Source organism: Equus quagga, chromosome 13, assembly GCF_021613505.1.
Source record: "Equus quagga isolate Etosha38 chromosome 13, UCLA_HA_Equagga_1.0, whole genome shotgun sequence".
Lineage (NCBI taxonomy): Eukaryota > Metazoa > Chordata > Mammalia > Perissodactyla > Equidae > Equus > Equus quagga.
In genome coordinates, this window is record NC_060279.1 from 47,343,452 (window position 1) to 47,411,860 (window position 68,409).

General features: G+C 55.6%; 2 protein-coding genes across 5 annotated transcripts in view; one reads left to right on the top strand and one right to left on the bottom strand.

The window, feature by feature from the left end:
- The first annotated feature begins 5,582 nt into the window (after positions 1-5,582).
- On the top strand, positions 5,583-53,761 carry ADCY7 (adenylate cyclase 7). 4 transcript variants are annotated; one of them, XM_046682595.1, is made up of 26 exons: positions 5,586-5,639; positions 26,610-27,036; positions 28,386-28,589; positions 29,522-29,683; positions 30,737-30,886; positions 31,220-31,368; positions 32,400-32,511; positions 35,777-35,904; positions 37,318-37,476; positions 37,663-37,795; positions 40,941-41,132; positions 41,424-41,458; positions 41,979-42,062; positions 42,327-42,399; positions 43,490-43,587; positions 44,524-44,608; positions 45,030-45,155; positions 46,013-46,111; positions 46,733-46,926; positions 47,771-47,861; positions 48,240-48,395; positions 49,018-49,164; positions 49,694-49,798; positions 50,095-50,209; positions 50,790-50,914; positions 51,132-53,761. In XM_046682595.1, exons 2-26 carry the CDS (start codon positions 26,866-26,868, stop codon positions 51,276-51,278), a joined length of 3,240 nt encoding a protein of 1,079 aa, XP_046538551.1. In that variant the 5' UTR covers positions 5,586-5,639; positions 26,610-26,865; the 3' UTR covers positions 51,279-53,761. The 4 variants fall into 4 exon arrangements, with proteins under 4 accessions (XP_046538554.1, XP_046538551.1, XP_046538553.1 ...); XM_046682597.1 differs by lacking the exon at positions 5,586-5,639 and adding an exon at positions 9,424-9,446; XM_046682596.1 differs by lacking the exon at positions 5,586-5,639 and adding an exon at positions 15,447-15,490.
- Positions 53,762-54,919: 1,158 nt separating this feature from the next.
- Positions 54,920-68,409, bottom strand: part of BRD7 (bromodomain containing 7) — a 191,430-nt gene continuing 177,940 nt past the window's right edge. The window contains exons 8-18 of the mRNA XM_046682030.1: positions 66,129-66,313; positions 64,742-64,865; positions 64,022-64,097; positions 61,646-61,753; positions 61,125-61,260; positions 60,548-60,659; positions 58,752-58,808; positions 56,535-56,646; positions 55,770-55,913; positions 55,437-55,580; positions 54,920-55,102 (exon numbers count right to left, since the gene is read on the bottom strand). Of these exons, the coding sequence (XP_046537986.1) occupies positions 55,047-55,102; positions 55,437-55,580; positions 55,770-55,913; positions 56,535-56,646; positions 58,752-58,808; positions 60,548-60,659; positions 61,125-61,260; positions 61,646-61,753; positions 64,022-64,097; positions 64,742-64,865; positions 66,129-66,313 (1,254 nt within the window). The 3' untranslated portion in view covers positions 54,920-55,046. The remainder of the gene's footprint in view (positions 55,103-55,436; positions 55,581-55,769; positions 55,914-56,534; positions 56,647-58,751; positions 58,809-60,547; positions 60,660-61,124; positions 61,261-61,645; positions 61,754-64,021; positions 64,098-64,741; positions 64,866-66,128; positions 66,314-68,409) is intronic.

Sequence of the window (68,409 nt, forward strand, 5' to 3'; positions counted from 1 at the left end):
TGGGAGCGTCTGCCTTCCTCTGCTTTTTGGACATGGCTGTTTGAGCCTGGACTGTCACGTTAAAGGGGAAAAAGGAAAGCAGGAGCTGTGGTCCCCCAGCCCTCCACTGCGCTCTCTGCCCCCTAGCTTGTACAGAGGGGGCTAAATGGGGCCCCGCAGGGTGAGGTGGTGGGCATCAGGCCAGGGCCACCGCCAGGTGTGGGGAGCTGGCAGCAGAAGGCCCAGCCAACCAGTGTGTCCACATGAGGCCACTCCTTCAGTTAATGACCACCTGCTGAGTGAGGTGGTTGTGAGCAGCCATCCAGCTGTCTGCCACAGGAGCTGCTGTTTTCAGTTGTTAACGACAAAGGCTATTATTTGCAAGCTTTTATGCCTGGAGGACAAGAACACAGAGTCTGGAGGGAAACCCCGGGCTTAAGGCCCAACTCAACATTTCCTAGCTGTGTGACTTTGGGGAGGTGCTTCAGCCTCTCTGAGCTTCAGTTTCTCATCTATACAATGGAGACAATAAGAATACTTATCTCAGAGCCCAAGGAACGGTTCTAGACTAGAGGAGACCAAAGACCCGTGACAACCAAATGTGGTCTGTGACCCTAGGCCGAGAAGCATTGTACAGAGGACACTGTCGGGGCAGTTGGCGAGACTAGATCTGGACGGTAGACGAAAGAATTGTATCAGGATGAAATGACTTGGCCACACTACATGGGCCCTCGTTCTTAGGAGACACACACTGAAGTAGTTGGGTGGAGGGGTGCAGTATGCACAGTCCACTCTCAAATATTAAAGAGAACAGGCACATAGACAGAATAAAGAAAGTGAGGCAAAATGGTACAAATAGGCAAATCTGGATAAAAAGTATAGGAGAGTTCCTTGTACTTTCCTGAAAGTTTGAAATTATTTCAAAATACAAAGTTGAAAAAAAAATGCCTATCTAATGGTGTGAATGAGATGATATTAATTTCTGTCACTTAGGACAGCGCCTGGCACTCAGTGAACATTAGTGTCATTGTTACCGTTGCTTTTTATTATCATTAGTATGGGCAAAGTGTGTCTTATCTCGTTGTCACAATAACCTGTGTTATTTTTCCACTTTGCAGATGACACAGTTGAAGCCCAGAGAGGTTAACTGGTGTGCTCAGGGCCACCCAGCAGTGAGTCCAGAGCACTGATAGGAGAACTGCTTAAAATGTATTCTGGATTAATTGCCGACATCTGCAAACCATGAGATTTTACATAAAAACCTAGATTTGTAGTTTCCTCTGCTGACTCAGAAGGCTCATACCGCCAGCTGCATTCTTGCCTGGCAGCCCCTGGCTGAAGCTCAGCCACAGTCCCTCTCTACACAGGGCATCGGCCTGCTGGGCGACCCCGTCCCCACCTTGCCAGCCAGCCTCACTTGTTGATGCCCTTCTGGCCTCTGGGGGCTCTGAGTTTGCTGTCCTGGGGAAGGGCCATTGGACACCTGATCCAGGGTGCTGACCCCAAGGCTTGGGTCCTTGCCCTCCCACACGATGCCCTCTGTCTGTCGCCTCCCCCCTGCTCGTCCGTCCAGGGTGCTGCAGTGCAGCTCCCTGACTCAGCCTACACCTGAGCACCTGCCGGGGGGCGGGGGCTGGGGGCTCAGGAGAGGAGGCAGAGGAGCCTGAAGCCTCGAGGCTGCAGCCCGCTGCAGCCTGCCCTGTTCCCAGTCCCCCCTCATTCTGGCCTGCAGCTCTGAGGCGGGCTTGCGCCTGGCTCTTCTGAAGGGGTGAGGAGGGTTGGCTGACCACCCAGGAGGAGGGTGTAGGAGGCACTCACAGAGGGGCCCCAGGCTGCCGTCTCATCCTGCTTGCAGTATGGAGGTGGGCGGTCCTTTCTCCTCTCTGAGCCTCTGGTTCTTCCTCTGTAAGATGGGATGTAGCGCCTTCCTAGGGGGTGGGCACAAGGATTGAGACCCGCGAGTCGGCCTGGAGCAGGGCGGAGGCCTGCTTCATCCCAGGGCTTGGCCTCTGATGCCCCTTGTTCCCCGCCAGCCTCGTGCAGGCTCAGTAGGTGCCCCAGAGGTGAAGGAGTGAGCCAAGGCTGGAAATGGGCATGCCTGTCCACAGGGGCTGGGGGGCGGGGCTGGGCAGGCATTGTTCCTGTGACTTTGAAGGTGTGCCTTATAGCCCCCCTGGCACAGAGGAGGGAACAGGCTCTGTGAGGATGGTGGGAGGAGCTCAACTTGGTGAGTTTGGTGTACAACAGATGGGGAAACTGAGGCTCAGAGAGGCGAGGTGACCCTCAGAGGTCCCACAGTCAGGCAGCTTCTGCCTCCTGAGCCAAGGCTCGGAGCTACATTTTCCTCCCGGGAGGAGGAAAAGTCAGCTCATTCCTTAGTTTTATTTATTTAATTTTAGTTTTTAATTAATTTTTTCAGTGAGGAAGATTGGCCCTGAGCAGTCTTCATCTTTTTTTCTTGAGGAAGATTGTTGCTGAGCTACCATCCGTGCCAGTCTTGCCCTATGTTCTATGTGGGACGCCTGCCACAGCATCTCTTGATGAGCGGGTGTAGGTCTGCGCCTGGGATCCAAACTGGTGAACCTCACGCCACGGAAGCAGAGCCCACGAACTTAACCACTACACCATCCAGCCAGCCCATTCCTTAGTTTTAAATGGCTTTAATTTTGTGTTAATCACAGAAATAATTCACATTTATTATAGAAAAATGTGAAAACATAAGCAATAAAGTGGGGGGAAAAACCAGAATCTGTACTCTCAAAGTAACCCGTTAACATATTCGGTTCCAGTGACTTCCAGATGACTTTTTTCTTTTTTACACGTATGACAAGAAAAAGAAATGGAGCATCACAACTTTCCTTCTTGTCGTCTAGGGAAAGTTGCGCCTGTGCAGCTTGCTCCCTGGCTTTGTGAGTGGAGCTGTTGGGTTCTCAGGCAGACCTCAGGCTCCCCGCGTGTGGCAGGAGCAGCCCTGGTTAATCTTCTCTGTCCCCTGTTGCTGGACGCTTAGGCTGTTGCAGGATTTTTGCGGTGTAGCGCTGCACTGAGCGCGGAGCTGTGTCTTCTGCACACCGGGGGTTCTCTGGGGGGGGAACGAAGACAGCCCGGTTCTCACCGGCGCGGCGGCCGCAGCCTGGACGGCATGCACTGGGCCACGTCTGGGCGTGGAGGCCCCGGGCGCCCGCAGAGGCCAGCCGGGCGGCGGCTCCCACGGGAGGGCTTTGCGGGGAGAGGCTCAGATGCCCCCCGGGCTGGTGGTGGGAGCCGTTCCGCTCCGGCGGGGGGGGCGGGGGGTGGCGGCCCCCGGCTCCCTGCAGCGGGGTGGGGTCGTCGGCCCGTCCACGCGCACGTCCGTGTTCAGGTTGGGAGCGCGCGCGCCCTGCGTGGCGCGGGGATGCCAGTCGGGAGCAGGGCTGAGGCTGGTTCTGTGTTTCCAGCGCTGAGACCCCAGCTGAGTCGCCTTGCTCCTCAGGACCACACGTTTCCTCATCTGTAGGAAGGGGCTAAAGCCGTCCCTGTCCTGCCGCGAGCCTCGAAAGAGACAGCAGATGCCAGAGCTCTTACAGTGACAATGGCTCAACGTTTCCTATGGAAAAATGAAACACGCACGGGGACAGAGGAGTAGCCCCTCCACCATCCCTCAGCCGCCACAGCTGACAACTCTGTCGTCTCAGTGTTCAAATTTCCACTTGTTTCATTAACATCTCTCTCTCTATATATTTAGTTTTTGGAAACCGGCATCCGAATAAGGTCTGCATAATGAGATTGCTTGATGCATTTCTGCAGTCTGCTTTCATCTGTAGGGTTGATATTCATTCGTCTTCTCTCTTGTGCCGTGTTCTTTTTGAAGCTGGGCCCTTTTTCCTGTAGCAGAGCTTCCTATAATGTGTAACGCGTTCCTTATCCGCTCAACCTCTTATAAATTGGTAGTTGTGTCCGGAGGCTTCATCTAATTCACTTTTGATTTTTTTTTTGCACAAGAGCACATTGGAGATGGGCTTGCAAACTTCTCCTGGGGAGCTTGCCCTGTCTGGGTGAATTCCTTTTTGTAATGGTGGCAGCCATTGGTGTTCAGTGCCTTTCAGGTGGTACTGTGGTTGATGTTTTGGTGAGGAAGATGGTCCCTGAGCTAACATCTGTGCCAGTCTTCTATTTTGTATGTGGGACGCCGTCACAGCGTGGCCTGATGAGTGGTGTGTAGGTCGACACCCAGGATCCAAACCCACGAACCCTGGGCTGCCCAAGCAGAGCATGCGAACTTAAACACTATGCTACCGGGCCAGCCCTAGTATTTTTAATTATCATAAAAACCCTCCATTTTCACCTGGTTGTAAGTAGTGCTGAGTCTGGTGCTGGGTGGAGAGCTCCGGTCTCAGGCATTTGGTTTTCCTTATTCCTTCTTTTTCTTCACAGTGGTCGCTTTACTTGTCTGTCGCTGTCTGTTGATTATGTGGGTAGTGTATTCTCATTACTGTAAATTGGAAAACAGACATAAATAAGGAGACAAATATGAAATTAAAACTGTGCTAAATTGGGGGCTGGCTGGGTGTCGTAGTGGTTAAGTTTGTGCACTCTGCTTGGGTAGCCTGGGGTTCGCTGGTTTGGATCCTGGGTGCAGACCTACACACTGCTCATCAAGCCATGCTGAGGCAGCATCCCACATATGAAATAGAGGAAGATGGGCACAGATGTTAGCTCAGGGCCAATCTTCCTCAGCAAAAAGAGGAGGGTTGGTGGCAGATGTTAGCTCAGGGCTAATCTTCTGCAAAATAGCCCCACAAAACTGTGCTAAATTCTATCACCCAGCAATAACTCCTAAGATTTGGAATATATTCTTCTAGGTTTTCTTGTGTGCAAAAAATATGTGCACGTCTGTGATAGTGTTAAATGAACAAGAGGTGGCACCTCACGTGCAGTTTTGTGGGCTGTGATCTTCACGTTGGGCATCTCCCTTTGCCAGGATCTGAGTGAGGGGCGTGGGCTTCCTGCCTGCCCCTCCGCAGCTCACACGGGGCAGGGTGTGGGGAAGGACAGGCGGCTGCTGGTGTGGCCCAGCTGCCAAGTTTTTCAAAGGAAATAAGGACTTTTGGTTGGCAGGGCAGTTGCTTTCACATCTGTTCTTTTAGGATTTTCTGCTGTTGCTCAACACACTGTGACCCTGGCTGCCCTTTTCCTTGTCCGAAGCCCTGTTGCCCAGGCCTGGCAGAGGCTGGGGCCCTGTGGGTCAGGGGAGCCAGCCTCCTGCCCTCTGGCAGGCTGTACCACCAACATGACGTAGGGTTGTTCTGGCATTGGAACTGGGATGAGCAGCAGCAATTTCGATTTCTACCCAGGAGGGCCAGTGGCTAAGGGGAGCTGAGTTTGGTAGCAAAGATGCTGTTTACTTAGCACGTGTTTATTTGGTGGGCCTTTGAGGCTCACCCCACGTCACCCCTTAGGCCTAGCACTGATTAGGAGTGAGAGGGTCCTAGTTCTGTCCTGTGGGTTGTAACCCATTGCATGACCTCGGTCAGCCCCTTCTCCTCTGAAAACCCAGTTTCCTGCCTGTTAAGTGAAGGGTGAGCCAGAGCATCTCCATATGTTCCCAGCCTGGGAAAGAAAGGGATTCCAGCACATCCCTGAGCCACAGCCGGGGAGAGATGAAGGCAGAGGGGCCGGAGGTGAGTCGACGCATCGGAATGCAACCACCCCAGTGTGAAAAGTCAGTCTGGGAGGAGGGTGAGTGATGGGACCACAAGGCATGCCTGCCTCAGCGAGCCTTTCTCCATGGGGATCTCACTTCAGCCTTCCTGGCTCAGAGCATGGAGGAGCTGGGGGCCAGGATGGGGGCGGCCAGCAGACCTGAAGCTGGTACTGAGCCAGCCTGCTCTGTCCTCGAAGCTGGGGTGAGTGCAGGGGCACTCAGTGCCGCTGCCCGCTCTGTGTGGGTTCTGTGTTTCTGCTGACTTCATATTGGGAGAAGCTGGGTGTGGATCAATTCGGCAGAGGTGTCGTGAGGGCCTCTTGAATGCCTGGTGTTGGGGAGAGGCGGGTCTGCTGAAGAGAAGAGGTGACCCTCGGTCACTCCGGAGCAGGCAGGGACGCTCCAGCAAGAGCCATTGGGTCCAGTCTTGAGTGGGGCTGAAGGATCCACTTCCAAGGTGGCTCGGTCACACGGATGGCAAGTTAGTGCTGGCCGTGGGCAGGAGGCCCCAGTTCCACTCCACAGGGGCCTTGCCGCAGGGCTGCGTGAGTGTCCTCACAACACGGTGGCTCGCTTCCTCTGACTGAGTGATCCAAGGGGGAGCACGGTGGAAGCCTCAGTGTCTTTCATGGCCTCACAAGTCATCCACTGTGATTTCTGCAATATTTTGTTGGTTACCCAGGTGGTGTGGGAGGGGGCAGTAAAGGGCAGGAACACCAGCAGGCAGGGGTTGTTGGAGGCCATCTTGGAGACTGATGACCACAGTGGGGAAGGTGGCCCCAGCAGCTCCCAGCTCGTGTCCTACCAGCCTAGTGGAATGAGAGCACCTTTTCCTCCCATACTTCTAACAAAATTCCTAGAATTGAATCTCATTGGACCACTTTGAGTCACAGGCCCGTTCTTCAGTGGACACTGATCACAAGGCCACCCCTGGAGGGCTGGTTCCCCACGCCAACAGGGAGCTGTTACCAGAGTGAAATGGATGCTACAGAAGGGGGATAACTCTATATCCTCTGTAGAGAGGCCTGTGGCACTGTGGCCCAGATGAGGGGATGGTGGGGTATTGGGGAAGGCTTCCTGGAAGAGGTGGCATTTATACTTGTCTTGGCAGGATGGGTAGCAATGGCAGAATGGCCATTCCAGGTGGTGGAGAGGCCTGAGCCAAGGTATGGAAGAGTGAGGCAGCTGGAGAGTGGGGTCGAGGGAGATTAGGATGGAAGGATGAGCAGGACCACGTGTGGGGGGTCAGGAGGAGGACCAGGACTTGACTCAGGAGGCACAGCAAAGCCACGGAAGGCCTTTGACCAGGCCAGGCATGCGGTAGAGCCAGGATCTGGGGTCTGGGACTGAGCACTGTCAGCCTGGCCTCCTGTGCCTACCGGTGTTAGCGGAGCCCTTCCTATGCGCTTTACATGCGCTTCTCACTTAACCCTCCCAGCCTCCCGAGGAGCTGGGGGATGTCGTCCTGACTTTACAGATGGGCTGCCTGAGCTGCCAAGGTCTCGTAACTTGGCCATGGTCACTCAATGGGGCCTCTGACTCCAGAGCTCTGAACCGTCTTTGTCCAGCTGGGACGAGGGCTGGGCTGGGGGAGCTGCCAGCCTGATTGCCCCGGCTCCTCCTGGGGCTCCTGGGGTGTGGTGAGCTGTGGCTGTGGCGTAGGTGGTCCTTTCTCTGCCCACACCCCCTCGCAGAAACCTGCCTGGAGTTGGAAACGCACTGCGTTGCTGTAGGGTTTCTTCCCAAGGGGCACGGGCTCGACATCTTGGCTTGTTGAACGGGGCCACGCTGTCTGCTCAGCCAGCACTCGCTGTGATTTGTCCCTGGCTAACTGACAACCCCGTCTGCCGGGTTTTTGCTGCAGCTTTATTCCTTCTCTCCTGCTGTCTCACTGCCTTGTCACCCTGCAGCCTATAGCTCCTGTGCACCAGTCAGGGGTTGGCCAGGCCCTCCTCTCGGCCTGGGGCACCTCGACTTGGGCCCCCTCCTCCAGGGAGGCCCCGGACCTCCCCCAGGTAGATGAGGTCTCTCTGCCCTGAGCTCCGGACCATGGTCTCACCTTCATGGATGCTGCTCCCGGGTCTCTGTGCCATGCCATCAGTGGGCGGGGCTTGGCCCGGGAGCTTTCTCGTGTCCCCAGCCCCTGAGAGGGGTGCTGCGCACAGGGGGGAGGCCGACTGTTCTGAGTGGGGCAGGAACGGGTCAGGGCCATGCTGTGTGCCTGGCACCCTGAGCGAGCAGAAACCAGTCTTCCCTGCCTCATGCTGAGGAGGCCTGAGCTGCCCTCCTTTGGGGGAGTTTGTGCAGCAGGTTTGGGAGCACTGAGCACCAAGGCGTGGTGATCTCAGTGAGGGCACCCTGCCGAGGAGGGCAGAGTGGGGTTTGGAGAAGCGTGTCCCTGCAGAAGCCCTTCCTTGCTCCCAGGAGGGTCGTGGCCTGAGTGGTTGACAGCAGACAGACTTGAGTTTGAATCCTAGCTCTGCCTTTTCTTAGCTGTGTGTGCTAGGGCAAGTGAGTGGCATGTGTGAGCCTCAGTTTCCTCTTCTATAGAAGGGTGGTAATAGAAGACCCTCCTTGTGGGGCTGATGGGGAGGTCCGTGAGGCCGTGTGACAGTGCACAGCGGTGTCGCACGCTGCTCACAGGTGCATTGGCTGTGTGCACAGGCCCTGCCTGCTGGGACTTGGCGGGCGGTGTGGGGTGCAGCGGGTCAGCGGGGAAGAGTCTGTCCACTGCCTCCTCGGAGGAAAGAGCTGGAAGGGAGGCCTGGGGAGGGCAGGAGCGTCTGCTGGGAATGTCAGGCTGTGTACCCCTCTTTGGTACCAAGCCGTTGGGTTCACTGTCAGGATAAAAGGTGGAAAATGGCCCCAGGACCCCATGTCAATGCTCAGAAGGGCTCCCTGAGGGCCAGAGGGCGTCTTCCCCCGCTTTCTCAGAAGGTCTCCACTCCCTGCTCCCCAGCCCTTCCTAGTCTGCTGCCTCAGCATGGAGCACCCCAGGGGCTCAGTGGGGAAACTGAGGCCTGGCAAAGCAGAAGGGAAGCTAGGGTTCGATGCCCAGCCTCCTGGGGCCAAGGGCTGCCAAGCTTCTCTGGGGGCTCAGGTTGTTTCAAATAGAAACTCCGAGCATGTGCCTTGCCCACTGGCCTGGCCGCAGCATGAGGGCAGCTGTGGAATAAAGAGTCCCTAGGTGAGGCTGGAGACCTTTGACCTCTCAGATCATCCCCTCTCAAAGATGGACGAGGCCACTTCACTGTGTGGGTGGGAAAACTGAGGCCGAGGGGCTGTGTGTGTGACTGTGAGTGTGAGAGGCCCAGCCAGGATGAGGCTCCGCGCCAGGCCGCTCTTGCCTCTAATTCCTCATTAAGGATGCATTTACGCCCTACATCCAGCAGTTGTTTGGGGCTTGTAATGGAGATTTTTGGTGCTTGTTTCATTTTTACTTTTCAAAAATTGTTCCAGTTTAAAGCTTCCAATTTCCATGAGGTCACTGGAGCCAGGAGCCTGGCCTGAGCTCCCCCCCCTTTGAGGGCTGTGCTGCAGCTCGGAGAGCGGCCCCTGCACCCCGAGTGGCGCAGGGCTGAGGGCTCACCACTGGCCTTTCTGCTGCCGCCGGAGAAGGAAGTGTGGGTCCCAGATGTGACTCATTCTCATTAGGTAGCTGTGGAAGGAGCCTTCCCGTGTGTGAGCCTTGACGTGGGCTGAGGAGGGGACGGCGAGGGCCAGGCGACCTCCAAGCCAGCTCCGACCCTGGCCTGGCTGCCGAGGGACCCTGGAGGAGAGCCAGGTAAAGCAGGGTGTGGGATGTGGTGCTATCTGTCCTGGTGGCCTGGGCCTGAGGGGCCGCTGGGAAGAACCCCCAGGCTGGCCTGGCCTGGGAGTGGATGGATGGGGTCTGGCGAGGTTCTCGGAGCATCCTGGGCAGACAGCCGGGTGGGGCAGCCCCTGGACGGGGGACCAGGGACAGCTTGCCGGCGGCATTTCCCAGCCTGACAAGAGGTGCTGTGGTTACTGTGCTGCTGTTCATCTGGCTTGTTCCACCTGGAATTCTGTGAACCACAGCCTCAAATGTCCACCTTTGTTTTTAAGAATGTAATTTTACAAGTACACTTTAGTTTTCTCAGTGAAAGTAAAAATTAACAAGGGAAGGGCAATTGAACTTATTTTGTTAGAGTAAAACAATGAACAAACAAAAAAACCAAACTCTGAGAGTGATAGGGAAGAGAGAGAGAGAGTCAAGACGATTCAAGAAAAGGGAATAGGCACCCTTCCCTCTGACCCCCCAACCCACGGCCCGGGCACCAGTGTGGGGCATCGGGAGCAGGTCCTTCTGGATCTTTCTGCACACTCATCCAAACACACGTACATGGACACAGGGCAAAGCAGGTGCCTCTTTTCCACGTCGCCACGTGAGGTTCAGGACAGCTGGCACTGGGGGCTCCCTCCCTGGCCAGCTCTTGGGGCGACGAGGAGCGGGGACAAGGAAAGCAGAGGGCAGGGCTGGGCCTCTGAGTGACAGGGTCTCTGGCCCCAAGGCCTGCCCGGCAGCCGGAGCCCGGCCTGGCTCTGCCTGGAGTGGCCATGTGACATGACTGTCACTAGCTCTCTGGGCTGCAGACGTGCAGGTGGGCGGTGCGAGGGGTAAGGAGACCAGCACTTCTCAGCGTGTGGCCTGCTCCCCTGGGGCCCTCAGATGGTTTTAGCCTGCATGTGGATGAACTTGTCTGAAGTTGTTACATACTGATTTTAATATGTTTTACAAAAAAAAAATCTGAGCGGGACCTTGAGTCTGTGATTGGTGAATGTATTGTTGCCTTGGACAAGGCTGGAGAAGAAGTGGGGCGCGGAGACCGGCCGGCAGGAAGGGCCTTCCCGGCTCCCCCGAGGCCGGGCTCCCGGTGGGCGGGCGGGCGGACGCCAGGCTCTCGGCCCTCAGAAGGGAAGGTGTGAACTTTGTGGAGGACGAGTCTCCTGTGGTCTTTTATTGAAAAGAAGTGGCTGTTCCTGGCGGCCATTTTGGGGGCTGGCGTGGGAGTGGGTCTGGGGAGAGCGTGTCTTCCTGCGGCCCTGTGGGCCTGAGGGCTGGAGCAGCGAGGGGCTGGGCTGTGAGTGCCAGGGTGGGGCACGGGCAGGGCCTCCAGACAGGCCAAAGGCGCTTTTCAAGGGGAGACGAAGGTCTGACTTGATGTCGCTTTGGGGATGCGCACCCCCCTTTACAGTTTGTAACTGTTTGTTTGAACCACTCGCTGCCTCTCCCACTGCCCTGTGTGGTAGGTGTCATCCATCCCCCGTTTACAGAGGAGAACGGAGAGGCCCAGCGGGGCACTGCCTCATCCTGGGTCTCCCAGCGAGTTGGTCCCCAGGGGCTCCTGCGCGCCCTCCCTGTCCTGGAGAGCTGCCTGGCCTGAGGCCTGGAGCGGGAGTGGACACTGTGCCTTGTCTTTGGAGAGGTTGAGTGGGGCAGAGCTGAACAGGGGTTCTGGGTGGCTTTGGGGGGTTGGGAGTGGCCCTCCCTGGAGGAGAGCAATCAGGTTCCTCTGAGGGAGCCCGTGGGCCTCGCCTGACCCCTTGTCTGAATGGCGGCCGGGCGCTGGGGCTGACTCTGCGCTCTTGCCCTGGGGCCGTGTGTTCTTGGACTTGTGCTTGAGTCCTGCCTCAGCTGGGATGTGGACGGTCTGGCCCTTTGGGTTTTCCATGTCTTGCCATCCCACCATTACCAGGGATCATCCAGAGGTGACTGGTGGCCCATTCCTCAATGCCATCCCGCTCCTGCCTCCTCTTGTCCTGGAGGGAGCGGGCCTGGGGCACATTCACGCTGAGCTGATGGCAGCTTTCTGTCTCCCGTGCCCAGGTGGAGAGTGGTGCTTGAGCTGGCTGGAAGGTCCTGGGGCCTGCGAGGAAGCAGGCCGAGTGGGCCACATTGCTCGCCGGAATCGGGTGGCGATTCCAGCCCTTCTTGGGGTTGGGTCTCAGGGTGGGAGGGAAGTGCTGGTGGTGGACCTTCTGGATGTTCACTGTGTTTGCAAAGACCTACGTAGCCAAGAGCTGGGAGTTGCTTTGGCTCTGTGAATGAGGCCACCACATCTGAACACCAGCCCGAGAATCAGGGCCTTCTGGAGGTCGTTGGGTCCAGCCCCCTGCCTCCAGGCAGAGCCGGCTGACGCTCTGGTGATGGCCGGGTCCAGCCCCGCTCTGCCTCCCTGCAGCAGCGTGTGTGTGTTGGGGGCAAGGATTGAGTCAGTTTCTTGCATCTGTAAAATGGGTTGCTCATGGTACCGAATATGTCAGGTGGTCACGGGATTAAAGGAGGGGACACAGAGCAACACTACAGGCTTAAATGAGGCACAGACTGTGCTTGGCATGGGGGAGACGCTGCCCAAGTGGAGGTGTTTGTCATTTTCACTGTCATGGAGTTGTGTCGGGCTCTCCTCTGCCCCCACCTGCCTTGAGTGGGAGGGTGGACATCCCCGGGTGGTGGGAACCTGGGAGGTGAGGCTGGGCAGGGCGGGCGAGGGGTAGCCCTTGGGCTAATTGCTCTCTGTTCCTTGGTTTCCTCATCTGTAACGTGGCAGTATGCAGTTTGCTGGGAGAGTTAAACGTGTGAAAAACGTTCTCCAGATGTCCGAGACCAGCAGGCTCAGGCGGCAAGGTCCCCACAGTGGCCGGAGTCCTCCAGCCTGTGTATGGGGGTCCCGCTGGCCCTCCAGCTCTGCCCCACCATTCCCAGCCCAGCCTGCCCATGCCTCCTCCCACCCCCACCCCCAAGGAGGGTGGCAGGGTGCCCACCCCACAGCCGTAGGCATCTGGCTCGACCTGCCGCTGCCCACGGGTTTCACAACCAGCCACGTCATGGCTGGGGCATTGCCCAATCCTGGGTGCAGACCTGCTGGGCCGAAGCACCTTCACCCCTGCCTTCCACTTCTCCCCACACCCCCAGCCCCACCTGAAGCCTTTGCAGGAGGGATGGGGTGTCAGCGGGGGGGTGGGGGGAGCCTTGGGGCAGAGGTGGGCTCAGCTCCTCTTTGGTGGCGCTTCTCCCTGGGACACCGGGGGTCATTTCTCCTGTGGTCTGCTGATTTCTGGCAGGTCTATTTCGCGGGTGTTCTCAGAGCACCCACCAAGTGCTGTGCTGGGGAGACAGACTTGAGCTCCCTGGTGTCAGGACGGGGGCGGGGGGCGTGGCTGAGCTTGGGACTGAAAAGAGGCCCCTGGGGGTCCTGGGTCCTCTAACACACACGTCCATTGGTTTCTCCTGTCTGGTGTCATGTTGGAACCCCTTCTCCTGCTTCTTTGGCCCGCTGGTCCTGGCCCCCCGTCCGCTCCTGTCCTGCCTCTGCAGCCTCTCGTGCCCTCTTGGCTGGCCTGCCGATGTGGGCAGCGGACTGGCTCACCCGTCTCCTACCCTTCACCTGCGTAGACCCCCTGCTTAGACAGCTTCCCCACCTCGGCCCCCTTACTTGTGTCACCCAGTGAGGGCTTCCCGTTCAGGCATCCTCAAGCTTGGGAGAAGAGGGGTCAAGTGTGTCTGCTTCCGAGTCATCCACTTGGCAGCCTCCCGGCCCCCTTGTCTCCATATGGAGTCCCCCTCCCTGGTGCTGGTGCTGGGGGACACCTCCTCTCTCCATCCTCCCCGTTATGCCTCAGTCTACCCCCTCCCTGTTGACCACTGGGAAGAATTACCCTGCGACTGTGCCTGAGGGAAAAGAAGCAACTTGAGGTCTTTGTTGCGGGTACCCCAGTTCTCAGCCCTGTGCCTGGCTCCCAAGACCCACCTCCTCTCTCTTCCTCCTGGGCCCGGCTGGAGGTGACCCAGGGAGGGGCTCATGCCCATTTAGGGGTGGCAGCATGGCAGGCCTGGATTTTGGGGAGCATGATGCCCCCAAGGGGTACATGCAGTAGGTGGTGCCGCCACCCACCTCTTGAGACCCGGAGTACTCTGCTGGGGCCTCTTTGTCTTCCAGGATCCAAGCCCTTCTCACCCCGTCGGGGGCCTTTCCTGCCCTTTGGAAGTGGCTCGGTCTCACTGCTTCAGGTGCAGCTGACTTGGGTTGATGGTTCCTGGTGTCACTGAGCAGGGAGAGGCCCGGGATCCTGGGGCGCAGCCACTCTCTGCACAGATGGGGAAACTGAGGCCCACAAGGCTCCATGGCCTCAGGGCCAATGTGAGTTTTCCTGGTCCCAGCCGTGTTGGAGGCGCATTTCCTCTGGCTTCACTCAGTGGGGCCATGTGGATTTGGGGCCAGTCATCCCCTCTTCCTGGCCTTGGTCTCCCCATCTCTGCAGTAGGCAGGCTGATGCCACCTCCCTGCTAGTGTGGGTCGGGGACCTCCTAGTCTGCCCCTTGGGGCTCCCGGGCCTCCCACCCCCATCTCCCTCAGGCTCCAGCCGGCTGGGGAGGAGGAACCCTTTGCAGACGGCTAGAGGCCCTCTTGAGTGGGAGACCCACGCAATGGGGAAGCATCTTCTTCTGAAACAGCCAGACTCCCTGGGGCCACTGCTCAGCTCCCCTGGGGAGGGGGGCCTGGGACAGAGGCCAGCACTTCTGTATCCCTTTGTCAGGCTCCGCTTTCTGGGCCAGGAAGCAAGGGAAGAGAAGAGCTGCCTTCTGGGGACTGACAGGAAGTCAGACTGGGACCCTGGGACTTGAAGTGTGTCCCCCAGTGCCTGTTGAAGTCAGAGTTTCTCAGGCTGCCCATTCCTCCTGTTTGGAGCCAGCTGGGGTGTTCCCAGGTGATGGCACTCTCTGAGTGCCAGCCTCTGTGTGAAGCCCCTGAGTATTGGGTACCATTACCAGCTCACTCTTAAGGTCAGGAAACAGAGGCCCAGAGAGGTTAACTAATATGTCCCGGGTCACACACCTCCTCTGATGTGGAGCTGGGGTTCACACCTGTTTGGTCTCAGAGCCTGTATCCTCAACCACTAAGCTTTCCTGCCTTTCCGACTGCCCGGCCTGAGGCTGCACCCCTGCCTACCCTGGCATTTCTTTTCGTCACATAGCTCATTTATCATACGTCTCTCCTCTACCCCCACCATGAGCTCTACAGGGCCCCCACGTCCGCCTTGCTTGCTGTGGTCTGCACACCTTGCCCGGGGCATGGCGTGGGCAGGAGCTGGGGGGCACTTGTTGGATGGAGTGTGGGGGCCCCAGGCTGGGGCCCGCTTTCCTGTGGTAGAAACCACACAGCAAGATCAGCCCTTTCCAGGGGTGAAGTTTCCGTATTTATGAGGAGTTGTTGTAGCCGTGTGGTCATTTCAGTGCCAGAAGAGGCCAGGGAGCCGGGTATGTTTCCATCCCCGTCGCTCAGGCGAGCAACCGAGTCCTGAGGCAGGTGACCCCCAGAGCTCATGTGGATGGAACAAGGGACACCAGGCTTGGGGCCCAGCCCCTGACTGACAATTCAGTGTGAGCTGACTCAGTCCATGGAGTTTGGGGTTTGCATGTCCCTCATTTGCAGGCACCATTGGGTCCTGGAAGCTGGGCAGTATATGGCCAGATATGGCCTTGGGGGAGGTGTCAGTAGCCCGGCGGTGGCAGGCCGGGTGCCCTGTGGAGCAGTGGGAAGCGCAGGCTCCAGGAACCCGAGGCAGGTGCGTGTCCAGATGAGGAGGAGACGGGCAGTCCTCCTGGAGGAGGTGGCCGCAGAGCCTGGCTCTGCAGGCGGGCAGGAGTTGGCCAGGCAGGGGGGGCGGGGGTGGAGAGGGAGGCAGTGCCTTGAGGCTGCCAGAGCCCGGAGGTGAAAGGGTGGGGCTTGTTTGGGGAACCGACAGACGTCAAATCACGCAGCACGAAGCAGGCCTCGCGGAGCCCCAGAGAAGTGCTTTGGCCAGAGGGTGAGCAGGATTGGGCTTGGTGTGCCTGGAGTGGCGGACATGTGCGGGGAGGCTTGGTGGACCTCCCTGAGGGGAGGCTTGGGCCTGGGGCATGTGGCCGCTGTAGACTGGGACCCATCACAGTGGCTTCCTGTGCCCATCTGGGGCCTGGCTCCGGAAGGCCAGAGTCGGGCAGGAGGGCATACGTGCGCGGCTCGGGGCTTGGCCCAGATGGCGGGGAGGCTGAGCCCCTGTGTGGGTGCAGCTCCGGAAGTGGGGCTGGGGGTGGCTGGGCGGTGGGCGGGCTGCTTCCCCTGCAGAAGGCTCTTCCGGGCCGCTGGCCTTCCCCAGGCGGCTGTGCCTCCGTCCCGGCCTGCTCCGGCTCTCAGAAGCCTTGGGCTGTGGGGCTCGGCACCCTGGGTTCCAGTGGGCGCTCTAGCTGCTGGCACTGTGGGAGCCGGACGGGGGGCCTTGCTGGGCTCTGTGCACGGCTGGGGGAGGCTGGCCCCAGGTGGCCCGCTGAGCTCTGGGTGGCGGTGCCTGTCCCTGCACCTCTGTGCCTGGCTTCTCTGCTGATATGAGTGGGATGGGACCTTGCAGACCCTGGAGGCCTTGCCTGCCCTGGGGGCATCGGGCCTAACAAGCGTGAGAAGCAGAGCTGGACTGGACCGTAGGTCTCCTGACATGCAGCCCAGGGCTCTGTCCCCTGCCTGGGGCAGGTGGGCCACTTCCCTGCCTGGCACAAGAGAGGCAGGAGTGCCACACGAGGGGCCTTTCCTGGCTGGTATTTAAAGCTGTTTCTGGCTGCCTCCTCCCCAGGGCAGATTGCTTCCACTGAAAACTGCCTGGGGGCAGGGGCTGTTGGGGGCTCTCCCCGTTCTTCCCCTCACCCCCACCCCAGAGGTCCAGCTCAGGGTGGCCCCTGGCCCACAAGAGGTACAGGGGCCGGGCCACCTGTGAGCCCATCCAGCCCAAGCCAGGGTCAGGTGGACGTGGGGAGCAGGGCCCCAGCCTGGGGGGGGTCCCTGGACTGTCAGGAAAGGGGACGACAGTGTCCTCTCTGGGCCACAACTGCCCAGGGAGGCTGCTTCAGGGAGGAGCTCCAAGCTGGGTCTTGGGGCCTCCAGAGTCAGCGTTTCCCGAAGGGAGTCCGTCAGAGATTAGTGCAGAGGGAGTCCCGTGACCGCCGAGACGGGCCGTGTTGAGCTGTTTGGTTCAGCAGGCTCGTCTCCTGCAGGACTTCTCAGAGCCTCTGACTTGGTAATGTGCGGGGGAATTCGGCAGAGGAGGGCGACCTGGCACTGCCTGTGACCAGAACCTGGTGTTGGGGGGGTGCTGTGTGTGTCTCTGCTCGCAGGCCCTGTGGGCAGAGCACGCCTCAGGAAGTGCAGGCCGAGGGTTAAGAGTGGGCCTGGGCCGCCGAGCAGGGTGGGTTTGGGTTCGAGTCCCAGCTCTAATGCTTTCCAGCCAGGGGCCTTTGGACAAGTGGGTTAGGATCCCAGAGTGGGTTCCCTGGTGGAAGTAGAGTGGGAGCGACCCCAGCCCCAGGAGGGTCAGGATGGGGGGCCTGCCCCGGCCCTTTCCCAGCGGGTCTCCCTGCGGTGGAGGTCCTCAGAGGAGGGAGGCCGGAGGCTGATGGAGGGTGGGGATGCTGGCCTGGCTGGCTCTCTGCCCTCTTTATGTGCCCACCTGGGTTTAGAGGTTGCAGAGCATGTCCTGCAGGCTGGGTCTTATGCTTTCTCTCCCGTCAGCAGCCCCAGGGGGCCTGGGGTGAGGACCCGATGCTGCCTGGGACCTCTCTCTGCCTCGGGCCAGCCTCCCCGCCTCCCCCTGACCCAGTGGACAGCTGCCCCTCTGGCCCACTAGGCACCGCCTGGGACGTCAGCCTGTGTTGCTGCCCCTGGCCCCAGAAGGCAGTCCTGAGGTGCTCGTTGCTGTTGTAGCCACCCCAGAGGCCAGGCCACTCGCAGAGCAGCCTGGGCCCCGGCTCATGACGGGCTGCCAAGGAGGGTAAGGGTTGGGTTCGGGCCCTCCCCCAGCCTTGCGGCCCGCGGGCCAGCTCCAGACACTTGTTATCTCGAACTGGGCACTTCGTGCCAGGTGCAGCCTCCACACTCTGCCCGTCTAACCCCCGCTGAGTCCTCTCAAAGCCCTGTGTGGTCAGAAGATTGTTCTCCCTTTTTTCAAATGAGGAAACTGAGGCACAGAGAGGGTAAGTAACTTTCTCAAGGTTGTGCAACTTAGACGTGATGGACCTGGGGTTTGTTTTTTCTTTTCTTTTTTACAGGCTCTGTTCATTTTTTGTGTGTTCACATATGTAGTTTCATATGTACACACATGTACCCGCCCCAATACGCATGCCAGGAGCATCTCTCTCCATGTTAGTATATTCAACGTGTAGCGTTGCTTCACTTATCAACGACTTTGTGTTGCCCTCTGAGTTTTTCTATTAGGGTCTTTATTTTTTAGTTTATTTATTTTTTTTTAAAGATTTTATTTTTTCCTTTTTCTCCCCAAAGCCCCCGGTACGTAGTTGTATATTTTTTGTTGTGGGTCCTTCTAGTTGTGGCATATGGGACGCTGCCTCAGCGTGGTCTGATGAGCAGTGCCATGTCCGCGCCCAGGATTCGAACCAACGAGACACTGGGCCGCCAGCAGCGGAGCGCGCGAACTTAACCACTCGGCCACGGGGCCAACCCCCTTTTTAGTTTATTTTTAAAACCACTTTACTGAAGTATGAGTGACATACAAAAACTGCATATTTAGTGCATACATCCTGATAAAAGTATACACTGGTGGAACCCTCCGCACAGTCTCTGCCATAGCCCAACCCTCATCTCCAAAAATTTCCTCTTACCCTCTTTATTCTTACTATTTTTGTGATAAGAACACACGAAATCTGCTCTCTTAGAACATTTTTGGGTATACAATATAGTGTTTTACCTGTAGGCACTATGTATACAGTAGATCTTGTTTTTTCTATTAAAAAGTTTTAAAAAAATTGCACAAGCTACATTCTGACAATAGAAATAGAAACTGAAAATGAGAAAGAAGATTCGTTACTCTGTCAAAGCAAGAGTTTTGGTTGTTCTGTGTCCTGGTTCAGTCATTATCTATCTCAGGCATTAGTGTTACTTCGTGGACTTTTCACAGGATACCCTGGGATGGCACATTTCAAGCTGGCGCACCCTTTTTGACAGCTGTATAGTATTCCAGCTTCTCCTGAGAGACGGATTGGTCTCAGTTGTTTACTGTTACAAGTAAAGCGGCAGTGAATGATGTTGTACATATGTCATTTCACACATGTGAGAATGTTTGTGGGATAAATTACTTGAAGAGGATCTGCTGGGTCAAAAGGTGTGTGTGTACGTTAGTGACTTTGTTAGATGTGCCTCAATTGTGCCCCCCGGGGTTTGTGCCAGGGGTGGGTAGGAGTGCTGTCCCCCGCCAGCCTGGCCAGCACCGATTTATGACATGCTATGATGTTTCCCAATCAGATAGGTAAAAAAGGTTTTCCATGTATTTGCAGTTCACATTTCTCTTTACGGGTGAGGCTGGCTTCTTTCCAGATGGTTAAGAGCCGTTTGTATTGCCTTCTGAGAGCTTGCTGTTCATACTCTTCTCCCCTCTTTCTCTTGGGTTGTTAGTGTTTTGCTGGGAGCTCTTTACATAGGAGGGAGACCAGCTCCTCGTGAGGAGAGCTGCAGATGTTTCCCTGCTCTCCTCATTCATCTTTCGCTTTTGCTTCCTGATCGTTTTCAGTCTGTAGGAACACAGACTTCCAGGTAACTTACTTTATCAGTCTCTTCAGTGTGGGTTTTAGGTATTGTGTCAGGTTGGGAAGGACTGCCCACCATGGCAGTGGATGAGGATTCGGTCATGGTTTCTTGCTCTCTGGAGACCATCCTGGGGTAAGGTGTGCATCCAATTTGCTCACTCCGCTCCAGTCTATGCTGCCTGTTTAATCAGGCGACTAGCAGCGCAAGAGTTAAGACTCGAACTCATGTCCTTCTTGCCCCTCCAGGACACTGTTACTCCGGGGTCCATCTGTCTGCAGGTCTGTGAAGTGGATCTCTCCTCCCACCTCCTGACCCCATTCATGCCTCCTTGCTGTCACCATTGGACCCGCTGTCTGGGTGGGGCCCTGGGGAAAGCATGAAGCCACTGTCCTGCCATCCTGGGCAGAACTAGCACCACGTGAGGTCCCCAAAGGCCAGCTTGGCTTCCCTTTTCTACTCTTCCTTATCTCGGGGAACAGGATCAGAAATTTGTCGAACGTGGGCGTGAAAAGTGCTTCCATTCTAAAGGGCGAACCTCACGAGGGTGGCGGTTAAACTAATGGAGTTTCAAGCAAGAGTGGGGGAAAGCACTGCTCTGCTTTGCAAAGGGGAGCCTGATGGATCAGTTAGTCACTTAATAAGCACTGTGGCCTGAGCACCGCTGTGTGTAAGCCCTTGCAGACGCTGGGGGGAGGGGACCCTGAGGTGTCTGCCTTCTGGAAGCCTGTGCCCAGAGCAGAGTTTCCTCTTGGCCCCAGCCTGGTGCCCGGCACACGGAAGGTGCTGGTGTGCGTCTGTTGAAGGAATGAGTGCCTGAGTGGGTGGGCGAACGCTTCCCAGGGGATCACTCACCACCACGGGAGAGCAAATGGCATTTATCATCCTGGCAGCTGGAGCCTTGGGGGTGAGGGGTGAACAGGGTATTTGCGCATTAAAGGAGAGACTGACTATGGAAACCCCGAGGAAAGTGGACGGGAGGTTCAGACATGAAGAACAGCTCCCTGCCCCACCCCTGGGATGAGCCCTCTGCGGCCAGGTGGCAACACCAGGCTGCCCCCTTCACTTTTTCTTCAGTACCATATCCTTTCCATTTTATGGTTCAGCCTCCACTCCCAGCTCAGTGCAGAGCTGGGCCTCAGAGGTTGGATGTAACCACGCCTTTGCAAGAGGGCTAACCGAGGCCCAGAGGGGGCAAGGGACTTCCCAGGGTCACAGAGCAGGTTGGGAGCTGGGATTGGACCACCAGACTCTGCACTCCAGGGCTGGGTGGCAGCCTGTGGTCCCTGGGGTAGAGTCGGCCTGGGGCTTCTGGGGAGCGTGCTAGGGGGGCGGGGATGGCTGGGGGTGCATCACTGGGGGGCTTTGGCTTTTGCCCCTGCCTGGTGGCTTTGCAGGCTGTCACCAGGAAGTGGGGAGATGGCGTAGCGGGTCCTTGGGCGCTCTGCCCTCTTCGCACCTGTCTCTCTGATTGGGCCCCGTGGTCGGGCTCCCTCAGCTCTGGGAACGGAGCCTTCCTCCTCTTCTCTGGGCTCACTGGCCATTTTGTCCCCGTACACCTGGCCTGTTGTCCATGATGACCTGTGCCTACTCTCCCCGCAGCTTGCGCGTCAGCACCGCAGTTTACCGATGAGAAAACTGAGGCCTGGAGTGTTAGGCAACTCTGCCACTCAGGCGGCCAGTGGCAGCAGAGCTGGGCTCTGAACCCAGGCCGCCTCCCTCTCAGGCACAGCCACCCGGCGGGTGAGGCCTCCGCTCTTCTGAGGGAGACCCTTTCCTCATCTCTTCATCACCTGCTGTCCTCATGGCGGCCCCTCCTTCCTCACCAAGGCCCCCCTGATTGCTTCTCCCACCTTTCTGCTGGTTTGGGATACAGCTGGTTGGTTTGCCTGTCCATCTACCCATCTGTCTGTCCGTTCATCCGTGTGTCCGTCTGTCCATCCGTCCATCCGTCCATCCGTCCATCCATCCATCCATCCATCCATCCATCCATCATCTGTCCGTCCATCTGTCCATCCATCCATCCATCCATCCATCCATTCCACGTGCATTTGCCGGGGCCCAGCTGCAGGCCACAGACACAGATCCTGCCTCAGCAGTGTGGGGAGGCAGGCGCTGGGACGTCTGACAAAGGGGACGTTGACAGGGGTCGGGGAAGGCCTCCCAGGGGGCGTGCCTGGGAGAGAGGGGAGTGGAGAGGGAGGTCAGGCCCCCTGTGCACAGAGCTGTGGAGAGGCCGAGGGCTGCCGGGCTCTGGGGGATGGAGGGGCCGGTGTGGGGCTGGTGCTGATGGAGGGGAGGGCTTGAATGCCAGCCAGACTGGAATCGCTTGGTCCCCTGAGGTTTCCTGGGTGCCTCTTTGGGCCAGGCCCATGCTGGGCCAGGCAGCCACTGGTTGTCCCTCTCGAAGCCCCGGGGCTGCTGAGGGGATGGCACTGCTGCAAGGTTGCTCCGCAGACAAGGACCGCCTCTGCCCTGGCCTGGGGGAGCCGCGGGCCGGCCCCCCAGGGGAGATAGGGCTGGCAGGGCTGGCGGCAGCAGTGTGGTCCCGGGCTGGGCACAGCTGGCCTTCCCTTCCCGGCAGGCCTGCCCGCCCCGGGGCCCCCACTTCCCCTTTCTGAGGCCTTGGCCCCCTGCAGCCCTGGGGCCTGCAAGCGCTGGGCCAGAGGAAGCCAGGCTGGGGTGCCTGCCAGCCCCGCTCGGGGAGGAAGTGGGTGCCTCGGCGTGTCTGTGAAAGCTGGGGGTGGTCTGTAACTCCCCGGGGGGTGCGGCAGGGCTGAGGGTGCTGCCGGCTCAGCCAGTTCCGCTGGGGAAGGATTTCCTCAGCAGCCCCAAACGCCCAGCCCTACAGTCATAATTTGAGGCCCGAGCCCCTGGTTTCCAGCAGCTCTTCTGGTTGAGAAGCTGGACCTGCCAGACGGTATTTGGCGAGGAGACCACAGTCCTACCTCGGTTGCAGGGAAGGGAAAAGAGGGTGTACAGGGGTAGCTCAGAGGGCTTCCTGGAGGAAGAGGCCCTTCTGGATCTTGCTGGCTGAGAGAGGGCTCCCTGACCTTGCCCTACAAGGCAGAGGGAGGTCCTTGATGGGGTCTACTTTGCCCCCCACCCTCTGTCCTGGGCCTTGATGGCGGGGGCAGGAAGGGGTTGGCATTTGGAGATGTTATGGGCTCTGTGGATGTCAACACTATGAGGATGGTCAGAACAAGAGGTGGACCTCAGATGGCCTGTGTTCAAATCCCAGCTCTCTTTTACTAGCTGTGTGACCTCAGGCAAATGACTGAACCTCTCTGTTTCTCAGTTCCCACATCCATAAAATGGAGTCCGTGGTCATACTAACCAACAGGGCAGGTATGTGGATTTAAAGAGACCAGAGTGCTGGGTGCACAGTAAGTGCTCAGTAGGTTTTATTTTGTCCACCCTGCTCTAGGGAGCTCAGCGCCCGTCTTTTCAGGGAGGAGGCGGTACCCCTGGTGTCCATTTCCACCTACGTATGCCCTGGGCCCCTAATTCCTCCTGCAGGGGAGGAGTCTCCGGAAGCCACTGGAGAGGATGTGATGAGCCCCCACCCAGCCTCCTGCAGCCCTGCTGCCCCAGGTCCTCTGCAGCCTGGCTGGGCCCGGGCCGTGGACTCCGGGCAGAGCTATGGGGGTTCCCTCCTGGCCACGCCCCCTTCCAGAGGAAGTCTCCAGGATGGGCTGTGTCTGCAGGGGCCCAGTTCACCTCTGAGCTAAGTGGGGCCCTCTCTCCTGACTCTGGACGCATCAAGCGGCCATGAGGGCTTCCTGGCCGCAGCACACTGGGGCAGGAGGCTCAGCATGGACCTTGGGACTCTGGTTGCAAGTGATAGAAACTCAGACTGGCTTCAGTTAAAAGGGGCATTGATTGTCCCTTGTCCCATGCAGTTATGATATATGGAGGTTGCTTGAGCTTCAGGCAGAGCTGGATCTAGGGCCCCGGGGGGCGGGGATAGTTTTGTGTCTCTGTCTCCCTCCAGTTCTCTGTGTTAGCTTCATTCTCAGGTGGGCTGTCTCCTAGTGGTGGCTCAGGTGGCCGCCAGCAGCTCCAGGCCACCAGCAAAAGAGAGCATCTCTTTCCCATGGGTCAGCAAATGTCCCAAAGAGATGATTTTGGTTACATGTTCGTCCTTAAACTGGTACCTGGGGCTTGTGAGAGACTATGCTGATTAGCCAGACCTGGGTCATGTGGCTCCTGAACCAGGGGCCTGAGAGAGCAGGAAACACCTTCTCCCCAGCTGGACCTTTGGGGTCCCACTCCCCCGGTCCCCAGCCAGAGTGCTAGTGAGGTGTGAATGACAGTGAGGGAACCTGGAGCTCCAGGAAAGGAGCCTGGACGCTCCTGAGTGCGTGTCTCTGCTCTCGGTGTCTTTGGGTTCAGACAGGACCAACAGGTTAGGGTGGGGGAGGGATGGGGAGACAGGGCTTAGCTTGAGGTGAGGTAGGACTTACAGGCAGGAGTGCTCAGGGATGGAGAACACTGCCTTGAAAGGTGCTGAGCTCCCTGTCACTGGGGTGTACAAGCTGGGGCCGCACAGTCATTTGCTGGTGACGTGGCAACAAGGATGGAGTTCCTTCATCAGGGCCTCAGAGGGGCCCTCCGGTCCCAGCTGAGTCAGTGATGGCAAGAGAGCTGGTGATGGGAGAGAGGGGCCTTGGAGCCTTCTCGGGCAGAGGGGGCGTCTGGATCTGGATTTGGCGGTGGCTCCTAGAAAGGAGCTGGCCTGTGGAGATGCCTGGTGGGTTCTCGGGCTGTCTCTCAGGAGTGGTCGGTGCCGCCTCTCCCAGCCCCAGCCCTGCCTCGCACTGCCCACTTGGCCCAAGAGCTGGTTGAGGTCCCTGGATGGGCCCAAGTCCCCATGCCCAGTGCTGACCATTGTCTGCCTCCTCTCCAGCCTGTCGTTGCCCAGGAAGTGGCTATTTAGATCCCCAAGAGGAGTATTTACTGAGCCGGGGTCCCCACAGGCCCCCGGGAACCTTTCATAAGGCCCCTCTCTCCCAGGCCTGGCTCAGCCCGGCTTCTCACACCTGGGAGGGCAGGCTGGCGTCTGGGGTGCACGGCATCGTGGGGCACGTGTGTGCATGCACATGCTCGTCTGCGTGTTCTGGCTGCTCACAGCTCTGGTCTGGGGCATAGAGTGGCTGCCGGGAGTTGCCCCGGCCCCTTGGTGTTCAGGGTTTCTCACCCTGGCACTCCTGGTGCACCAGGCCAGAGGGACAGGCAGTGTCATATGCTTGTGGCAGCTGTGTCATTCACCAGGAGCTGCTGCTGCTGGAAGGAGCTCAGTGGAGTCCTGCTGTGGGAGCTGGCAGACCCCGATTTGAGTCCCAGCCCTTCTACCAACCAGCCCCAGCTGTGTGATCTTAGGCAAGCCGCTCTACCTCTCTGGGCTCAGTTCCACATCTATAAAATGGCCATAACACCTTGGCCTTAGCAGGTTGTGAAGGTGAGAGTGGCGATGTGTGTGCAGGCGTCTGTCGTGACTGCACACTGCTGCTTTAGGGGCGCCCTGGACTGGGGGCTTCTCAGGGCAGGGGCTTCGTCTTGTTTTGCAGACCCTACAGGGCTGGGCATGTATGGTTACTACTCAAAAAATGCCTCTTGGGGAATAAAGTCTGGTTAGTTTAGATTTAAAGATTCAAACGAGTTGGCTGCACCACTCACATTTTTAAAATTAGTTGCCAACATCTAAAAAGGAATATTTCCTGTAGAATCAGATTTGCAGCTTCTCTCAGCACTTCAGGCCCTTTGGCAGCCCTGGGCCCCACCCCCCCAGGGTGGCCCAGGTTAAGCAGGTGCCAAGGCTTGTGGACACCTGCCTGGGCCTGGGGGGAGCAGAGGGAGCCAGGAGCTCTGGCAAAGAGGAGCCTTCTCTCCACCCTCAAATATGTGGTTTCCCCTTTTGTTCCCAGGGCAGTAGTGCCTGAGGTGGCTCCTGGAGCCACAGTGGCCGCAGGGTCCTCATGGCAGGGAGTACTCAAGGGGGCTTCACTCGGACTCTGGGACTCTGGATACCCTGCTCTTCTGCCTTTGGAGGCTGTGGACCGCCTTTCTCTCGCAGCTTCTGCCGGGAGCCATTTGTGCCATTTCTGCCCCGAGCCTGTCCGTCTTCCAGCCTCCCTGCCCTCTGCCACCTGCCCTGTCCTGGTTCCAATCCCTGAGGCAGGCCTGGAGGACATCAGGGGCCTGGACTCCAGTCCAGGGCTGCCCCCTTGACACAGGGTTCCTGCTGGGAATATGGCAGCTGCCCCCAAGCCCCAGCTGCTGCATCTAGGGATTGCACACTGTTTGGTGACTTTCTCTCTTTGAGGACTGGGAGCCCCAGGGAGAGAGCCAGGCTGCCACACAGGAAGTGTAGTGGGCCTGCTGTGCCATCGGCATGATTGACACGCCTTTTTGGAATAAATGAATGAGCAAATGAATGAATGGTGCTGGGAAAAGAGGGGGCCCATCTGGGCTGAGTGTCGCAAGCCTGGGGTCTGCTCCGAGCTTTGTCATAAAGGATCCACTGTGTTCCCTCTGAGGTTCAGCTTCCTGTTCTATGAACGAGGCTTGCAGACTCCTTAAATTCTTGTCAGTGGGCCCTTTTTAAAAAATGCAGTCTTATGTGGAAGCTTATTATAACATGAGTGCAAGGGGGATGCTCTGGGTGAGACAGGTGTAGGGGTCTGAGATGCAGCCTCACCAGCAGCCCCAGTAGTTGAGTGAGTGCTCTCTGTACAAGGACCACTGGGACAGGAGAAAGCCTGCAAATGGACCTTACAGGCACAGTCACCTGACTCATGACAAAGGTGGGGCCCCTGAAATTCTGAGGAAGGGATGGTGGCTTCACTAAATGCTGCCGGAATAGTGCAACATCCACTCGAAAAAAAGAAATGAACCTTGATCCCTGCCTCACACCGTGCATGCGGGGTCCCTGCGATGGATCAGACACACACGCGACAGTGAAGCAGTCCCAGCTCTAGAGGAGCACTGTCAGTAGAAGTTTCTGGATGACAGAAGTGCTCTGTATCTGTGCTGCCCAATATAATAGCACCTGCCCCATGTGGCCGTGGAGCACGTGAAATATGTCTGGTGTCACTGAGGGACTGAATTTTTAATCTCATTTTTAATCAACTTAAGTTTCATTTTAAATAGCCATGTGTGGCACAGGGCAGTTCTAGGAAACACTGGGGTCCAGCTTTATGGCCGTGGAGTGGGCAGAGCCTTCAACAGCACCCGGAAGTGAGGTTCAGGTTGAGTGAATCAGACCCCAGGTTCTGTGAATTCTGGCCCCGCTCTCCCCTGACGCGGGTCCTTCCCCGTCCGGCCTGTCCACTCACATCTGGCTCTGCTGTGTGTCTCTGCAGAGCTGAGGACCTGGCCAGCCTGGCCAGGACGCAGAGGAGGATGCGGGTGGCGCACTGAGCAAGGCCTGGTGTCCGCAGCGGTACAGACCCAGCATTGCCCATGGAGCTGCAGGCCCCGGGCGCCCCTCCCCACACCCACCGGCCAGGCTGTGAGAGGCCAGAGGCCTAGGCCACCGGGAGGGTGTCGGCAGACAGATGCTCCCCGGGCTGTGGAGTCTCCTGAGTGGGCTGCCGGGCGGGGTGCCAAGGGAGGAGGATGCCGGCCAAGGGGCGCTACTTCCTCAACGAGGGCGAGGAGGACCCGGACGAACACGCGCTCTACGAGAAGTACCGCCTCACCAGCCAGCACGGGCCGCTGCTGCTCACGCTCCTGCTGGTGGCCGTCGCCGCCTGCGTTGCACTCATCGTCATCACCTTCAGCCAGGGGGTGAGTGAGGGCACCCATGGCAGTGGGGGCCTCCCTGGGGTCAGATCTCGGCCTTGACGCTCTGTACTTGTGAGCCCTTGGGCGCGTCACTATCTTCTCTATGCCGGGGCTGCATCTGTAAAGTGCTATGGAGCATATTTGGGCTGGTGGGAGACAGGTTTTTTAATCTTGAAGTCTAGGGTGGTTTCAGATGTTACATTAATTTGACCAGATGAATTACCCTCGCTTTTCTCCACAATGAGCTTCGATTCTGTCAAAGACCCAGGTCAGGGATGGCCTGTGTACCACTGCTTCCACTTCCAGCACCGGGGCTGACATGAATCCATCCCAGCACCCCTTCCCACGGAGCCTGGCTGTGGCCTCAGAACCCTGCCCTACACGGCTGTCCAGCAGACACGCTAACGTCGTCCCTGACTTAGGCCTCGCCTTGCAACAGCCGCTCCCTGTGTGCAGCTGTCGAGCACTTTGAATGTGGCTAGTGTGACTGAGGAACTGAATTTTTAATTTTATTTTTAATTAATGTGAGTTTAATTTTGAATAGCCACATGCAGCTAGTGGCTACTGTATGGAACAGCAGAGTTCTGGAAGAAAACGGCAGAGACTACAGACTGCTGACAGGGTGCTATGTGTAAAGTGGCTGCACCCAGTAGGTGCTGTCAGTGCTGCCCATGTCTCTGTGGCTACAAACCACAGGACATTTGTTTTGACATTCAGCAAATAGTTATGGGGTACTTACTATATGTGGCTCCCAGGTCAGCCTCTGGTCATGGGTCTTAGGGACCCCCGGGGGAAACCAGATGCTGTTGCATCTGCAAATGGTCCTTCCTGCAAGCCCCTGGTGTCACCTGTGCACCTTTGCTCCAGCTCTTCCCCATCTGGGACGCCCTTATTCATCATTTCCTCGGAAACCTCCATTCATTCTTTAAGAGTCAGGAGCAGTGGCCTCTCCGGGAGGCTTTCCAGGCCTTTTCTCCAGTCCTCTTGTGCTTGTCCCCTGCAGGTGTGCACAGAGGGCCTTGGGAACCCAGGGCAGGGGTGGGGAGGGAGAGTAGCGCGGCTGGGCTGTGAAGGATGCTGAGGGCTCCGCAGGTGACTAGGGAAAGGCGGCCATGTAGGCAGTCCTGGCAGAGACAACAGCACAAATCCTGAAGGTGTTTGGTGGTCTGAACACCAGATGCTAAGCACCAGAGAACCTGGTGTTTAGAGGGAGCGTAGACACCGCTCTCGTGGAGGAAGCCACAGGTGACACTGCTCAGGGCTGGCTGGGCAGGCTAACCTGGCAGGCTTTCTGGAGAAAGCAGCTCCTTGCTGGGAAGGCTGTGGCATTTCTGTGTGTTTGCCCCACCCAGGACCCCTCCAGAAACCAGGCTGTCCTGGGGACGGTATTCTTAATGCTCGCCGTGTTTGTGGCTCTCTATGTGCTGGTGTATGTCGAGTGCCTCGTCCGGCGGTGGCTCAGGGCCTCAGCACTGCTCATCTGGGCCTGCCTTGTGACGCTGGGCTACGTGCTGGTGTTTGACTCGTGGAGGAAGGCGGCCTGTGCGTCGCAGCAGGTAAGAGGGCAGGGGACCCCCGCGACCCTGGCAGCTGGATGCCTCCAGCCAGCTGTGCACCTGGCAACTCTTGCCCTTTCTGGGCATTGGGTCCCTTCTGGAGAATGGGCCTGCATTTCGTGTGCTGGCCTTGGGCCCTTTCCAGCCGGGGGCCTCCAGCAGGATGGCCAGGTCCTGCTTTCTCTCGGCTCTGCTTTCCTCTGTGTTGTTTCATTTCCGGGCAGGCCATCCCCATGTTGGGGCAGAGATGGCCACAGCGGCTCTAGGCTGCCAGCCCACCAGCTTACTCCTAGGTGAAAGAGAGAGTCCTTCTCAACCAGCTTGAGGTTCACTATGGCCACGGGGTGGTACCCTCTGACCGGTGGGACTGGTCATCTGATGCTCCTGAGTCTGGGGTAGGGTGAGGCTCATAGGAGCCATGCAGACTGAAATCTCAGGGGAGGGGGCTGTTCCTAGAAGGGGTGCATGCAGGACAGGTTGGATGGCAGTGGTCAGCTTGCGGAGTGGACAGGCCGGGTGGGGCTGTGCTGCTGGGTGGCAGGTGAGGGGGCCCTGCCCAGCCTTCCCATAATTTCTGTTCCTGTGGAGGGAGAGCCACAGGGCCACAGGCACCAAGCTGGAACTCCCTGGGCCACGGGGCCATGGAGCCTTGCTCCTGGGGAGGCTCTGCCTTGGCCCCAGATCGTAAATCAGCTCTTAGGAGACGATGAATAATAGTAATGCTGGGCCCGACCCAGAAGCGGATGTTCCAGTGTGTGTCTATTGCTGGCTCTCACCATGCAGGGGAGGGGCAAGGGGCCGACCTGAGGACAGAGGGCTCAGGATTCAGGTTTCTGGGGCTGTCCCCAGAAGACAAGAGGCTTCGGGGGCCTGATGTCACCTCAGGCTCAGGCCGTGTCCCGGGCCCCAGACTCATGACTGCCTGTCCCCAGGTGCCCTTCTTCCTGTTCGTTGTCTTCGTGGTGTACACACTCCTGCCCTTCAGCATGCAGGGGGCCATAGTGGTGGGGGTCATCTCCAGCACCTCCCACCTCCTGGTGCTTGGCACTGTCATGGAGATCTTCACAAAGCCCAGCGTCAGCGTGGGGCTGCAGGTGAGGGGTCAGGGGCTGCAGTGAGGGGCGTGGGGCTGCAGGTGAGGGGTCAGGGGCTACAGTGAGGGGCGTGGGGCTGCAGGTGAGGGGTCGGGGCTGCAGTGAGGGGCGTGGGGCTGCAGGTGAGGGGTGTGGGGCTGCAGGTGAAGGGCGTGGGGCTGTAGGTGAGGTGCAGGGGGCTGCAGGTGAGAGACGGGGGGCTCTGGGCCTGGGGCTACAGGTAAGGAGCGGGGGGCTGCAGATGAGGGGCGGGAGGCTGCCGGTGCGGGGGTAGGCCCAGGCCACTCTGGGCCGGGCTGTGGTTGAGTTGGTCCCAGAGGCCTCGGATGGCCTCAGACCAGGCTTCCTCTGAGTCCGCTGGGAAGCGACCCCAGGGAGGTGCCCTGCCTTGAGGCCTTTCCTCTGCTGGCCTGTGAACCCCGGAGGCTCAGCCCCTTGCTGGAGCCCTGACCTCGGCCTCCTTCCCCGCCCAGCGTGTGGTTGTGGGGTGGAGGCCTGTCCTGAGGTCTCGTCTGCAGAGCCCTGTCCTGACAGGGGTGGGGGGTATGCCTGGGCACCCTCTCTTGTGTCTTTGTGTTGAGTGAGTGAAACTCATTTATAAGTCATGGTGACTTAGAGATGTGTTGTCCTCCTGCCCAGGCCTGGTGTCCCCTTCAGGCGGTGGAGGCTGGAGCCCTGGCAGCCAGCAGGGTGCTGCGCCTTCTGTGACTGTGCTTGGCACTCCCCTCGGGCTCTGGGCTCTGCAGTGTGACACGCTCCTGCCTCCCCAGAAGTGACCAGCTTCCCTGTCCTCTGGGCCCAAATCCTCCTGGACTGGGCAATGCCCAGCAGGTGCCAAGAAGGGCGTGAGACCTGTCCTGTAGTGACAGCGACTCACCGGGAGACCAGCCCTGTCTGGGCCTGTTTCCTTGCCTGCCTCAGGAAGGGTGCCAGCCTGAATGGGCTGGAGGTCAGAGAATGGGGCAGGGCTGCCATCACCAGCCCACCAAGGGGGCTGCTGCCTCGGGACCTTGGGCTGGTGGAATGCTGAGTCTGCCCTCGGTCCACCCTCAGCTGCTGGCTGTTGCCGTTGTCTTCCTGTGCGTGAACCTCACGGGCGCCTTCCATAAGCACCAGATGCAGGACGCCTCCCGTGACCTCTTCACCTACACTGTGAAGTGCATCCAGATCAGGCGTAAGCTGCGCATTGAGAAGCGCCAGCAGGTGGGCACCCTGCCTCCCGCGAGAGCCACAGCCCGGCCCCTGCCCAGCCCTCCCTGGCTATCTCCCAGGCCCCATGCCCTGTGTCCTTTCTCCCTGGACGTCAGTTGCTTGTTGAGCAGCATGTGCGTAGGGTGCAGGGCTAGACTCTCATGCAGGCCTCACCCGGGGGTGCTGGGGACACGGAGCGTGTGGGCCTGGCTGGGCTGGTGGCAGGGCATCGGCCAGCAGAGATGGAGGGTGCTGCGGGCAGAGGAGGCAGGAGGGTGGAGAAGACAGGGCCGGGTGGGTCAGGCCTGGGGCCTGACTCTGCGCTGCCTGCCCCGCGCTGCCCAGGAGAACTTGCTGCTGTCAGTGCTGCCGGCGCACATCTCCATGGGCATGAAGCTGGCCATCATCGAGAGGCTCAAGGAGCGGGGGGACCGCCGCTGTGTGCCGGACAACAACTTCCACAGCCTCTACGTGAAGCGGCACCAGAACGTTAGGTAGGTGACTGGCGGGCCTGTGCACGGTGTCTCCGGGGCCCTGGGCAGGCGGCCTCCCTGCCCTCCTGTCTAGAGGCCCAGACCCCAACCACACAGAGATGGGGGAGGTAAATCCAGGCCCAGCCTTGGGCCTCAGGCTCCCCTTTGTTTGCACAGGGGGTGGGTTCAGATCAGATTGGTGTTGGGGGAGATCCAGTAGCCCTCTAAAATTGCTAAACTCTGTGCTCAAACATGACTGTTGGAAAGAAAGGGGTCCTTTCAAATGTTGCTCAAAAGGACACAGGCCCCCCAAAAGGAGGGGAAGCCCCCCAGGGCTTGGTGACTGCCGGAGCCCCCGAGTCCTGACGCCTGTCTTTGGCTGCTTCCAAGGGGCTACAGCATCTTACTTGAACGTGCAGCCCAAGTGAACTGCAGCCCCGCCCCGAGCCTCTGCCCCAGGCTCAGCGCTGTGCCGTAGGCTGGCCTGCTGCCTCCTGTCCGGGCTGCGGACGGTCCCGAACTCCCGGAGTCTGGAGCTGGGAGATCTGGTGCAAGTTGCAGCTCTGACTTCCCAGCAAGTCTCCAGCTCCCTGAGCCTCAGTGTGCTCGTCTGGAGAACGGGCTCTTGCAAGGGCAGTGTGAGGACTGGACGTGCTGGGCACGGAGCTTGGCTCGGGGAGCGTCGCGTCGCATCTTCCCAGGGGGTTTAGTTCTGAAGTCTGTGCTAAGGTGGGAACCTGGATGCAGGAAAGGAGCAGGGAGTCTGAGGCGCAGGTGTGCTCCACCTGTGACGGGCTGGGCGGCCTCCGCGGTGATGGGCGCTGGGTGGGTTTGCAGGGCCGCTGTGGGCTCTGCAGTTGGCTCTGTTTTGCTTTAGCGTGAAGGCTCTGCATCTTGAATTCGTCTTTATGGCTGGGAATGGCCCTCCTGTCCCTGTGGAGGCTGAGGAGGAGCAGGGCTGGCGGGTGCTTGGGGGCTCCAGGCGGACGGTCCCTGTGCTCCTGCAGCCCCGCCTCTCAGGGGCCTGGCTCTGACCTCTCGGTGCCCCCCAGCATCCTCTACGCTGACATCGTGGGCTTCACGCAGCTGGCCAGCGACTGTTCCCCTAAGGAGCTGGTGGTGGTGCTGAACGAGCTCTTCGGCAAGTTCGACCAGATCGCCAAGGTGAGCCGGCCGCCCATGCCGCCCCTCCCCTCTGCTGTTGGTAAAGTCAGGAGCCCCTGTCATTGCATCCCAGTGGTGTCCTATGCCCAGCACCTCGGCTGAATTTTAGCATTCAGTCAGCAAACACTCTGAGTGCCCCAGGGTGAAGTGGTGGCCAAGCAGTGGCCGAGGCAGCCAGAATCCTGTCCCAGCATGTGAGGCTGGTGGGGAGACTGACAGTGTTCACCAGGGGTACACAGGGCTCTGGAAGGCTGCCTGGGGGAGGAGGCTCCATCCTTCCTGCACAAGGCCATGGCCTTGGCCTTACCTGGGAGCTTGGGAGGACTGTGAAATGCCAGGCCTCTCCCAGAGTCTGCCTTTCGGCAAGATCCCGGGTGAATCGTGTGGACATTAAAGTTTGAGAAACCTGGAAAGAGAACAGTGCTCTAGGCAGAGGGAGCAGCATGTGCAAAAGCCTGGAGTGGAAAGAAGTTCCATGTACCCATGGAGTGAACATGGCTCAGTGTGAATGGAACAGAGCTGAGAGGACAGGGTCACAAGGTCAGCTGCGGCAGGACTTGAGGGCTGAGGCGAGGAGGCCTGAGGACCCTGGGAAGCGTGATGGGTACCAAGCAGGGAGGGCAGTGGGAAAGGAGGGTCTAGGGTACAGCCGAGGGGAGAGAGGCCGGAGAGCGGGAGGGCTGGGCTGGGGTCTCACTGGGAGCCTGGGAGCAGCAGCCAGCTCGGGGCGGGGGTGGGTGTGTGTGTCTGTGTATGTGTGTGTGCATCTGTGTGTGTCTGTGTCTGTGTGTGTGGGTGTGTTCATTTGCCAAAGGGTCCTGAGACCTGCTGGACGGTGGCCCTGCCCTCGCCTTGCTCCCGGCCTACATGCCACGTGCATTGAAGAGGGCTGTGGGGGTGGGGGCCTGGGGAACACCTAACCCCGCCCCAAGGGGTCAAGACAGGCTTCCTGAAGTGGTAGCCACTAAGGAGAGACCCGAGTGCAGGTGTGAGGCAGTGGCCCTCTATCCTGGCTGTGTATTTGAATCAGGTTTTTAAGGCAAACGCCAGTCGCCCTGCCACACCCCTGAGTCTGTAAGAGCGAACCGGGTCTCCCCGTGCACAGGATCGGTGGTCCAGGACGTGGAGGGAGGCAGGTTCTGGCCCCAGCCTAGCAAGAGCTTTTCACGGTCAGAGCCGCTCAGTCCTGGGGGGTTGCCTCACCAGGAGTGGACTCCATCTCAGGGGGTGAGCTTCCTGTCGCAGGGGGTAACCAGCTACAGTAGGCCAGGGGCGTTGTGGAGAACTGCTGGGCCCTGCGTATTGCGGGGCCGAGTGACTAGGAGGGCCTGCCTAGCCTGGAGCCTTCCTTCAGGAGCTTCCTTCCTTCACGACTTCTCCTGGACCGGCAGGTGGGAGTCCCCAGAGGTTGGGCCATTTGTAGGGCAGGGGGCCTGGGTCTCAGGCCACAGCTGGCCCTTTCCTTGCCACAAAGCCCAAGGACCTGCCCTTGCCCTCTTGGACGCAGCCGGCCCTCTGTGGCAGGCCTGGGAGGCAGCCCCATTGTGAGAAAGGAAGAGGTAGGCCGTGGCAGGTGCCGGCCTTCCAGCCTGAGCGTCCAGCCCCTGGGCCGAGACGGGCAGGGCTGGTCCCGCCTTTGCTCTCATCAGCAATCAGATTCTGGGACCCTCACCCCTCCCGAGAGCCAGGGCCTGCTCTCTCTGAGGCATCGGCGTTGCGTCTGGCTTGGGCGCCTTCTGCCCCCAGCACACTCACAGACTTGCCCATTTGGGAAGCGTCGGAGGCACAGGTGCCTGTCAGCCCCGTGGAGGAGCAGCCTGGGGAAGGCAGTGTTGCGTGGAGAGAAGGCAGCCGGAGGCCTGAGCCTGGGCCTGGGCCTTGGGCCTCTCCAGGCTTCAGCCACTGTGCCCGTGGCCTCTCAGCGTGGGCCAGACAGGGCCCAGCAGGGAGCAGCTGGCACTCACTCAGTGGGGCCTGTCGGGGAGGGTTTAGTAAGGAGGCTGCTCGCAAAGGCGGGGCAGGTGCCGGGACTCGGGAGAGACAGTCCCTGCCTGGTCACTGAGGCTGGGCGGTTACCCCCAGGCCTGATGGGCATGGATGGAGCGGACACTAGATCCGTAGACAGAGGACACCTGGTCCTGGGAGATGGCCAGCCCTTCAGGACCCTGCAGGAGCGAGCGGGCGTGCATGCATCCCTCCCCACAGATGCCAGGGGGTAAGGCTGCCCTGAGGCTGCCTCTCAGAGGGGACGAGCCTGCACGCAGCTCCTCCTTCAGAGCGCGAAAGCCTCAGCCAAGGCTCCGGTGTGTGGCCACCTTTGCCCAGGGCCTACGGAGGGCGGGTGGCCGCAGTGCCCCCTCAGATGAAACCTCAGCCAGCCTGCCTGGGCCTCCCCTTCCCCTCCATGGGCGTTTTCCTATGTGACCCCAGCCTCTCTCCCAACCCCCATCTTTCCTCTCTGCGTTCTCCCTGCTCCCCAAACCCCACATTCCTAGTAGCATAGCTATATCTTGGGTTGCCTTGATACCTGCTGACCCCTTAGCTTGTGGCACCTGCCACCTCTCTGTCCTTATCTCCCCTACTCGCTCCACTTCAGTTAGTCTGGCTGCTTTGCTGTGTCTCAAACAGCCTTCTGGCCTCAGGGCCTTTGCACATGCTGCTTCCTTCTGTCTAGAATGCTTTTCCTCCAGATATTGCCATGGCTTCCTCCCTTGGTTCATTTGGGTCTTTGCTTACATGTCACCCTCTCCAAGAGGCTTTCCCTGTCCCCCTGTGAATGTTCTCCTCCCTCTCATCCCTCATTTTTCTCCTTAGCATTTATCACCATTGGGTGTGTCTAAATTTTATCGATCTAGTTTAGTGTCCAGCGATGCCATCAGCGTGGGAGCTGCATGGCTGCAGGGGTTTGTGTCTATTGTGCTTGTGGCTGTCCCCCAGTGCCTGGGGTGGGACCGGGCACTCAGTAGACACCCAAACATTGCATGAACAAATGAAGCAAAGCCAGCACCTCCCCTGGAAGCAGTCAAGTGGCCCCCTTAGTCACCCTTGCTTTTATCCCTGATGCTTGTTTGGGGGCTCCTCCTGGAGAGCCTGTGTCCCCAGTGCTTTGCCAGGCCCAGAAGCAGCTACTGGTGCCTGGTGCCCCAGAGGAAGCTCTGGCCGGCAGAGAGCCTGGCTCCCCATGGAGGGCATGGGGTGGTGGCTGGCATGTGTGACCCCTGGCCCCCTGGCCTGTTGCTGACCGGGCCTCTCCCTTGCCCTGCAGGCCAATGAGTGCATGCGGATCAAGATCCTGGGCGACTGCTACTACTGCGTGTCGGGCCTGCCCGTGTCCCTGCCCACCCATGCCCGGAACTGTGTGAAGATGGGGCTCGACATGTGCGAGGCCATTAAGTAGGTGCCACAGGCAGGCCTGGGGCGCTGGGGCCTGTCCCCACGACGGACCCCTCCTCCTCTCAAAGCATGGTGGGGAATGCATTGTCCCCATTTTGCAGATGAGGAAACAGGCTCAGGAGTGACGGTGGCTTGCGTGGGTCCCTCAGCCATCTGCCGCCTCCCTCTGGGCCCACTGGGGTTCCAAGTCCCAGAGTCAGGAGCTCAGAGCCGGAGGGCGTGAGGGCGGGGCAGCTGGGCTCCCTGCCTCCAAAGACTGAGTGTTAGCAGCGGCAGGAAGGGTTCAGGACAGACGGCAGGAGGACCTTGCAGACTCAGGGTCTGACTGCAGGGCTCCACTTCTTCCTGCTTCCCCTGTGAAGACCCCGGAGGCAGGGGACCAGCCTCCTGCAGAGCCTTCCCAGCGACATCCAGCCCCCAAGGTTCTCGGGAGCCCCGAGCAGCCGTGGTCTGTGGGAAGACCCCGCTGTGGTGGTCCGGTGCATGGGAGGGCCAGGTGGGCTGGGCCAGAGTGACCAGTGCTGGGGGCAGAGCAGGGCACGGCGGCTGGGCTGCCTGAAGGTGTGTAGCACGCGGGTGTAAACCCAGCCGCCACTGGTCCTTCCTCCTGCAGTCCCACCAGAAGTGGCTGGTGCTGCTGGGAAAACACTGGACAGGGAATCGGGGCTCCAGTCCTAGCAGGGCTCTGCATCACCACCTGTGTGACCTGGGGCAGGCCCCTGCCGCCGGGTCTCAGTCTCCTCCCCTGGAAGCTGTGGAGGTTGTTCAGGGCCCCCCTGCTTCCTCTGGCTTTGAGCCCTGCAGGCTCTGTCCATCCTCGGCCCTGCTGGTGGACACATGTGCCAGCTGCTCCTTGGGCCCTCACCCACTTGTCAGAGGTATCCTGAAGCTGTGCTCGTGTTTGGGGGTGCCCTGTGTCCCGCGGAAGCTCTAACTTGGGGCTCTTTGTACTGAGTGGTGCCAGCGAGCCCCGGTGCTCTCATTTCCCAGAGTTAGGGCGTGGGGAAGGTCCCCAAAGGCTGGCCCCATGTTCTGTGTCTCCGCTGGGTTTGGGGCAGTGGCTGGGGCCCCTGGGCAGTGGAAACGCCCCGTGATCATATTTTCGGGCCGTCCACCTGAGCCATAGGCACCAGTGACGGTTGGAATTCCTCTTCCTTTTAATAGCTTTTGAGCTTGGGGGAGCAACGTTCATTTGCACACTCCCAGAGGTGGGGTGCTCACGCCCTTTCAAGGAGGCTGTCCCGTTAGGCTGAGAACATTCCCTCCCATGAGCTGGGCCTGCCCCTTCCCACACTCCCCCACAACCCTTGCTCTGCCCCCGCCCCATGCCACACCCATACCTGGGCTTGTCCCAGCGTGCGGGGCCCCCAGCAGCCCTGGCTGGGGTGGGCTGACCAGAGCGCTCTGCCTCAGGCAGGTGCGGGAGGCCACGGGCGTGGACATCAGCATGCGTGTGGGTATACATTCAGGAAACGTGCTGTGTGGTGTTATTGGGCTGCGCAAGTGGCAGTACGACGTGTGGTCCCATGACGTGTCCCTGGCCAACCGGATGGAGGCGGCTGGAGTCCCCGGGTGAGGCTTAGCTGGACATGGTGGGGTCAGAGACCAGGGGCCAACTCTGGACTGGGGGATCTCGGGGGGATCAGAGACGGAATCAGTGACCTTGTAGTGAGGGGCCATGGCCTACTCTGCCCTGCCTGCTGTGCACCCTGGAGAGCCCTCTGTGGTCCCTGCTGCTCTGACTTGTGTCTCCCCCAGCCGGGTGCACATCACAGAGGCGACGCTGAACCACCTGGACAAGGCGTACGAGGTGGAAGATGGGCACGGGCAGCAGCGAGACCCCTACCTGAAAGAGATGAACATTCGCACCTACCTGGTCATCGACCCCCGGGTATGAGAGCTCAAGCAGCAGGCTGGGGGTGGGGCTGCCTGAGGAAACCCTGCGGGCCGAGACTGCTGGGGAGCAGGGCCCAGCCCCTGGGAGAAGACCCCCGTGGAGGGAGAATGTTTTTCTCTTCCAGGCTGTGGAGAGGTGGGAGGAGGCCTGCCCGGGGGAGGAGTGAGCTTCCCGTCCCTGGGATGTTCCAGGCCCCAAGTAGCAGCTTCTCTGGGCTCCGTGTTCTTTTCTGTGAAATGGGAATCACAACACTGCCTGCCTAACAGGAGAAAAAGCTAATCTGAATGAAGCATTCACTGCGAACTGGGCTCGTCATAAACATTCTAGAAATAATAGTCACTATTAATTTATTTTTCATGAGGTTGTCACTAATCTCCTGGATTTTCAAAAGACACATTTTAAAAACATGCTTTGGATGAGACCCAGGAAAGCAGGGAATGGCCCGGGGGCTGCTGGCAGGAGCCCCGGGTGTCCTGGGTTCTGACCCACAGTGTCGCCCGGCTGGCCATGCCCCGCCCTCTGAGCTACCCCCTTTCCTCTGGACCCCATGGTGAGGAGGCTGTTGGGCTGCCCCTACCAGGGGGCCCGGGGCCTGCCCCCGGCCTGTCCCACGCCTGTCCAGGCCGTCCCTGCTGCCCCAGGGGGCCGGCTCGTCTGCAGCTCTGCTGAATCATCCTTGGGGCTGGCTCAAGAACGTCCGCCCGGCAGCCCCTTTCCAGCTCCCTCGCGCTCTGGCCTCTGCCATGCTCAGGGCTGGCCCGGCTGCCAGTCTCCACGGGAGCCAGAGCCAGCCTGCGAGCTGCCCACAGTGTCTCCTGCGGTCCCCCAACCCTTTGGGCCTCGTCCTGCTGCTCCTCAGGGCCAGGTCTCCCTGGGTACCCCCTCCGCAGGCCGTTGATGCTGAGTTAGCATCTGGGGACAGTCCTCGTGGGTACCTCAGGGCTGCTCCCCCCATGGTGGAATGCAGTCCAGCCCCTCTCCCTGCACCCCGCAGCTTGGCCCCGCCCACTCCTCCGTCCCTCCTGAGTGCACCTCTCCCCCGCCCCATGCCATCCTCGTGTTCCTCCGCTGCCAGGCCCTTCCCACCGCAGGACCCTTGTCGCTGCTGCTCCCTCTGCCCGGAGCCCTCTTCGCCTGTCCCAGATGCTCCTGCTGCTCTGTCCTTTTTGCTTATTCAGTGTGGGCCCCTTGCGGGCAGGCTCGGGGGAGGGGGTCCCCCTTTTCTAGGCTGCGCTGCTTGCGCCTCTAACGGTGCTCGGCGCGGAGCTGGTGCTCAGAGAGCTGGCGAGCACCTGAGGCAGAGCCCCCAGCCCCCAGTGGCAGGGCTGCCAGTCCCGGCAGGCGCCCTCGGATGTGGGTCTCACACTAACGGTAGAGACGCTGGTGTGAGGGTCTCGTGCTGCTTTCACTGGCATCCTACATTTTATCTGGCAGCCTTACCACCCTCCTGTTTAACTTTATTCATCACGTGGCTGAAAATTCAAAAGCACGAAGAGCGAGGGGAGAACATTTCCTGCACAGCCTGTCTGCAGCTAGCACGCCCCCACTGCAGGGGACCAGCACGTGGCTTTCTTGCGCTCCTTCCACAGAGATGTCTGTGCTCAAGTCAGTCGACGCAGCGTCTCACCTGCCCCCCGACAAAGCTGTGGCAGCAGGCCCCCACTGCGTCTGTCCCTCGCTCTTGTCACCTGACGACACACCTTGGGGCCCTCCCGTCTGTGTGCACAGAACACAGCCTCACTTCCCCCACGACTGCACACGGTGCTCAGTGGGCCTCCCGCAGTGCATGGCCTTTCCCAGCTCTGGCTCCTGGCAGCTCTGACTCGTGCCTGTTCTGATGTGTGTGAGGACCCGTCAGGGACGAGTGTCCAGAGGCAGCTGGGGGGCACCTGTGGGCTGGTGCGGGCTGAGGTGCCCCCCTGTGCCTGCTTCCCAACAGGCGTGTTTTTATTCAGAACCCATGGATCTTTAGGACACGTTTATGTCTCCGGGAGCCAGTGTGTCTGGCCTCCTGCCCTAAGAGAGAAGTGCCAGCAACCCTGGACTTGAGTGGCATGTGCTGCGGGGAGCCGGCCCGGGCGGGTTGTTCACGCAGGGCGCGCCCTGGCCTGCGGCTCACAGAGGCCGGCTTCCCCGTTCCCTCTGGCTGAGCAGACAGATGCGGCCCAGGGTCTAGAATGCTTCTCTCCCTAGAGGAGGCTGCACGTTTCCGGGGAGGTGCCACTTATGGCTTAGTGTTCGTGGCCGGAGGTGCTGGTCCATGGGGGTGTCGGGGAGCCCTGGGGGCAGGAATGTCAGGGGTGAGGGCACTTGGGATGGCCCAGGCTGGTCTGTGGCAGTCTCGGGGGTCGTTCTCGCCCTCCTCCTTTTCCAGTCCTGCCCTGCCTCCCCAGCTGGGTTGATTCTTACTAGGGAGGGGGTGGAGGAGGCAGGGCTGGGCCCCTCATTCAGGGCCTGGCTGAACCACTGTGTCCCTCACTCGGCCATGGCGGGCACATGGCAGATAAGGGACCCCTGCTGTGGTTTGGGGGCCACACGAGTGGACCTGCTTGGACTGCTGCCCGGGGGAGGGGCTGGCTCCTTGGCTAGCTGTCTCTGTCTCTCCGTCTCTCCGGGTTGCTGGCCAGCTCTCCTTTCCTCCTGCTGCTCCCACAGGAAGAGCATGTGCTGGCCACATGTGGGCGGCCAGGGCAGGCTGCCTGTGGCTCCCCTGGGCGCCGTCCCCCAGGGTGCTTCCACGGGGAGGGCCGTGGGCCTTCAGGCCTCAAGGACAGCTTCTGGTTCCTAGGAGCCTCCCGGAGCAAGTGTGGCCTTAGGGTTTAGGACCCTAACCCACTATTTCCCTGGGAAGGCAAAGAAGGACCTAGGGGCTGCACACCGTCTTGTGTGACCTTGTTTCCTCCCTGCCTGGGAAGGACAGGGCCTGGGCTGTGGCCTCCCCGACAGCCCAGCCAGGAGGGCTGGGTTTCAGCCAGGCCCCGCGGGGATGCAGAACCAGCAGCTTTTTGGCCATTTCCCCTTTTTGCCAGATGGGCCAGTGCCCTGGGCAGCACTGTGTTTCAGGGAGAGCAGGATGGGGTGGCAGCCCCATGCTGAGAGGGGAGGGGATGGGACAGGCTGTGTCTGTGTCTGCCTGCAGAGCCAGCAGCCACCCCCGCCCAGCCAACACCTCCCCAAGCCCAAGGGGGATGCGGCCCTGAAGATGCGGGCGTCCGTGCGCATGACCCGCTACCTCGAGTCCTGGGGGGCGGCGCGGCCCTTCGCACACCTCAACCACCGCGAGAGCGTGAGCAGCAGCGAGCCTCCTGTCCCCAGCGGGCGGAGGCCCAAGGTGGGCCCCCACGGTCCTGTGAGGCAGTGGGAGAGCACATGCTCAGGAGCTGCCGGTGGTTGTCTCGGCCCTGCCTCGTCCTGGGGAGGGAGGCGTTTGGAGAATGCTCCAGGGGTCTGTCCTTGTTCTCCAGCGCGAGTTCTGCTTTGGTTCAGGATGCCTGCAGTTTAGATGGTCCCTGACGCCCCGCCCTGTGTGCGAGTGCACAGAGATAATACACCCAGTCCGTGATGGACCTCAGGGCCCCTCACTCTGGAGAGTAATGGTCCCCTCTCCTCCCTTCCCTTCCAGGCCATTCCCCTGCGGCGCCATCGGACCCCTGACAGGTACGTGCACTCTGTCGTTCCCGCCGCCCTCCCCCTACCTCCGCCCGTCATAAGCTGTGGCCTGCTTTCCTGGCCAAGTCCTGCCCCAGTCACCTCCTCCAGACAGGCTGCCCTGACCAGCCTCTGCTGAGTTTGCTGTGGCTTGGGTCAAAGTGTTTCTAGGAACCAGCACTTCACAATGATTGAGTGCCTGTCATGTAACCACCTGGAAGCAGGATCAGCAGGGTTGGTGTGAGGGAACCTTATGGGTTTAGTGGAAGACACCTTGTACTGAGGGTCTGCCCTCTGCCTCTTGCTGGGCTGTTGGCCAGTTGGGCAATGCTGATCGATACTGGGCCTTCACTTGCCTTCTCTGGGCCTTGGTGGGACCTGCCTGTCTTCACTGTCCTGCCTGAGGCTCTGGGGCCTCCTGCAGGCACCTGGGAACCCCACTTGGGTGAGTTGTCTTGTCCACACCCCTGCCTCTGGGCAAGTAGCTGTGGGCCCCTGGGGTGGTGCAGCTGTGGGGGTCTGATTCCAGAAGTACATCCCCCAAGGGGCGGTCTGAGGACGACTCCTACGATGACGAGATGCTCTCAGCCATCGAAGGGCTCAGCTCTACCAGGTGAGGCTCCGAGACCGCTGCTCATCCCTGCCCCCTCGAGTGGGCCCCCATATGGCCAGGCCTGCCTTGTGCCTCACACTCGGTGGCCCAGCTCCAGCTGTGTCTGGGCGGCTCCTTCCCCTCCTGGTACTGCCTCCCGAGGGTGGGCCCCCGCCTCCGTTCGCCCTCTCAAGTTGCCCTCCACTCCCCTCTCCTCCGGAGGGTGGGGCCCCGTCTCCGGCTCCCCAGGCCCCGTATCTCACTGCCTGTGTCTGCCGCCCCCAGGCCCTGCTGCTCCACGTCCGACGACTTCCATGCCTGCGGGTTCATCTTCCAGGAGAAGGGCTCCGAGCGAGAGGTGAGGACCGCGGCTGCAAGAAGAGGGGCTCCAGGGCCTGCGGTGGGATGGGGGCACAGGCTGTGGGTAGCCGCGCTCCAGATCTGTTCCAGGAGGGTTGCAGGGAATCACACCAGCTGGCCATTGGGTGGGGGCTCAGTGTGGCTCTCGTGGCCTGTCTTGCTGCTGGCCTCCCCTGTACCTGGCGGCCCCATCGGGGAGCCTCAGCTGCCGGGGCAGGCCCGCCCAGGCTGACAGCATTGGCCTCGCAGTCAGGAAAAAGCCCTGCACAGGGTGCCAGCGTTGAGGGGACCTGATGGACCTCCAGTCTGGCTGCCGCCTCAACATGCTTTTTGTGCCACTAGTGACCTTTTGTCTATTTAATGAGCACCTACTGAGTCCTACAGCGCTCCAGGCGCACGACGCCATTTATGGCTCCACAGTCATCTGTCACACAGGGTCTGAGGTTTCCAAGCCCATCTGGGCCTTGGTGTGGCTTGTCTGAGAGGGTGGCCCAGCCCACGGGGTGCTGGTGCTGGGGCCTCTCTCCTGCCTCAGTCTCCAGGGTTGGGGGGTGCCCTCCTCTGGTTGGGGGGCACCCTCCTCTAGTTGGGGCTCCCCAGGGAGAGCTCGGGGTCTGGAGCAGGTGTGGTCGCCGGCGGCTGCAGGCTCTCAGAACCTTGGTTCCTCCTCTGCAGCAGAGCCCTCGTGGGCACGACCCTGAGGGTGCCTGGTGTGGAGGTGTGGGCAGCACAGGCTGCCGGCCGTGCCCCTCGGGGTGGAGTCAGGACATCCCCACCGGCAGCCCCAGGCTCAGTAGCCGCAGAGCTCAGACTCGGTTCCATCCTCAGATTGGGGCCACGAGCTTTCCAGGGACCTGGGAAATGAAGCTGGAGACCTGGGCGGGGGGTGGGGGGGCGGGGCAGGGTCTTTCCTCTAAACATGAAAGGACAGCTCATGATGACAATGACGGAGTGCCTCACCTGGAGCTTGGGGGTGCAAGTGGTTTTCATGGTGGTTAACTGGAGCTGGGGTGGGGCCCGAGAAAGGGTCGGAGTAAGTGCCCTGCAGGGAGCTTCAGCCACCCTCTCACAGTCTCCGTTGCCCCCAGTACCGCCTGGCGCCCATCCCCCGGGCCCGTCACTACTTTGCCTGTGCCAGTCTCGTCTTCGTCTGCATCCTGCTCGTCCATGTCCTGCTGATGCCCAGGTCAGCCAGGGGGTGGGCAGGATGGTCAAGCCCACTGGGGTCAGGCTGGGAGGGGTGCTGACCTTGCAGGATCCACCAGAAAACCTGCAAGGAGCTGTGTGCCCAGCAGGAAGGGGCCGGCTGCTAGAGCTTAGTACCTTCAGACCTCAGAGTCCCGGGGCTGTGGCCCCCACACGTGGAGTCAGCAGCGCTTATATTTTGTTTTAGTTGAACGTGCTTGCTCTCTCAAGCTGCAGGCTTCCCACTCCCACAGGCCTCTCACCTCCGAAGTCACCTGTTACCTGTGTGGCCCTGTAGGCAGTTCAGTTTATGACCCTTGCCGGAGGCGTCTGGGATCCTGGAAGGGCGGGCTCCTCAAGCTGCAGCTGCCATCATCTCCCTCTTAGATGGGAAATACAGGCTCAGCGGGCTTTGTGCCGTACCCAGGGCACGTGGCCAGGACATCAGGAGCTGCTGAGACTTGTGCTTCTGCCTCAAGGTCCCTACTGGGGGGCAGGGACAGGGGTGTGAGGTCACAGGGACAGAGGAAGCTCAGCCACTTGGTGCCTTCGGGAAGGGCGGTTAGGCCAGAGGGCCCACTAGCATCGTGGTTTAGGATGTGCTTAAGAAAGGCAAAAGGGGGAGCACTTTCCTAGGGTACCTGTGTGCCAGATGTGAGCCTAAAGGCTCCGGGATCGCTCATTTCTTAAACATGTGGCCCCGAAAGGGGGCTATGCTGTTAATCACGGTCTTCATGTTGTGGCCAGGCCTCGCGTGTTGTTAGTAGGGCAGCTGGGCCACGGTTTTTAAAGATCCGCTTTGCTGAGGGCAGAAGAGCAGTTTGGGAGAGGGCGGAGGTGCCCATGAGCCCAAGAAGTGGGTGCTGGGGGCGGGGCAGGCCTATTGCTGGCTCTGGGCCGGTGAGCCTCCGAACTTGGGCTCCTTCCTCCTCTCCAGGATGGCAGCTCTGGGCGTGTCCTTCGGGCTGGTGGCCTGCGTGCTGGGGTTGGTGCTGGGCCTGTGCTTTGCTGACGAGATCTTGGTGAGTGGGGCAGCCCCTGGCCCGCCTGGCCGGGCCCTGCTTGGTGTAGGGCTGTGGTGGTGCTGGCCACCCCGCCCCTCCCCCGGAGCCCTCCCTTGTGCCTGTGCTGCCAAGCCCTACCCCTCCTGCTGCAGCGCTCTGGACCTTCTCCCAAGAATTCTGCTTTCCCAGGCCTGCTGGTGGCCCCCAAGGGGCCATGGCTGTCCAGGACCTGAGAGTGATAATGTCCCTTGTGTCTGCACACCTCATGGGTGCTGAGCTCTGGGCTGGGCACAGGGCACAGTGTGCCCGCGACTCTCCCTAGAGGAGCTCTCCCGTCTGCTGGGCTCTTGGCCCGCAGGCCCCCGGGCAAGGCCTCAGGCAGGCTCTCCTTCCTTGTCTGAGTGCTGGCGCTGGGTGACTTGACCCCGTGACTCCACAGAGGTGCTGCCCAGCCTGGGGGACACTCCGGGCCATCTCTGAGAGGGTGGAGACGCATCCCCTGCTGCGGCTGTCCCTGGCTGTGCTGACCATCGGCAGCCTGCTCACCATTGCCATCGTCAACCTGGTAGGTTCCGGGGGTGGGAGGTGGGCCCTGGCAGCGAGTCCTCTCGCCCAGGTGTGTTTCCTGGGTGGAGCACCAGTCCTTGACCCTGGGAACCTCCAGATTCTAGAATTCTACTGTCTTGTTGCCTAACAGCTGCATCTGGTGTCACCCTGTCCAGGGCCCTGTGGGTGGCGCTGTGGGTCCCACGGACGCTCAGAGCTTCTTACCTCCTTCAAATCAGGACACGGGGCCCCGAGAGCTTACGTGGCCCGCCCCACAAGGACGAGACGTCTTGAACCACCACAGCGTCCTTGCCGTCCTCCTCCTCTGTCTCGGCCCCCTAGGGAGCCGCATCTCACCTCTCTGAGACTCAGTTTCCACACTAGGGCTGCGTCGCCCTGGGCACAGGCTGGGAGCACACTTGAGCTCCTGCTTCTTGGGCCGTGTTCACATGCTCGCCGCTGCAGGCAGTCCGGCCAGCTCCAACACCTAGAGCCAGGGTCTCCCCACCTCCATGTCCCCGACACTCAAGACTCTGTGACCACCTCCCTCAGCGTCACCTGGGGACAAGGGGCTCCTTGAAAACGCTGACAGCAGCTTCTCCCCCACCCACCCGACTCAGCCTCTGATGCTCTGGGCGTGGTGTCCGCAGCTCTTCATTTTACACCCTTCTCTCCCCCGCGCCTGCCCACGCCCTGCCATGGAGCGGACGGCTGCTGTGAGAAGCCGGGGCGCGGCGGCTCTGGACCGTGCTCAGAGCTGGGCCTGGCAGGGGACGCCTGCGATGCTCACAGAGCCCGCGGCCCAGCCCTTCCGGCCCCCGAGCCCCCCACCCCGCTCGGCCCTGGCCCACCTCTCACGGATACCTGTCTCCATAGCCGCTGACTCCGTTCCCAGCCGTGGAGCTGCCTGCTGGCAATGAGACAAACCTGAGGTCTGTGAGCAGCAGGGAGAAGGCCCTGTGCGAGCTCCTCCTGGTGAGTGTGGCCTGGCCTGGCCTGGCCCCTTGGTGCTGCTCGTCCTCACTAGGCATGTAGAGAGAGCGGGGTTTTAGGTGGTTGTGTCATGGGGAGGGAGTGGGGGAGAATTCTGAGATGAAGCCAGAGGTAGATTTGATCCAGATCAGGGTGGTGCCTGAGTGCTAGGATGAAGAGCTTGATCTTCACTCTGGGGGCAATCAGGAGCCACAGCATGATCTTGAGCAGGAGAGTAACGTGGGCAGAGATGCACTCTGGGAAGGGCAAGCTCATGGCAGGACTTGAGGCAGGGGGCTGTTCAGGTGTGTGCATACCACTGCCCTGACCTTTGTCATGTCCACACACCACCTGCAGTTTCAGTTCTACCTTTTTTCCTTTGAATGAGTTCACTTGCCATACATGGAAGTAAACACGCAACACGAGAAAGCTTTAGGTTCTGCTGGCTGCTCTTTGTTAAGAAGGGCGGTCAGCAAGGCAAGAGAGCGATGCTGAAGACACATGGCCCCTCATGGAGTTCCCCAAGGGGGAAGGGGCTCCGTGCGTCAGTGCTAACGGCGGCCCTCCATCTGGTGACCACTGGTCCAGGAGGGGCCTCTTGGTGACCCACATGCCCTCTCCCAGTATTACACCTGCAGCTGCATCCTGGCCTTTGTGGCTTGCTCTGTTTTCCTGCGGATGAGCCTGGAGCTGAAGGTCGTGCTTTTGACAGTGGCCTTGGTGGCCTACCTGGTGCTTCTCAACATCGCCCCATGCTGGCAGTGGGGCTGCTGTGGCCACAGCCTGGGCAACGTCACCAAGACCAACAGCACCCTCAGGTGAGGCCCAGAGCACTCACTGCCGGGACCCCAGTCCCTCTGCCTGTCTCGACTGTGGCCCATGGCTGCACCTTTTGTTTTATTTCGAGGTCCTTTCAAACTCAGGTGTTTGCGTTCGTGGCATTCGAAGGGAAGTGATGGGCCCAGTCCGCAGTCCGCAGTGCTGAGAGCTAGGGAGGGTGGCTCGTTTGCAGGTCCTCTAGGGGACGTTCCTGGTCCCATGGAAGCCACCTGGGTTATCCTGGCTCTAGGCCAGGCTGGGGGTCGGGGAGGGGGCTTCGGCTCTAACCGGGTCCCTGCTTTGAGCCGTGTCCTGGATCTCCACAGCTGTCTGGTCCGTCCCTGGACAGGTGGGTGACACCTGTGGCAAGGGAAGGGCCGATGTGTGCGTAATTCTGGGGGCTCTGGGTCGCGGGGGGGGCTGGCTCCCCTTGAACTAAAAGGCTGGACTTTGGGGACCCAGAGTAAAACCTGCCCCTGCAGACTCCTGCCAGCCTGCGCGCCGACTCCCCCAGGGGCTCGCGGCCCCTTCCCGCGGCTCCTCGCCTGCCTCGGGTGCCCTTGCTCCTTCCGCCGTGGCCATTCCTTGTCGTCCAGGTGTGAGTGCGATGTCACCTAAGCAGGGCCACCCTGCTCGCCCAGTCCGCCTCTGCCCCGGACCCTCTTCTTTGCAGCCTGCAGCCGTCTCGTTCCCGGTCTCCGCCGTGAGAACGTGGGCTCGGGCGGCGGTGTCCTCGGTCCGGCCCCCTCTTCCCTGAGGGTGTGGGCCCCACGCCACCTCCCGCGTTCGGGGGGCTGGACGGGACCGGAGACGACGGCCGCCTTTCCCCTCCGTGCCCGGCAGCTCCCCTTCCTGCTCGTGGAGGGACCTGCAGACGACGATCAACTTCGCCCTGGTTCTGTTTTACGTCACCCTCGCCTTGCTGTCCCGACAGGTGAGGCGGGAGCCCCGCACACGCGCTCCTCCCGGGGGCGCGCACATGTGCAGCGGCGCAGGGGCCAGCAGCCGTCCTGGAGGGGAGCTGCCGGGGGGCTCCAGTCAGGGTCCTCACTCAGTGTCCTTCTCTCCCTGCATCCCCTCCCTTCAGGACACGGGGGACAGGCAGTCTCGTGGCTCACTTGCAAACCGTGAATCACTGACTGGGATTTCACGGGGAGGCGGCTGTGGGGCGGGAGACAGTCGCCAGGGTGCAGGGTGGGAGCGCTGACGAGCTGGCTCAGTGGTCCCCAGGGCTACAGGCGTGCCCGCCAGCCACTTGGTGCGTGTTCTGCCCTCGCTCACTGGCCGCCACACTGACGTCCCGCTGTTGCAGATTGACTATTACTGCCGCTTGGATTGTTTGTGGAAGCAGAAGTTCAAGAAGGAGCACGAGGAGTTTGAAACCATGGAGAACGTGAACCGCCTGCTTCTGGAGAATGTGCTGCCAGCCCACGTGGCCGCCCACTTCATTGGTGACAAGTTAAACGAGGTGTGGGGCGACGAAGGGCTCGTTCCTGGGTGGGAGGCCTGGGACACAGTGCAGTCTGGCTGGGGTCGGGAGCTGCAGGTGCTTGCTCAGTGCGCCCGAGGGTCTGGGGCTCCTGCTGCGCTCGGGAAACAGCGGGTGCTGTCAGCTGGAAGGACACAGGCTTCGGCGTCAGAGGCCTGGGTTTGGGTGTGGCCATGGACGAGGTATCTCACTTCCCTGGGCCTTGATTTCTGCGTCTGTAAAACGGGGCTGACAGTACCTAGCTAGCAGCACCGTTGTGAGGACCAGACCAGGTATCTGTAATCTGGACAGTCTGGGTTGATGAAGATGTGTTTCCACCAACTCTGTGTCGCAGTGAGAGTTACAGGGAAGGAAACTGAGGGTCTCCTGATTGTTCCCAACCCCTGCGGGACAGACCCAGGCACTTAGAGCCAAACCAACCTGAGCCTGCTCCGCCCCGGCCAGTCAGACTCTCCCACTCCTGACAGTCCCCGGCCGCGGCTCAGGGACCGGCAGGCTGAGGCGCGCTGGCCCAGCCCTCTCGAGAGCTCAGCGGACAGCTGAGGAACATCCGCTCCTGCAGCATGAGGGCTGGTCCCCATGTCTTCCTGCCCCCATCCAGGACTGGTACCATCAGTCGTACGACTGCGTCTGTGTCATGTTTGCGTCCGTGCCAGACTTCAAAGTGTTCTACACTGAGTGTGACGTCAACAAGGAAGGCCTGGAGTGCCTGCGCCTGCTGAACGAGATTGTCGCTGACTTTGACGAGGTATGGCCTGTGACCCGGCCCAGCAGGGGGCGGCGCCAGGAGGCAGGGGCATTCTAAGCCCCGACTGCGGTTCCCTCGGGGGAACGGACAGTACACAAATTATAAAGGGTACAAATCTGCCTTTTTCTTTGTTTTATTCAGTGAGGATTTATTTTGTTATTTTCTCTGTGGGGGCGACTTGCTAAGATTAGGTCCTTGTGGAACAGCCTGATTTCCAGCTGGGCTGATGCTGACACCCTTTCAGAGGCAGGCAGTTTCGGCTGAGCTCTGAGCTGCGGAGAATCGATGTTCCTGTGTAGATACTGTTGGCTGAGTTTGCTCCTCAGAGAGGGGGGACCAGATGGGAATGTCGAGGAAGACTGACAGCGGGAGGGGCAGGCAGAGAACCCAGGGGCCGTGTCCCCACTGGTCCTTAGGTGTGAGAAGTCTCTGTGTTAGAAGTGGGGGCGTGGGAACCCCACCCCCTCCTCGGAATCTGGGCGGCCTGGGCTGCGGCCGTGTCGGATGGCCCTGCTTCCTTGTCCTGCAGCTCCTGCTAAAGCCCAAGTTCAGTGGTGTGGAGAAGATCAAGACCATCGGCAGCACGTACATGGCAGCTGCAGGGCTCAGTGTCCCCTCAGGGCACGACAACCAGGTACTCAGCGACTCTGGTGGCCTCATGTCCCAGACCCACATGAGGGGAAATCCAACAGTCAGTCCCCGGCCCTGCCCCGTGAGAGGCAAGGGCAAAGGAGCTCCCGGCTCCGCCTGAGGGGGGTGTTTGGGGGCAGACGGCCCCTCCCCCGGAGGGGGGCAGGTCCTGGGCCCTCTGGAGGAGCCCTCCCTGTGGGCTCCATGCCCATGCTGGTGCGCAGTGCTGGCCGGCCCGGTGCTCTCGAGGTGGGGGGAGGGAGGGTGCCCGCGGCCCACATGCAGGGCTCTGTCCCGCAGGACCTGGAGCGCCAGCACGCCCACATTGGCATCATGGTGGAGTTCAGCATCGCCCTGATGAGCAAGCTGGACGGCATCAACAGGCACTCCTTCAACTCCTTCCGCCTCCGAGTCGGTGAGGCCCCGGGGAGGTGGGCCAGGCCGGGCTCCGGGTGGGCGAGCTGCAGCCCCTGCCTCCTGGCAAACCCACCCGGGTCTGTCCAGCAGACCGTACCATCTGCTAGGAAAAGCTTTAGCAATCCCTCTTGTCTCACAACCCCAGGGATTCAGTAATTACTCTTTCTTTGTATAGTATTTATAAAGTTACTTTTGAAACTTTTAAGGAATATATCACTACAGAAAATGAAGAATCACAAATCACTGGCTGTGAACAGGTGACCTTAAAATACACTGAGAACAAAGCAAAGTTATTAACCTCACTGGTCTCTGTTAGCTGAGAGGGTCGTGCTCAGGGAGCAAATTCTTGTTAGGAGGAGATTAGCAGGTACTAGAGTATCCTCAGACCCAGACATCTTGAGCAAGGCCAAGGCTGGGCCAGGACTCCCAGGGAGTGCCTTCTGCACAGCCGAGTCTGGTCTCTGGCACAGATGTGCAGCTTCCTTCCAGCTGTGCTGTCAGTGCTCTGTGGCCTCCCTGAAGGGCAGTTGCCAGAGGCTTTGCCTCTCTGAACTACCCACTGCAAATGTCATCTTCAGGCATAAACCACGGGCCTGTGATTGCTGGAGTGATCGGGGCGCGAAAACCTCAGTATGACATCTGGGGAAACACGGTTAACGTTGCCAGCCGAATGGAGAGCACTGGGGAACTTGGGAAAATCCAGGTACGAGCCCCTCTGGGGAGACCCGTGACCGAAGGGGCAAGAACTCCCCAGAAGTGCGGGGACCTGGGCGTCCATCAGCCACGTGATGCTACCGTGAAGTTCTTGAGGGAAGCCAGACATGAGTGCTGCGTGCTGCCTGCTGGCTGATTTCCATCTGTCCTGCCCACAGCAGGTTTTCCTCTTGCTTCTCAAGACTTGGGTTTCTTTTCCTTTTCAGGTTACCGAAGAGACAAGTGCCATCCTCCAGGGACTAGGTTATTCTTGTGAATGCCGTGGACTGATCAACGTCAAAGGCAAAGGCGAGCTGAGGACTTACTTTGTCTGTACAGACACTGCCAAGTTTCAAGGGCTGGGGCCCAACTGAAGGCTTTCGGTCGGTGCAGAACATGCTGGAAGCCAACTTCCTTCCCTGAAGCAAGGCGAGGGGAAGACTCGGACCTACACCAGTCACAGAGGCATTCCAAGGGTTTGGCCACCAGCACCCTGACAGCCGCGCACGGCTTCCTTGGACTGGCACTAGAGGATTTCTTGGAATGTGCGCCAGACCCCAGTTTGAGGCGACCACTGCGCCTTATCACGCACAGGCAGCGGACCCTCTGGGCTGTCAGAGTCTGCAACGCAGCCTCCAGCACAGCAGGAAAAGGCTTGTTTGTGAGTTTTAGATCCTTAGTCCCCTAGGTGCTGTGGAGAAGCTCTGAGGGCCTGACTCGAACACACATCCCCCTCACGGCCTGGGAGCTATACGAGGGTATGAGACCAAGACAAGCTGTCCAGGATGGGTCGGGGACTCCCTTCTCCCAGTGGACCAACTACAGGATTCTGCATTTCTCATACAGGCATTCTTGGAAAGAGAATTGAAAAGGGTGGTTTAAACCTATAAATGGTTTCCAACAGTAAGGAGAAAAACCACAATGGACACGTGTTATTTCTTGTCATCTCTGGCATGTGTTTGTTTTAAATGGATACATTGTTAGGAGGTTTTATCCTTTTTAGTGACTTCTTAGATGCTAGACAAAATATCTTCCCTTCAGTGTATTCTTTGCTTTTTTAACCACTGACACATAAGTAGGACTGCTGTCCAGTGTGAGCTTATGGGATTAGCCCAGCTGTGGGGACGGAGTGCTGAGGAATGTGGCTCGTGGCAAGAGGCGCGTAGCCTTGGCTTGGAATCATACAGCCCTGATGCCAGCATTCTGAGGCTAGGCTCAGAAAGTGAAGAGCCTAGGAAAGAAGGCACAGCCTCCGAGCCCCTCCCTGCCTGCCCAGGTGGTTTTGAGTGCTCCCCTGCAGTCTTCAGCTATGTCTTAGTCTCGATGTCGGAAAGGACTGGAGTCTGTGTAGAGAGAATTTGGACAACCTGTAGTACGTCTTCCCTTTTCTTTTGTCCTCATAGCTAAGTCTGAAGCCCTTCAAAACTAGGAGCTACTCAGCATACACACGTGTAACAGTTCCCGTCCCGGGAAGCCAGCCTGTCACGGGTGCTGTGTTCTGGTTCGGAACTGCACGGACGAAGGCAGGCGCACAGGGCCAGGTCTGGGAGATGGTGTCTTACAGTGCTCCACCTCAGTCAGAGAGGGCAACCTGTTTCAAGGTGAGACAGACAGTGCCATTCCTTCTGAACTGACTTCACTGCTTCATGCCCAGAGCACCCCAGGATTGCTGAGACAGCTGATTTCACTATGACAGGGCTTCTTAGCTAGACGTCATCCGTGAACCCCTGAAATTATACTGAAAGTCTTGCAGACAGGAGACTTCAAAAGATCAGACAGGGCTGAGACAGGTGACTAAGCAGCCAGGTCTGCCTGGGATGGGGGGGTTCGGGACAAGGTGCCACCCTAGCTGCAGAGTAGTTGTGTGCAGCCAGGGGCAGGGAGGGGCTGACACTCAACCTGCTGTCTGCGGGGGCCGTGTCCTGCAGGGCTTATGAGCCCGAGAAGGGGGCTGCTTCTAATGTGCACAGGTGCTGGGTGGGCTGGTGGCAGCTTTGAGGCGCTGCGTGTAACTGGAGTAGGTATGAGTAAATTGTAAGAACCTGCTGTATAAAGGAACTTCATGTCAAAAAGCTGGCAAGGGAAACGTCCTCTCAGAAGCCATGGGACCAGGGCGGCTCCGCGGGGCTCTCCTGGGAGCCAGAGGCTCTGCCGCTGGTGTGGGCAGACGCGCGACAGCGTGCGGGGCCTCTCTGCGGGGCTGTGCGGCAGTCAAGCTCGCCAGCAGCAGAAATCCCAATTGGGAGTTTAAAAAACTGGTTACCACTCAAGTATTTTTCTTTATTTCCAATTGAAGCACTGTGCTCAGAAAAGAATACTCTGTAAGTTTTTCATTTTGATGTTCAGATCATGGTGTCTAACTGACCATACAAATCACTGCAGTTATTTTTATAAATCTGTTCTCTGACTACCAAGCCAGTTCCTCATTGGCGTCGTTTTGTTTTATGAAAGGACACGTGCCTTTTCTAACACTGACCTTCTCTATGGGCCGAGGACTTGCTCAAAGTCTCTATGCAGGCAGCCTCACTGACTCTCGTGAAAATCAGAAGTTTTCTGGTTCACTTATTAGGAAACTTTCCTCACAGAAAAGATCATCATTAACACCCTGTGTGCATTGTGTATATAACAGGCGAATGTACAGAAATATGCTTTGAGAAGGTGCATGCAAACACCTAGCGGTTATTCTGTATACTGAATATTTATACAGCTGTAACGTTTGTTTCAAAATGTATTTCATTTTTATAAAGTGCCAGTGTTTCTACTTTGTTCAGATTTTCATACATTAAATGAGCAATCTGGAAAACCTGAGTGTCCTCAAGTGTTTTGCATTGTTTTCGTGGTCTTCAGGAACTTAGCTGAGTAGATCTACAGTTTAAGAACTGATTACTGCCTGAATTGTATTTGAGAAATTAAACTCTAAAAACTCTTGAAAAATACACATTTGAAGTGATGTTTTAGTTCTTTTGGCATACGATTTTAAGTAGGTTTTTAAAAGATTAGGTCATCTTTAACTCTCTTGAGAGAATCAATTAATTGTCTTTCACCCTGCTTGTTCTTGCTACATGTTAGTTTTCAAAGTCAAGATTATAAAAAGGAAATGGCTTCCTGCCTGGGTGTTTTACCGAATGTGTTCAGTGAACTAGGCTACAATGTGGGGCCTGGTCACAGAAGAGGATTAGGTCTCATGGTCTCCTACTCAAATAATTCAACTGCTCGGCACCGGACCTTTGTTTCACAGACAGCAGGACATGAGTAGTGTTCAGGGCGCATGGCTGAGGCACAGGTGGCCTGTGAGAGATAGTAAATAGAAACGCACATGTCCCTTTAAGCTTGGTGCTTCCCTTATGTATCAAGGATGATTTAGTCTGTTATCTTATTTGGCTCATCCTTTTATTACAGTTCCAAATAACTCTCTCAAAAATGGAAAAAATAAACCGAAAAGGAACACCAGACAAGTCAGTGCTGTGAAGCCCCTGGTATGCTTTTCTTCCCGGGGGGGGGGGGGGGGGGGGACACCTCATCACCTAATCCTTCTCCATAAGGACATTGTCCCCCAGCAGGTATGTAGGGGACACACAGTAAACTCTAAATGAAGTGTATTTGTTTTCATGGTATAACAATGAAAAATCTCACTGGATGGGGATTTTTAAAAAAGTTTCTTCGTTTTAGCCCTGTCTGTGAAGGAAGGAAGCAGTGTCATCACTGTTCTGAAAGAACTCTGCCCAGGTCCACTCCAGCTTTCTGCTCAGTATGGCAAAGGGCAAGGTGATATGCTCTCCTCACAAGGCCACTTTTTGAATAAATCATCAAGATGAAATCTGGTCAGTTAGGAACAAGTTGGTTATAATTTAACTAGGAGTGTGGCAAATGTGGAAAAATGAGGTAAGTCAATTATCTGGGGGACGTGTTTCTTTTAACGGCTGGTCCTGAAAGGCTGAGGGGTAGCTCAGCTGAGACACGAGACGGCGCGCGGTCGCAGGCTCAGCTTTATTACCGAATAGAAGCCCAGTCTCTGGAACATTAAAATCGTTCCAAAGTTTAATTAAAAACACAATTTACAAATATTTTATATCTTCTGAAAAGCATTTCCAAGTTAAGAATGAAAAATATATACATAATATATAATCAAATACCGGTTCCTTTCAAATCCCATCAGGTCCACACTCAGCAGCATCCATCTTTTTAGGTTCTTCAAAATCTGAAAGAAAAAAATACCATTTCCTTCATCAGTTTTTTCCTTTAAATTAAGAAAGGATGTGAAGGTAAAGGTAACATCCAGAATAAGAAATGCCGACAGCCCTCTATCACGGCAAGGGTCAAGGCTAAAGTGCATTATTAGGTTATCACTGCAGTTTTTTTGCAAATGTGTGAAATCTTTATTAATTCTTTAGATAAAACGGGAAGAAAACTAAAAGTAGTTTCTACATTCACAACACAGACACAGAAGCTTTCAAAGGCTGCTCGAAGGGAGAGGACTGATGTTCCCTCACTCACAACAGGCTTGTGCTCTCCCAGAGACCCGGGGCGCATACCTTCTGTTAAATCGACCAAGTTGTCTTCCACGGCGGGGGAGGGGATGGAAATCCCCATTGCTTTCCGAACTCCATACATGCTTACAATATCACCTGGAGTTACTTGCTGTGCAAGTTCTTTAAGATTATTGGTCACTTGTTCAGCTAGGAAGAAAAAAATCAAAATAAAAACAGTTCTAGGCATTGAAATGTTCCTTTAGATAATTAAAAAAAAATCAGAACAATAGATAAATGCAAAAAATCAACTGTCCGTGGTGTTCACTTCAGCGTTCCTTTATAGTGGTGTCGATACTCAAATCAGCCCAACTCTCATCTTGCCGGAGGTGAACATACCGAGATGCATTTCTCTGTACGAGGGACCCAAGAGACAGATCGTGTTGGGAGGGGGTCTGGTGCTCAGACGCTCATTCTGGGCTTCTTGGAGCTCCCTGAGCAATCTGGTGGTCTCATCAAGTTTCTTCTGGAACACTTCAGCTTCTGTGTGGTAAGAAAAATAACACACTAAAGAAAACATGGACACACTTGTGTTTGATCTCTTTTATTTTCCATTTTTACTCTCACGTTTTATTTCACTCATGATATAAGCCCATACCAAGAGAACGTGATCCTTACGATGTGACGCCCATGCTCTTGTCCCTGGCATTTTTGTATTCTCTGCCTCTCCTACTATATTTGGGTACAACCCTGGTAATTTAAAGGCTTCCTGTAATCCACGGGAAGTTACAATATCTAATAAATTTTAGACAAAGTATAGAGAGAGAAGATGAAATCAAGGTATAGAAGTTGCTTAAAATATGCAGGCCTGGAAATCAAGACTAGTCTATCCGTTAGGTTTGCTTCCTCATTCCTCCTTGTGTCTGACCGTGTGCAGTAAACTGAGTCCTCTGCTCTGGGGTTCTGCTGTTGGTTAGCCTTCTCTCCTCATAAGACTATCCCCCCTCAAATGAAAAACCACAGACATGCTCTCCTGCCCACTGAAGCACGGCCAGCCAAGACTTTCCTGTGGTGAATGGGTCTGTGAATCTGTACTAAGGTGACATTAAATCCTGACTGCCTGTGTCATGAAGTGTTTCCATCAAACCCTCTGGAGACACTCACCTTCAGAGTCAAAAACTTCCACTGCAGCACCAAAGTTTGTCACTGCTTTCAGGGCTGTGAGCCTGTCCTGCGTACTGGAGTCTAAACGCCCCACTGGTTCTATTTCTGTAATCTGCTTAAAAAAAAAAGGAATTATTTGAGCTTGCTAAGCTCCGACAGTGCTAGACTGAGAAACGAGTAAAATGGCTGTGTTCACAGGCCAAGTTATTCCACCTATTTACTTTGGAATTAAAATTTTGATGCCTATAAAAAATGTCTTCCCAGAATCCTTTTAAAATACCATTCCCAAATCCTGGCAAAATGGTGCCCACAAATCCACACTTCTCTGTAACACAGTGACGTGTCTTATACAATCTGCATCGCTGTTCCACATGGCAGCCACTCTAAAAGTGACCAGGGCCTCGTGACTGCCTACGCCGTGAAGACCTTTGGGTGTTTATGACACTGCCCCGTGTTTCCGAGGCTCACAGGCAGTGTTTCGGCCCCCAGTCCATCCACCTGTGCTCCTTATCGCACATCTCGAACAGAAAGCTACTTCCTGGGTCTCCTCCAGGTCCCTCAGCCAGGCTGTCAGTATTGCAAGGGAGAAACAAAATCCTGGAAAGCAGGGAGTTTTATTTTTGGAATCACAAGACTCAGTTTTCCTAACTTCAACACTGTTCTTTAGGAATAGACCAACACAGATAATAAGTAATCAAAGTTAACAGTTCCATTCACACTTCCGTATTGCATGCTGAGCTCAAACCATCTGAACGCCTCATTTTTCTATCTACATGTGGGCTAAAAGTGTGTGGGAGAGAAAAACTCTATCAGCATCTATGGTTTGCCATTTCAGCTGGACCCTCACAACCCTACTCAAGAGGCTTTTCACTTCTTATCCAGTTTCCTTTCCCATTCTCAAGATTTCCTTCATTCTTGCCCCCTCACTAAGCACGTGACCTCGGCTGACTCCTCTTTCTTTGAAAACAACATGGTTTTGTAAAAACCATCTACATCTGCATCTAATCTACCTTTACTTGATCTCACATCTTCAAGTTTTCTTTCCCCTTAGTTAACGGGCTTCTGTCCCCTGGATCTTAAATGTCTCAGTTTTCCTCTACTCATTTAACTCACTGAGGTCTTACTTTTGTCCCCACCATTTTACAGGTTATGAAGGACACTTGCCAGTCTCCTCTTCCTGGGCTTCCAGGCAGCATCTGATACTGCGGAGCACATTCCTCATGCCATTCTTTCATGGTTTTCCTGCTGTAACTACTGGTCTTCTCCAAGGTTCCGTCTTTTGACCTGGACCCAGTCTACATGTGCTCCCTGGAGAGTCTTGTTCACTTTAATGACTACAATAAAATTCTACCTTGAAGTCAACAACTTCCAGATGCACATACCCACAGCCCAGATCTCGGAGTTCCAGGCCTACGCCTCCAACGATGTCCCAAATCACATTCACCCCAGCTGACACTGAATGTAAGTTCTTTCCCTGCCAAAGGCGTGCTCCTCTTCCTGCACTTCCAACACGAGCTAACAACACTATTGTCCACCTCATGCACAGGGCCCTGTCAATTTTAATTTCACTGTATTCCTCGTTACTGCCTATCTTTACTCTCTTCCTTTGTATTGTGCTAGTCGTGCTTTGGCTTAGACAAGTCCCATAGCTGCTCACTGGTCCCCTCCCTCCAGCCCCTCTCCTCCACATTTCATCATAGCATCCCATCTTCTGGGATAAGGTTTCAGCTTCTCAGCACTGCACACGATTCTTCGTCATCTGGTCCTCACCACCTTTCCTCCGCTCCCCAGGTCACCCACTTCCTGAGTGCTCTGCACGTGTGCCCTGCTCTCTCCGATCTATTTATGTCATCAAACATGCAGTTCTGCCCACTTCAGATGCCGGACCTGCCTGCTGGGAGAATGCCTGTCAATCCTTCAAGACCCAGTTCATCTGGAATCCCCTCTGTGAAGGTCTCCTCAGCTACCTGAAGCAGGTGGTTTCTCCCACCTGTGTCCCCGCATCACGCACAGGTACACTGTACGGTCACTGGTGTTGCTTCCTTGTTCACACGTGTGTCTATTGTACTGGCTCCTACGCTCGCCACAGGCAAAAAAATTCTTTTATCTCAGGAGATAGTCAATAAATATTTTTCTTTTAAAATAAAGGTTTATCATTTAAGCCTTTTAGCTTATTCCTCATTTAAATATTTTCTATAAAGAATAAAATATAATCACCTCTATTTCTTTTGCTGTGTCGAGAGTCCTAGTCTGGCCTTCATCCTCAGGTGATGACTATGAGGATAAAGAAAACAACTTTTTACTAAAAGATATATAAAAAGGTAAATATCAAGGAAAATAGAAAAATATCAAGAGTTCATGGCAAGAGAAAAAGAATAAGAATATGAATTATTGAAATATAATTTTCTAAACCAAAAATGAACTAGATATGATTATTAGCATTCTGAGAGTATTTTGTGAGTGAAGAGTACCTCTTACTGGTGACTTCAAGATTGGCATCTTCATGCCTGATCCAAAAGCTATACACGTTTAAGAAGGTATTTGGTAAATAGCACATAAGTACCTAAATAAATGGAGTGTGTTTTCAAACAAGAGGTAAATCTCTAGCAAGGAGAAAATAGGAGGAGCTCTGGAGACTATTTTGCGTTAACAGAGGGAATATTCTTAGATAGCAGAGGATTACTGTAAAATATTCAAATGCCGCAGAGAATGCGAAAGCTTCCCATAATCCTAGTCTTCAGAGATAACGCATACAAATAACAGACAAATGTATCATGCACAAAAATCTTTTTTTTTTTTTTTGGTGAGGAAATTGTCACTGAGCTAACATCTGTTGCCAATCTTCCTCTATTTTGTATGTGGGATGCTGTCACAGTGTGGCTTGATGAGTGGTGTGTAGGTCTGTGCCCGGGATCCAAACCAGCAAACCCTGGGCTGCCGAAGCGGAGCATGTGAACTTAACCACTATGCCACTGGGCTGGCCCAAAATTACCTTTTTTTCTGAAAGGTTGCATTGTGATTTATTTAACCAATTCCCAATTTCTCAAAATTACAAACAATGTATCCTTACATACAAGTTTTTCCTTAGTTTCTAAGATAAATTCTGAGAAGAACTACTGCTGGATCAAAGAGCAGAGAAACTTTAAATTTGAAATATATTGCCAAATCGGCCAAATGAAAGATAGTCAATTTTAAAGACTATTAATTAATTCAGATTAATTGATGGGAAGGGTACAGGAAAACTACTTTTGAATTGATACAAAGTTGAATGTTTGAGGTCATGTGAAGCAAGCAGTCATGTGTGAAGGTCGTGCAGCAGTTCTCACTGAACCCTGGGTGCTGACAGGTCACCCAAGGACCAGTGGCCACAGGCACAATGAGGGCAGAGGAGACGGCGACTACAGCCACAGCTGCCAGGAAGCGCTATGACCGCCAAGGGACACAGGGCTCGTCTAAGTCCGGTGACAAGGGAGATCAGCTCTCCTCTACATCAGAAGGAACAGTGTTTGGTAATCTTTGTGTCAAATCTCTGAATTATTCCAGATTATGAACTACGTCCAACTGAACTAGAGATAGTTTACAAGTGTTAATAAAAGACAGAAATGAGGAAGCTTTTTTTTACTCGAGGCCCCACCACTGTGTTATTACTGCAAAATAAAGAAAAGGACATTATCATTTTCGTCAACTTGGTTTCAAGCCGTGAGCAAGACTGCCCCTTGCTGTTACGGTACATAGCCTCAGCTTACTTCTGGGTTGTAAACCCCATTTTTGATTCCTCCGTTCCCAAGATTAGGAGTTAATGACAATCCTCTGGCCTCGCAGATCCTGGCAGCTGAGCCACTCGTTTCCGCTCATTGTCCTCCACCCATGGTCTCCACCCGGGCTCGGCTGTCTTTTCAGGGGAATGGAGCTCAGCTGTCACACTGGTTAATCCCATGGTTTCACATACCACTGAATGACTAATGCTTGAGAGCCAACAATAAATTACCCTGTTTCTTTAGCAGCATTCTTACCATCTCCAACTCTTGCAGGGTTCTAGAATGCCCTCCTTTTGTTAAAACATCCAGTAAACTATCTGCCATAACATATGGATAATCTTGGCATGTGGCCAAAAACTCATGGATGCTGAAAGAGAGAGTGTTCGGAAAGTCACTTCCATATAAATCATCTCCATTGGCTTAATCTTCCCATCATAGCCAACTGTTTCCATTAGATGCCCTTAATTTATACACCATGATGTAAAACTTTCTGTCTAGGTCCAACACTGTATCTACATATTCGCCAGTGATAAATTTACCATCATTAGAGAATTAAATAATATCAAGAACACAGTGAAAACCTCCCGGGAAAACCTTCAAAGAAAAGTAAGACCTTAGTGATGAAGGGGTCCAGGGCTCAGTCGGTGGAGCTCCTTGCTTCTCCCATTCACTTCCTCCCTAAGGGGATCTTATTCACCTCAGGACTTTCATATGTGCTAAAAGACTCTCAAAGTTACTCCTCCAGTTTGGACCACACCTTTTGGATATACATATGTATACCAGTATTTCAGAAAAATGTTGCACTCAAAATATTGATGAATTGGTGACTTACCTGAAATCGCTCGGAAGATCAGAGTCTTCCCCATAGGTTGAATAGATTAAATCAGAATCGCCCTTGCTGATATTTGCAAACGTGGAGTCATAGTGCGGTGCATAAGAACTATAGGGTCCATAATTCAAGTATAACACTGTTGATAAAAATGAAATACTACAATGCTATTCTTTAACTTGTATGTCAACGTATTTTTTTAATTAAAGATTATTCCCTTCTAACTTTACTACTTCATTGACTGGTATACAAATCTAAGGTACACGTCTTCCCTCAAACAGAAGACTTGTGAAGTCACAACTCGGGTGAATATTTTCTCACAAAAGGGAGAGAGAAAAAGAAAAAAACTCATTTTGAAAACGAATACTTGATTTTTCAGTTTCTCCTGAGGTTAATACAATAGCTAATTAATGCTGCAAAAATACCACGAAGAAAGTTAGTGAATAAAGCAATAAATGGTAATGATGCTTCTTATCCCTGACTCCTTGAAAGAGAAAACAGAATTGCCACATGGGGAGCCTCACCTGGAGTCACTCTGTTCCTCTTATCCTCTTTGAACCCCTGCAGCGTGTTCACTCCCGACTGAAGCCTTCCAGTCGTCATCCCCAGTCGCACAGGGCAGTAGCCTGGTTCTAAAACACAAGACCAAGCACCGTGGAGGCGGCTCACGTGGTCACCAGCCAAAGGGCGCCCTGCGAGTGTCTACACGGACACTGCTTCACGCTCTTGACATGACTCTGTGAAGGAGGCGGGGCGGCCCTTACTATGCCCATGTTCAACTTAAAATCTGAGCGTAGAAAGGCAGGAATGGAGCCAGGACCAAAACCTGGTCCTTTTCATTACACTTTACTGCTTCCCAGAATTCTTTATAATCATGTTGCATTTCACTTAAAAAAATAAAGATTTAAAATGAAAAGTTGGACCTTTCAATGTTAAGATGAAAGTAAACTGGCAGAGAAGGTTAATAAAAGACTGAGTTAAGGGCAAATGCCTGACGGAAGACAACCGGGTTAAGTGAGCATCTACGCAGTGAGGAACAGCCTCTAAAGATGGGAGCTCTGTAACCAGGAACAACCCAAAAATGACACTGCAGGCTGAAAGCAGCACGAGAGCCGAGGAGGAGGGCATCAGAAGGAAACGCGGTCTCTGGGACTATCCAGCAGGAGGGTATTTCCTCTTTGAGAAGAGTCCTGGCGTTGGACTACGATCCCTGGAATAGAGGCTACTGCCGCCCAGTGACCACGTGACAAGACAAAAGCACTTGTGAGAAACCTCCAACACCCACATCAAACCTCCCCTCTCAGGGAGCAGGCTGGAATTTGGTGTCCCAAGGCATACTGGTACCTCCACCAGGAAATCAAAACTGACAAGTGGACAGGGGCATCTTCTACCTTAAACCAGTGACTGGCCTCTTGGGGGAGCTGCTGTGAGAGGAGCCAGGTCAGCTCTGGCCACATCTGGTTGTGCCCAGAGGAGCTGGAACCCCAGGAACTCACACTAAGAGTGGACCGGACTCTAGGGTACAAAGAAAGGGGAAAACCTTAAGGCGTCCTCTAAATCAAGTTAACTGCATCTCCTATCACCAAATTTTCACCACAGCTATACTAGAAAGAGCAATGTTCTCAATCCTGTGGCATTTGATCCCAAACCACATAAATTTCTACTACGAAAAGTTCTCATAAAAGCCAAAGAGTTTTGATTTGAAAATACAGCACCAGTTACTTTTCTCCTAAGTAAAGGAACTCTGCGCTCACCACTTCAAGAATGGAATGCAATGCTGAAAGGCAACATTAACAGGCCTGTCCTTTCAGTTTTCACATGCATCAAGCTCTTCCCTGCTCCGAGGTGTTCACCTGCGACTCCCCCACCCCTCACTCACCTTTTTGGGATCGACCCAGACAGCACCGTGTGAAGGAGACCTTCTCTGACCACAGACTCTAGACACGTGCCTGTGCTACGTGGTCACAGCTGCTCTTCTCCTTGGTCGCATGATACACGGCAGACAAGCTCATCTCTGTACCTGATTCTGTTTGTTTGTGGCCTCCTCCTCCCACCCGACAGAACGTGGTGGGGGACACTTGTCTGTTTTGTTCCCTGCTACACACCTAGCTCCACCTTCAGCTCCGGAGACAGGGTCTTGCCCATAGCAAACAATAAATACTGGAGACTATTTCTGAAGTGTAGGAATTCTGTCCTTATTAATTTTTGTATCCCCAATTATCTCTCATAATGGCAGTATGAAAATGGATATTTATAAAATAAATTAACATTCTCACATTTGCTTATCACAACACATGATTTTCCCCTCCGGATAAATAACAGAAAGTCCCAATTCTCACACTGAATTTCAAAATATTCCCTAAACTATTTCCATTAAAATATCATCAGAGAAAACAAAAACAGGACTGAAGTTCTAAAACAGTGATAGCCAACCTTTACAAACTTTCTACCGAGCACAGTGAAAGACATAATGTCATTAGGTACATATTATTCCATTACTATTCCGGTACTATGTTGCATATTCACTCTATTCACTGAAATAAAAAAGTCAAATTTGTTGTCATAATCTGAGGGTTTTGATATATCTCTAGAAATAACACAGCATACATACCACAGTCTCTTAAAACCAGGGCTAAAAACTACTGCCTGATTTTTCGTCTTTGTTAATGATTCCAGGGACTTTGTATTTTAAAAACTTGATCTATGTAGCACCCATTTTAGGACGAAGTAAAGTTAGGCTGGCTGTCAGCATGAGATACATGATGTCGAGCCAAGTTCTTTGTGGAGAACAACACAGTTGGATTTTTCACCATTCAGGCTTGTTGCTTTAAAATGTTAAACCAGGTCACTGCTCTTCGCCAAACAGCAAGTCCAGGCACAGTCTAATTCTGTGAACCTACCTCCCACAATGGGATCCACAGGATGGAGAAGTCCCAACGTTGTGGTTCCATCTGGTTTTCTTCTTTCAAACTCACACTGCAATGACCCAAAGTATTCAAATGGCATTAATGGTTTTATATATAGTATATAATATATATAGCATATCAGAAAGCCTTACTTTAATTTAATCAAATTAGTATTGTAAGTGGCTAGCATCTTTACACTCAGATATCGATTTTCACACCTGTCTCCATATACACAGGTGCTGATGGGCTAAAGAAATGAAGGTTAGGAAAACCTCAGAATTTTCAAGAACTGTGTGGGTCCTTAAGGTCACCTAGTTCTGCCTACTCTTAAAAAAGACAGCTACTGAAGACCAGGGCAGGGGAGTGACCTCTCCAAAGTCATGTATTAACCCATTTGGTTTTAAAACCAATGTGTTAAATAGAATGATTTTAAAAGATCAGAGTATACATGCTTACTTGTAAACTTAAAGGATGTGGCTAATTTTCCAATTTTAGAACATATTAACTTCACTAAAAAAGAAAAAATCCAGTGATAGAGGAAAAGATTAATCATGTACTTTACAAACAAATATATTATTAATATTTCTTCTGCAAATATTGTACTGAAGAGCTCTATGGCAGATATGGATTAAAAGTACACAAGAAATTTAAAAACTAAAAGTTTCAGACCACCCGAACCAGCAGGTCGTGAGAAGAAAGGAAAAGCTCAGTTACCTGACTGTGAACAAGCCGTCTGGTCAGCTTTCCTCCAGATTCTTTAACAATGCGGTCAATCTGCTCCTGCTCTCTTTCTAAATTATTGCTTTTAAATTTATCTTCAAGCATATCTTTGTCTTTCCTGAAAACACACATTAATACTAAGTAAAAAAAAAAGGTAAGATGAAAACATTACAATGAATTCCAGATACGAATACAACTGAAGTGGGGCTGTTTGCTCTACTATCACCAATTAAAGCTTTCTTCCTTAACAGCCTGGAAAGGGGCCAGTGAGAATGCACAAACAGTAAGGGAAACCCAACATGTTCGTCAGTTCCCTACCTTTTTGGGTCCAGTGTTACTTGCCTTAAACATTTTTCTCAGTATACTCACAAAAATTAATTAGACCTTAAATACTTTTTTTTTTTTTTTTTTTTAAAGATTTTATTTTTTCCTTTTTCTCCCCAAAGCCCCCCCGGTACATAGTTGTGTATTCTTCGTTGTGGGTTCTTCTAGTTGTGGCATGTGGGACGCTGCCTCAGCGTGGTCTGATGAGCAGTGCCATGTCCGCGCCCAGGATTCGAACCAACGAAACACTGGGCCGCCTGCAGCGGAGCGCGCGAACTTAACCACTCGGCCACGGGGCCAGCCCCGACCTTAAATACTTTTTGAGAGGGGAGGGCACAAATTTGTTTTATTTTTAAGGTTTGATTTTTAAAATTTAAATTTAAAAAACCCATACATTTAAAATGTATAACTCTTAGAGAACAAAAACTTGCCACGAGTGTACTTTCTTCTCATGACGACAGCAAAAATCTCAAACTGCTAACTAAAGTCCTCTCTCAGAGCTGACAGTGAGGTGGGGGCATCAGGGTTGGCAGTCAGGGGTGGAGCAGGGTTCAAAACTATGTCCAGCCATGCTGGCAGCTGCCTGGCAGGACCAGTGGTTTGTCACTGCTCCTACCAGCTGACATCTAGTGGAAAACATGCAGACATCTCAGTGACAGCCCATCTGCTCAGGAAGGAGCCTTGACTGTGCTCAGGCCTAAGTGCTGTCTCAACTCCCTGATGGAATGAGGTAATGAATACACATTTTTTCTTAAACAAATAGTTCTATTTAAATAAACTCACTGACAATATGACTCCCCGAAGATAATCTATTGGTTTTAAAACCACTTTCCCAAGAACACACATTCAGATCTGTTTTCTGAAATCTGTCTGGACAATTCCAACCAGAGCTTTCTACGAGAGGGCTCTGACATCATCAAAAAGGACTTTTATGCCCAAACCAACCAACCCCAAGCTGACAGGACTTGTCTTCCCAAGGCAGGCCCCGAATCAGTATTCGTCCCCCTTACTAGCTTGAAAAAGACAGCTTAACCTCAACACTCCAAAGACTCTTTACTTTTTGTTCTCCTTGCTGGGACTCTTGAAGGCTTGTGCTTCCGTGTCTCCAGAGTCTTCCCTCTCTCTTGGCCAGCAGCCGCTGTCCTCCCCACTCTGCGAGGCGTCTGTTCTGTCTTTCTGTTTTCGGCTCTTCTGCAAGTCGGCCATGAAGTCTATGCTCTGCTTCAGGCTCTGAATTCTTTCCTAAAAATATTTAAGAAATTCTTATTGTATGTGTGTCATTGATTTTTAAAGTAATGCTTTTTTTCCTCAAAAGAATTTGCACTTATCCTGTCATCAACTAGGGAAGAAAAACAATTAAATATAGTTATACCAAGAGAGTATTATATTTAGGAACTAGGAATAAAGCCTATTCCTTCAATCTAGATAATTTATTTCCCAACATAATCATCAAAAAGTTCATGGAAGAGAAAGTCTGAACAAAGAAAGACCAAATATTCTTTGTAGTACTAAGTTTAAAAAGTAAGATTTAGTTTAATAGCATGTTAAAATTTTATACTTATCAGAACGGCTTATCTTTTGAAATTTAAGAATTATTAGGTACTTGAAAGCCTGGAGCATGTGAATAAGCACCCTTATATTCTGGTAGCCCTGGGTGATCACTGACGACTTTGGCATTTTTCTCTGTGTGAAAACAGCTTGCCACAAGGAGGATAAAAGGTTGCTAGCTCAGTTTCTTTCGCAAAGTGCACAGTGTTCTTCTAACCAAAGAAGTCTTGTTTCTGGTTTGTGAAACGTGCTTAATTTTCCTTGCATTGACACGCTGTGAGATTTTCATTGTGGTCGAGGGCTTGAGGTTTCTGGAGGCGGATTTCTTCCCAGCGACTACTCTGCCCTTAACTCTGTGTTGTCACTGGATAAAATACGGACTGCAGTCTCCTTGGGGCTACATAGCAACAGGAGGGAAGACTTCTGCAGAGTAACAGAAACTAAGAACTAGAAAGGACCAGAGGTCATTCAAATAAGAACAATGTAGCCCAGCAATGCTGACTGACTTACCTAAGGTCACAGAACCAGTGACTAGCAGGAGGCCTCCTGCGCCTCCTGACAGGCCTGTCCTCATCATGCTCTGCTGGATCAGCAGCGCGGACTGTGAGAGCCTCAAAAACACGGATCCTCCTAATTTTACTGGACTTCTATTTTAAAGTAATCTTAAAACTATCAAAGTAATATATTTTATTGTAGACAAAGACATGAGTAGAGGAAAAAATAAAAACCTTCTTAATTTATTATCCAGAGAGGAACAGTGTTAACAGGTTTATCATTCCAGTATTTTTCTAAGCATTATACATATTTAGCAAATTGGAATTTTACTGAATATTTGGTAATAAGGGCTTTCTTCCGTTAATACATTACAAGAATTTCCCCTCCATATCACTAAATATTCTTTAAAATGTTTTTAATAACTGCATAGTATTTCATGTTATGTATGTACCAAAATTTATTTAACAACTTACTATTAGACATTTAGATTATTTCCAAATTTCCACTATTACAAATGAAAGTCTCATGAACATCACTGTAAATAAACTCCCCTGGGAATCTCTATCTCTTTAGGATAAATTCCTAGAAGTGGAAACACTAGGTCAAAGGAAATGAGCATTTTTAAGGCTTTTGATATTTACTGCCAAACTGCCTTCCAGAAAAGTTATATCAATTTCTACATTAGTGTTTGAAAGTTTCTCTGAATCCTTGCCAAACTAAATAGCATTAAAAAAATTTGACAATTATTAAAAGTGTCTTATTTTAATACATACTTAAAAACATTAGCGAGTGTGATTATTTCCGTAACTGTCTATTGGCTGTTTGCGTTCTCCCTTGTCTACGTCACTGAGGTGCTTTCTCACTCATCCCTCTATCTCTAGTCCCTGCAGCAGAGACTGACATACAGTAGGTACTCAATAAATGCTCGTTAAATGACTGGGCTTAGACCACAAAGTTCTCAGTAATCTTTTTATTTCCACTCTCAAATTTTATAACACAGAAGCCACATGAAGAACATTTTGGGAATTTTTTTTAAAATAACAAGCACAAAATTAGAATAATTCAACTAGAGAAATTTTCTAAATTTTGACACAACTCACGGGAAAAAGTTGAGTTTAATTTTACTTTGAAAGCAATGTCTTTTTCTTTTTCGGTAATTAAAATGTCTCCAGGGGCTGGCCCAGTGGCGCAGCGGTTAAGTGCGCACGTTCCACTTTGGCGGCCAGGGGTTCGCTGGTTCAGATCCCGGGTGCGGACATGACACAGCTTGACAAGCCATGCTGTGGTAGGTGTCC

Coding starts and splice junctions, on each gene's coding strand:
- ADCY7 (XM_046682595.1), top strand. CDS start 26,866: ATGCCGGCCAAGGGGCGCTACTTCCTCAACGAGGGCGAGGAGGACCCG. Junction 35,905..37,317: donor GACATGTGCGAGGCCATTAA/GTAGGTGCCACA, acceptor GCTCTGCCTCAG/GCAGGTGCGGGAGGCCACGG. Junction 48,396..49,017: donor TTGGTGACAAGTTAAACGAG/GTGTGGGGCGAC, acceptor GCCCCCATCCAG/GACTGGTACCATCAGTCGTA.